Raw genomic sequence first — 70,150 nt, forward strand, 5'->3', positions numbered from 1 at the left:
TTGCAAGAAGCTCCTTCATTGAAATTAAGAGGGCATTCAGACATGGTTAGAGTTTGCCGAGGATGGATAGCCCCTTTCTCTTGTGTGTGGTGTAGCTTCTTCCAATTCACGCCGTCTGCGCACACATCAAAGAAAGCAGCGTACGCAAGGGCATAACCGAGCAAAACAAAAACTTCGTTCTAAAAGTTCGTGGACCCGTAAGAATCTAAAATTATTTCTTTATGGAAAACTAAAATGAAAATGAATAACCCCATGATATTTCACCAGTTTTTCTTAGTTTCGTTACTTTCCTTTTGTCTGACGCGACCGATGATGATGCGGCTACGGCGGCTATGAGGCTATCTTTTGTGTACTAAATAAACCTCATGCGTAGGCAATGGCGCTGCTGATTTGACCAATAAGGCAGTGAGTACTAGCAGGTGGACTTGTTCGACCTGTTTGTTTGCTCCACGATTCCAACCACTCCGGATTAACCATCATCTCAACTCCCATTGGCCATACACAAGTCTTTCCCCTTGCCCCCGCGTCGTCTCCCCGGGGGGGGGGGGGGGACTCGGGCAGCCCCCACGTCCACCGCCGCCGCCACCCCCCTCCGAGCCCCCTCCTTCACCTCGCCGCCGCCGAAGCAGGGCCTCGGAAGCCCGGGCGCCTACTAGGAGGGCGGCGGCGGGGCATCTTCCGTTGCTCAGGGCGCTCCCACCCGGTCGGCGGCGCCACACCGCCCATGGCTGCGGTGGGCCCCCGAGCCGGCGGATCCGGCATCCCGGGGGCCGGATCCGGCGCCTCCGGGGGCAGATCTCCGTTGTGGCAGCGCCGCGCCTCAGCTTGGTGGTCGGGAGAGGCGTCCACGACGGCGGCAACAGCGGCGCCGTGCTCCTGCTCGGAGGCAGCGGCGGCGCCTTTCCGGCCTCCGGTGGGCGCGGTGGCCTTCGCTGTTGGGTGCTGCACCGCGGTCCCACCCCGTCGGGTCTGCCGGTGGCGGCGGCGGCTACCGGCCCCGGCCCTCCCCAGCATGCGGCGCAGTGTCGGGCGGCGCGGTGGAGGCCCCGGAGGGGGTCCTGCTGGGGCAGCGTGAAGAAGCGCCGGGCGGATGGCGCGAGGGAGGTGCGGCGCGGCGACGGGGGCTGTGGCCGGTGCACGGGGCCATGTGTGCGCGCGGCAGCGGCTGTGGCCGGCGCGCGCGGCAATGGAGCTGCTGGCGGTTTCTGCCCGGACGGGAGGAGGTGCGGTGGTGCGGCGTGCCTGGAGGAGGTGCGGTGGTGCGGTGTGGAGCCGGCGCGTTGCCGGGTCGCGAGGACGGCGAAGGGAGATGGAGGTTCGGCAGTGGGCTTTGTGGAGCAATGACAGTGGCGTCCCTCGGTTGGGGCGGCCGCAGTGATGGTGCCGGCTTGAGGCGACGAACGCATGCAGTGGGGTGCCGGCACTCCGGGCGAAAGCCCTCGCCAGATTCATTCTGGTGAAATGGTGGCAGCGCCTCCGGGCGTCGCTCTCCCTGTTGAGGGCGTCATTTTGGAGTTGCAACCCTCCTGCACGAGGTCTCTGGGAGAAAACCAGGTCCAGCTCCTGGACGAGCGACGGCGGCACCTGTGGGCGTCGTGACCTCCTTGGAGGCGTCGTCTCTAGAGACACCGTTCGGCGGCTTGGCCGTCCTGCTGCTCGCGATTTACTTCGGCCGGTGGTGACAAATCTGTCGGAGGGCATGCGGAGAAGGGGGTTGCCTACCTCACGCCAAGACGCCTGCTCTTCTGTTGGTGGCCGGGGGTCATCACTCGGCTGTTGTTCGCCTGCTTACAGTGTTCCGCGACGCCTAGAGCTGCGTGGCTGTCTCCAGTGCGGTGTGGGACAGCATTTGAAGGACGGTGCTAGCGGCAACGACAATCAGTGACGACTTGGCCTGCAGCGGATCGCGGCGGGGTGTTCAGCACGGCTGAACCCTTCCGGTGCGGTACAACGTCGGAAGACGGCGCGGGCGACATCTTCGGTCTTCTGGCTCGAGGGCGGCGTCTTTGTGCTAGGGGAAAGCAACGTGATGATTTTGAACCACGGCGGTGGTCTGGCAGCTTGGTTCAGTTCCGGGGGGGCACCTCTTTCATGCTGCCTCGACGGCAATCCCTGAAACGAGTACGAAGCGTGGTGCCGTGTGGCGGGTTGGAGGTCCCCGCACACGAGAGAGGCGTGCTGAGTGGCGGGTTGGAGGTCCCCGCACACGCAAGAGTGGCGTCCAATGGCGGAAGTGGCGAGGCCCCCGCGCGTTGGGTTGCTCCGGACTTTGTGTTTTCATGCCGTCGGGCAGTCGGTTTGGGTGCAGCAGCACTGCGGCGTTTGGGTCCTGCATGGCAGTGGCCTCCTGGTGTGGTGGTGTCTGCCCCTTCTGCTCCTTTATCAATGCTGGAACACTTCAGTTGTTTCGATAGCCGCAAGAGTGCGATGGTAGGTGGAAGCTGCGGTTGTGCCTTTTCTCCTCTGTCGTCGTTGTGAATAGCGTTTGGCCATGTTGATGTCCCAATCCAACCGGCCAGGGAGTATAGTTGAGCGGTAACCCGTGTTGACGTCCCAATCCAACCGGGCGAGTTTGTTGTTTCTTTTCTTTTTGTTTTCTGCCTATGGCCTCCTAGGACTGTAGTCTTGTATTTTTCTGCTATATCAATAGAAACACACTCGTCGAGTGCCGTTCGTTCAAAAAAAAACTCCCATTGGCCATTGATTGATTATAGATAACCTATACTATACGGATTAGAGCTGCGAACTGGACTCTAGCTGATTGTCAGACCAATCTTAATGGAATATAGTTATTTTGAAGAGAGGAGAGTTGAGTCTTATAGATTGTGAGAAGAGTGTTATCATCCTAACATTTTTTCGACTCGATTACCTAGTTTACAGTATTAGTAATTGTGTAATGACACTTCTCAGTGAGACTGGTCTTAGGCCAATCTCAATAGAAGTATCATGAGCATTACATGTCATGTCACATTAGCAAATTTGCTGATTTGATAGAGTTATTTATAAAGAGAGAGAGAAAGTGATGCGTTGTCGGATGAGAATCCTCGACACAGTTAGTGAGTTTCTAGTATTGGTAAGGATACGATGACACTTAGCACTCCTTAAAGTTCTAGATTTGGGTAAGCCCGTTCGTTGGGTAGAAAAATTAGAGCTCAATTTTGAAAAAGAAAAAGTAAAATTAGACCTCGGATAATTTTCTCGACCGAAAAGCCAATATCACTTACTTTTAACAAAAAAAAACTGCGGGGCGTCGTACCCTGTCGAGTTTTCTATACGGATTATATTAGAGCTGGTCCGGTGTTGCGGTCCACACTGTACTGCGGCACCAATCTGATCCGTCCATTCCCGATTCGACGGCTGATGATGCGTGGGGAGGAAGCGCAGGGCATTGGTGGGCTGGGCTGGGCTGGGCCCCACTGCCTGCCTATCACCCTCAAGGCCTCAACTACATCCCAGCGGCAGCGGCTGGTCGATTCGATTCCCGAGGGAGGCCACCGGCGCCGCCGACCCACCCGACCCGACCCCCTCCCTCCCTCGCTGACCTCCGCCGTCGCCGGAGGCGAAGCGAGCGCAAAGTAACCCGCCCCTCCTCCTACCCCTTCCCTCCCCCGCTCCACCGTTTTGCTCTGTAGGTATCGGGTTCGCGGCGCGGGCGGGCGGGGTGCCGCGCCGGTCGTTCTGGGGCCGCGCGGCCTCGATTGCCTCTGCCACCGGCGGCGAGACCCCCTTATCGTATTTCCCGGGGGGGTGGCGTTGGGGTGGGGTTCCGGTCGTTCCGGCCGGCGGCGGACTTGATTTTGGTGAGGTTGTTGCGGTAGCGGCCCTGTTTATCCCCCCAACCCAACGTTTTCGTTCAGTTGAAGCGCTGCGGCCCCTGGTCCTTGGGGTGGTGTGCGGTATGGCGTTCTGAATTGGTCCTGTCGGTGGTGGGGTAGTGCCGGTTCTTGCCCGGAGTTGTGGTGCCTTCGACTTTTGTGCAGCTAGCATGTGTAACATGGGTTAATTCTGCCCGTACAAAGTGATGGCACTGCTCCAGCATCACTCTCGGCTCCCGAGCATGATTTCATCCTAGGTTCGATGTATGTTTGCAATAGTTTCCTTCTTGACGGGTTAATTGCATCTGCTTTCTAGCGCGCCCGTTGCTCTCGTTTTGGATTGCGGGTCGTGTTTATTTATATAGCCTGCTGACTTCGGAGTTGCGGCATGAGTCGATAGACCTAGCGATGGTGTGATGCGTACTGATTTTGAAAAATGCTGCTGCTTTTATCATCTTTGATGGGACTCGTTGGGGTTTGGAACTGCGACGTGTCCAGGGTTCTTGTATTCTGGACGTTCGGATTTTCGGTATTGGGATGCCCTCCTTACATCAGTAGTTTATTATCTCTAAAACTGCAAAACTGCTGTATCATCATGTTCTGGATATGTTTTCCTATGCCTGAAACTAGGATGTTATGGCCTTTGGTGGCATATCTATTGTATGGAAGCATTTATTTTTGAATGATGATGAAAACCTCATGAGGCATTATTTTGTTTTCCTTATTGTAGGGAGGCCGCAGAAGAATTAGGAGGTGAAATCACTCGGAGAACTGTGCAATAGTTTCAATGGCTGCTACAAAGCTCCAAGCCTTTTGGAACCATCCCGCTGGCCCCAAAACCAGTTAGTTCTTTTCTTGGGATTTAATCTCTCACTCACTCTCCTTTGTGGACAATGAACAATGACATTTCCCATTTTGCTGAATTATGGCTGTCACCTTTTGTTTGGTCCTGCACAATGACAATATATGTAATGACTATAGATGGCCTGTACCTATTCCAATATTTACAATCATGCCCGTTCTGTATTACTGGTAGTATTTGATATCAAACATATGAACTTACTATTACACTGGACTCTGTAGGTGGAAATGTAATGTGCTTTTGTAGTACTGGAAAAGTGCAAAAGCATGTCCCAAAAAAAAATGGCCCATACTTATTTGCATTCGTTTGTCGATAATGTGATGCTTAGTGCACCTAACAGGTTACCCATACAGCCTTTGACTTTGATCTGACCATCATTGCAGTTCATTTCTGGGCGCCAACGTTCAAATGGGGTATCAGCATTGCCAACATTGCTGACTTTGCTAAGCCACCTGAAAAGATATCTTATCCTCAGCAAATTGGTACATTCAAGTTACCCAATTGGTTTAAGATAACATGGCCTTTAGTTTACCATTCATTCTTGTGTAATTCTGGTACACTAACTCTTTTGCATGGTGTTCAGCTGTTACTTGTACTGGACTCATTTGGTCAAGGTACAGCTTGGTTATCACCCCGGTAAGTCATCAATATCTGATACTTGTCTATTGTACTGTTATTAGGTACTGAAACATACAAGGTGATGTGGGGTGGGCTGTATGTTATCAAGTAACTTTTAAACTTGGCCTTTCTTGCAAAGAATATATTGTTTCTTCCATTAATATTCTGATGATGTATTTTCTACGTTGCTCCTTGAAATGGAGTGTTTATGTCTCACTTGTTGAGCTCCACAGGACTCTCATCTCAGAAGAGCAATCTGGTTTTATTCTTGTTAAAATGAGCTGAAATTTCGTAGCAAAATTCTGCACACATTTAAAAAAAAGATAAAAACTGGGTTTGTGGTGTTTTCCTTTCATGTTGTTTCCCTCTTATAGTGCTGCTCACCTAGTAGCCTTAGAATGTTACTTACTGCTCATCTGATTGCTATGGATTGCTGTATTGCTGCAGAAAAACTGGAACCTTTTCAGCGTTAACGTTGCAATGGCTGGTACGGGCCTGTATCAGCTTTCACGGAAGATAAGGTTTGTCCCAAAGCCAAGCCATCAAGTTTCTTCCTGTTGATGTGTAGAGTGAGAAGATGACGGTTTATCTGTCAATCTCCTTTGCAGGCAAGATTACTTATCTGGTGAGAAGGAAGCTGCTCCACAACTGGAAGCATAATGACAACAACAGACCAGAATAACTTGCTATATGTTCCAGTTTCCCGAGACTGCAAGGGTCTCTTTCAGTCCAGGACATGAATCTTTTGCTATATGTTTTCTCGTTCTGAAGTCATGAGCAGATTAATGTGAAAATTTTCTGCCAAAAACGACACATGAAGCCATGCATTTGTGCACCTATGGAAAAAAAAAACCATGCAAAATACATGTTTATATGTTTTGTTTTTGTTCAGTTAATCTTATTGGGATTTCGAAATCGTTTGCTAAGCTGGTTGATCATATCCCTGGGTTCAGAGATGTCGGTATCCTTCACGGTGTGGAGTTGCCCTTTTGTTATGATCATAATGAAGCTGAATTGTTGTCCCTGTACTTTTTTTTGCAGGTAGTGATTGTAGAAATTAGAAACTAATCCCACGTATCCATATTTCGGTTGCAAAATTTGGTGCACCTTTGTGCCATTCGGTATGGATTGTCAGACGGTCATTTCAATTGTAGGTTCACCAGATTGTCCGGCTGGGCATGATGAGTTGCCCGACAATCGCCGCTCCAGGTGCTATGCACAGTTCTCTCTGCTCTGATTCTACGACTTGTCCCAAAGCACATGCAGTTCCTGTGACCCAGCAAGACCGGTGACACAAAGGAATGAGCACATGCTGCTCCAGAAAGCATGGTACTAGAAGAGAAGAGACGGATTTGGCATGCGTACCTACATCCGGGGGGTTTCGTTGCCCCCTGATCCCAAGGCATGTGAATCACTGGGACCTGCAGGAACCCAATTCCTAGCCAGAGCTCTTGTTTGTTCGTTGACTTGTGCAGAAGCAACGGCCCCGGTAATTCTGCTTGCAGCATATTGATGAGCCTGTTACCGGAGGATGCATGCGACAGCATCAATCAACAGAAGAACGTACATTCCTTTCAAAAGAAAGAAAAATGTACCTGCACCCTATGATGCCTTAGCAAATTTTAAGATTGGTGAAGTCACCTCACTATCAACGAGCATGCTACACAACACGGAAAGAAATTACCGCATTAATAGAACACACAAGAAACTTTCGCACATGGGTTAGTGATAGAATTTTCAAAAATTCATGAAGTTACCAGCTTCAACCCAAGAAGCTGAAATTGAATTGGGGTTCGCATACAGTGGTCAGACCCACACTCTGTTCTTTCACATGTCGCCTCCATAGCTGCTGGAGCAGCATCGCATGCAGTTCCTGTGACAAAGCAGCCAGCAGCACAAGCCACTCAACACATAAGCCATTTCCCGGGGTTCTCAGCTGCTAAGCAAGCTTCCCTCCTGCACAGCTCTGCGAGCAGTTGCGCAGGAGGCGCGTTTCCGTGGCGCCTCGCGCAACTTGACAATGCTCTCATGGGTTCCACGTGATCTCCCCGGGGGATAAATAGCAGTGCGCGTCACCCGGCTCTGCGCTGCGGCTTTCTCTGATGATGGCTCTGATGATGCAGCATTGAGCGATTATTGCACCTGCAGATAAGGGAAGATAGAACTTCTGTAAGTGTGGTTCTTTTATTTAGGCATGCACCCCAATGCATGATGCATTCTGGCTTCCAGGACGAGTTAGAATCGAGCAGTTTCATGATTTTAGTTTTGTAGAAGAGATTGCATCTGGCAAGCAATGTAATGTTTATGATTTCAGAAAGGGAACAGTCATATCAAAGCATCACGTGCGTACAGCCTTGAGAAAAACTGATCAGCCATGATGCAGAGAGAAACTAGAAAAAACTCAATATGCAGACATCTTACTGACATTTCTAAGAGAATACTCCCTCCGATTTTTTTTTAAATGACGTTAGGACATCAACCTTTAGCTTATTTGTAGTGTAAAATTTTGTCTGAAACGTCAAATATTAAGGTACGGAGGTAGTATTATGCTTACTATGAACAGGCATCTAATCTTAAAAGTTTAAACAGATATTTCTTTTCCCCAGCAGGTAACACTTGAGAGTAGAAGCAGAGGAAGTATATTGTCAGCTTAAAATATGTGGAAGCTCAAGATTGCTGAGGGTGGACCATGGATCAAGAGTGGGAACAATAATATTGGAAGAGAAACATGGGAATTTGATCAAAATTTTGGATCAAATGAAGAGAAGGAAGCTGTTGACTCTGCACGGGAAGAATTCCAGAAGAACAGGTTCCGAATGAGACACAGTTCTGATATCTTGGCTCGCATGCAGGTAAGATGCTTGAGTAAGATGATTGTAGAGCTTGATATTCAATAGTATCAGATCCCCAACTGAATACACAAATCTTTCCCCAAATTCACTTATAGTATCATTAAGAACAGATTTGTAGGCTACACGTATAGGCATTTGTCAACTGTGAGATCAGCCAATGGAACTAGTACTGCTTAGGTACATTGCAAATGAAACAGTACAACAATTTAGTATCTTAAATACAATCCTTTTGTTGTGCAGTTAGCGAAGGAGAACAACTTCAGCTTTGATCTACAGAAAGCAGAAGATGAAACTCCTGCTGATACTAATCCAAATGCAGTATCAGAGAAACTGAGGAAAGCTCTCAGTTACTTCTCAGCAATACAAGCACATGATGGGCATTGGCCAGGGGATTTTCCAGGACCACTATTTACTACAGCAACCATGGTAAAGATAAATAGTGACCTTTATTTTCCTTGAAATTATGATCCAGTTTGAAACACCATCGTGACAATGCTGTGTACTGCAGATTATAGTTCTATATGTCACCGAGTCATTAGGTATTACACTATCTTTGGAACACCGTAAGGAGATTTGTCGTTACCTGTATAACCGTCAGGTAAGATACAGAATTGCCAGGAAACTACAAATAATTTAAGGAAACTCCTGGAACATTTCATCAAGATTTGAAAGTGTTTAAATCAATGTTGTGAACCAGAACATAGATGGAGGATGGGGCTTACATGCAGAAGGTGAAAGCTCTATGCTCAGCACAGCTCTCAACTACACTGCTCTGAGGCTACTAGGTGAGAGTGTTGATGATGGACCAGATATGTCCATGCCTAAAGCAAGAAAATGGGTACATGACCATGGTGGTGCAACAATGATTCCAATCTTGGGAAAAGTTTGGCTCTCGGTACCAATCCTCTCAGTTGAATCTTCATAATTGTAACTCACTTGTTTACAGAAGGAATTTAACTCTTATCAAATATTGCACTTAATCTATCTCAAGTGAAGCAAGGCTTGAAATTTAATAATTTAATAGCATACAGATGTCATATGATTACCAATACAATCATTGAGCTACCAAAGCATTCTGAATGGAAAATGAGACTTTCAAGAGCGTCAAAATAAGTTTTTGAACTATGACATCAGTTGAAAGAAATATTGTGATAATTTAATATACCAACAACTATCTATGCAAACCCACCTGCCTTTACCCTCTGCTGTAACTGCGTACCTGATACTGTTGCAGGTGCTTGGAGTTTTTGAATGGTCAGGCGTAAATCCCATCCCTCCAGAACTGTTTCTTCTTCCATCGTTGGTTCCTATTCAACCAGGTATCCTACCCCTCCTCCTGGTATATAGTTATATTGAGAACCAACTGCTTGGTTGTTGAGCGATGTGACCTCAAAACTTTCTTGTATATTGATATTTTCTAAGATCAAGATTCCCTGCCGTGACTTGAGCCAAAAATCAAGAGTTACCAGTACCACCAAAAATAAGATCTTGACACATAGGGGCCCTTTGGTAGGGCTCCAACAACAGCTCCATTAGCGGCTCCAGGTGGAGCTGTACCACACGGAGTGCATGCAAACCGGCTTCACTACTGTAGCAACTTGAAGCTGATTTTCTCTTTCCTTTTCCTCCCCCTCACAAGACCACAAGGAGCCAGTGAAGCCACAAATTGTGGCTCCACCGACTCTGGCTCCTCTACTCTACAGTGGTGAAGATGGAGCCAGGTGAAGCTCCACCAAAGGGGGCCATATAGGTTATCACCATTACTGATAACAACTCGAATTGAATTTATTTCTTCAGTATTAGGAAAAGGAACTGAGCATAGCTCACTTAGATGTACATCTCTATCATCAGGTTCGAGCCCACTTTGACTCAAATTCGGGTGTCAATTTCTTCTTATTTTTAAATGCTACCCAGTTCCTCCTAGGTTGGTCAAGTTTTTGCTCAGTATTAGGAAAATAATTCTGTCAGATCTTTTACATGCTAACATTGAGTTATTTTGATACTTTATGATAATATTGCAGCATCTATAGCAGTTACTTAAGGGCCAACTCGATCTCATCATTGGTGTATTTTCCTTCCAAATGTAGGACGTTTGTGGAGTCACTTCAGAATGGCTTTCATTCCCATGTCCTATTTATATGGCAAGAAATTTGTCGGCCCCATAACAAAATTGGTTATGTCATTAAGGGAAGAACTACATATTCATCCATATAAAAAGATTGACTGGAAGCAAGCACGCAAATTATGTGCAAAGGTCTGTCTGTCAAACATCTAACACATATATGCAAGCATTCTATATAATTTCAGATTGATGTACTCAGTATTTGGATATAAATAAATAGTGTAGATGATTATTTCTATATGTACCAGTCTAGATTGTCGGATACTTAACATTTTTGTACGTGCTTGCAAATAGCCACATCCTTTTTGTATGTAGATGTCATGTTATTTCCCAATAAAAACACATCAGATAAATCAAGTCCCTGTAACTAGAATCTGCAAATATGTCAGTATATTTCTTTTTCATAAATTAATTTTTAGAATTGGTGAAAAAGTTACAAATTGAAATGCAGGAAGATGTGTATAATCCACATACATGGCTACAGGAGTGCCTATCTGACTGCCTTTACAGTTTTGGTGAACCTTTCCTCACACGGTGGCCGGTTTCCTACATGAGAATGAAAGCCCTCCAACAAATCGCTGAGTTCTTGAAATATGAAGATGAGAACTCTCAGTACATCTGCATTGGTGCTGCACAGAAGGTAAGACTTTTATGTCTTCTAAAACAAGGGACTCGCAGCAACTAACTTTGGACATAGCAGCAGAAACGGGACCAAGTTTTGAATAGTAATAGTAACCAATTTTGTGTATACACAGTCAATCAGCCACCCACCCACTCACTCCTTAGTAATGCACAGTACGAAGAAGTGGTACAACAAAAACTTAGGAAATATTCATTTGCATGAATGGACACATCAAATTCTAGCTGGTGCTAATGAATATTGCACACGTCCTTACAAAGAGTAAACATTACAGGCATTATCCATGTTGTGCTGTTGGATTGAAAATCCCAATTCAGATGCATTCAAGCGCCATTTGGCTAGGGTTGCGGATTTCCTGTGGGTTGGTGAAGATGGCATGAAAGTGCGGGTAATTGAATATTTCTCTAGAACCCTCTTTTTATTTAGAATACAATATCCCAGAAGTTTATGCAGTCTGTCAACCTGCAGCAACACCACATAATCAAAATTGATGTTTATGTCTCATTGCTTTCCAAAGGTCTGTGCTGGTCAATTATGGGACGTTGCTTTCGCAGTTCAAGCGATATTAGCGTGTAATATTGCAGAAGAATATAAAAATACCCTGAAGAAAGCGCATGATTTTATAAAAGCTTCCCAGGTACTATTGTCCAGAATTGTAGTTCTATCAGTTATATTTCTATAAACTTACTTGCTTAACTCTACTGACTTAAATTTTAAGATCATGGACAATCCTTCTGGTGACTTCAGCAGAAAGTACCGTCACATATCTAAAGGAGGGTGGGCCTTCCAGGTTGCAGATCAGGGGTGGCAAGTTTCAGATTGCACAGCTGAAGCTCTTAAGGTTCAATATCTGACACCAGTGTTCTTACAGTTCACCATAACATTTCCAGACCCAAACCATACATGGAAAACAAGAAACCTATTAACACAAAGTGATATTTGCTCTCATGTTTCAGGCCTTGTTGCTGCTGTCAAAGTTTTCACCAGACATTGCAGGTGATCAGATGGAAACATGTCGCCTACATGATGCAGTGAATGTACTATTATCCTTACAGGCATGAAACTCTTTACTCTGCATTCTGTATGCTATTAGACAGGTTCAATATATTGAAACGATTTTGTTTCATGGTAGAGTTGTGAATCAAAACAGCTCTACATACTTCTATCTCCTCAGCAGTACCCCTTTTTTTAACGTAACTCCATGGTAGTACCCTTCCCCGTGTTTTCCCCTCAGCGAAAACAAAACAGCTCTAGCTGCTGTTAATTACCATTAAGCAATGTAAGTTACAATAAAATCTAATGTAGCATGCAAATGCAGTGATGCAAATTTCCTCGTTAGCAAATGATTATCGTACACTCAAAAAATATATGCAAACAGTCTATACAGATATTTTGAACAGCATACTGTACTGAAAATAAAAGGCAAAGCATAATGGTTGAAATATATGCCAAGAAAAGCAATGGGGTAACCAGATTTGACCCCTGAATTGATACAGAACCCAAATGGTGGCTATGGAACTTGGGAACTAGCTCGCACATATCCATGGATGGAGGTATGCTCCTGGTTTCTGCTTGACTTATTAATTAGCACTATCATTACATATTACTAGCATATACTGTATATTGTATTTCCTATTGTTTGGTTTAGGATGTTAGGTATTCAGTACTATTCTGATCACAAGATATCTGAAAGCAATTATGTTAGCTCAGAATTTCTTGCTTTGGGAACGTAAATGAACTATAGCAGCTTTGGCGTTTATTTGCAGATCACGAGGCATACTTAGGAACAATTAGGAACAATAGGATTATTGCAGTGTGTTACGATTAGGAAGAAATGCTATCTGTATATTGAGGAAGAGGCCCTTTGGGCTATATATAGTACAAGAAGGGAGACCCCAAACCCTAGACTAGGTACATTGACATTTATACCCTTAACACCCCCTCTCAAATGCAACGCGAATGCAATGACGTTGCATTTGGAGAGTTGATACTAAGCACTAGAGTAAACATAAACATGAAAATGATACATCCAAAGTCCGAAATGAAAGATGTCGTCGAAGCGTGCAACTCTTGAACATGTCGATGTAGATGAGAATCTCCTCCACAAGAGGGTGTCGCCTTCACAACCGTACTTCAGCGAATAGCCCAAGTCTTCACAAACCAGTACGTCGACTCCTCAAACATGAGTCTTGCTTTGGAGACTTTGAACACGACAAGAACAGTGAGATGTGCAAAACCAGCCAAAGATAGAAAGCACCACTGCAAGACGACAAGTGGTGAGACAGGAAGGTGATGACGACAAATAGACGGCCATTGATCATGACGTGGAGCAAGACGGCTCCGAAAGGGACCAAGAGGGCATTGTCGCACCACAATGATGATGATGAGATTAGCTAAATCGACGGGACTCAGCTAACCATAAAAAAAATTGACTGATCTGACAATGAATTTGTGGACTCGCACGGCATTGACGACCTGAAAATGCGTAATGGACTTGGATTGATACTGACTTGGATGGATACGACATAACTAGACAATTATGACTAAGATAGCAGCAGGTACAAGCAAAATCTGATGATGGATGCAAGCAGCAGCAAGCAACAAGCAAAAGATGATATGGATGGACAGCCGACCATATGAGCAGATGAGCCGACCATAGGAGCAGATGAGTAGAGCAGCACAGCCGCACACTAGCAGCAGCACGCATAAGCAAGCAGCAGAATTACGAAGCAATGAAATTGGATTTGGATTGGCATGGATGCAGATGCAAGTGCAACAAAACAAAGCAATACCACCAGCAGCTGCATGTGCGAGATCAATTTCAGAACGGGCCACCAGCAGCAGCTGCTACAAGTAGCAGAACAGAGCACCGCACCGCACAGCATGATGACGAGGGGTGACTGGCAGCTCGAACAGAGGCGCGCGAAGAGGAGCCGGATGGGCGGGGACGAGCTCCGCGACGGGCGAGCGGAGATGGAGGCGGGGCGGAGGAGCCGCGACGGCGGGCGGACGGGCGGCGCTGGACGGACGCCGCGGACTGAAGATGGCGGCTGCAGAAGCCGGCGGCCGCTGCTCCCGACGGGCGGACGGCCGGCCGCAGATGGCCGTGGCGGGCGGCGCTAGGAGGAGCCGCGACGGGCGGCGGCGCCAAGAGGAGCAGCGACGGGAGGACGGTCCGCGACAAGCGGCGCAGGAGGCCGCGACGAGCGGCAAGGAGGGAGGCCGCGACGAGCGGACGGTCCGCGACGGGCGGCGGCGTAGGAGGCCGCGACGGGCGGCGGCGCAGGGAGGCCGCGATGCGCGGCATCGCAGGGAGGCCGCGACGGCGGCGGATCCACGCCGGGACGAGCCGCAACTGGGAGAGGAAGACGAGCTGCGACGTGCAGCTCCCCCTCTCCACTTGAAGTGCAGCTCGACCACCCCCTCCCTCGGCGGGCGGCCGTGGATAGAGCGGACGAGCAGGGACGGCGTAGGAGTAGCGAACAGGGGGCCGGCGGCTCTGCAACGGGCGGATCCGCGACGGCGGAGGCCGCCGCGACGGGCGGATGGCCGGCTCTGCGACAGGCGGCGATGAGGACGACGGCGCGGACGGGGACGGCGCTGACAGGTGCCGCGCAACGGTGCGGATGGATCCACCGCAACGGGCGGCGGACAGAGGACGGCGGCAATGGATCCATGACGGACAGGGGCGGCTGCTCCCCTCCCGCGAGCATATCGACGACGGCGGGTGACGAACGGAGGCTGCTGCTACAACTCGACGACTAGGGGAAAAAAATGGGTTTGGGGCTTGGAGGGGATGCCGCCCCCGGGAGGGAAGAATCGATTCTCCCGGGGACGGCACAGCGGGGCGACGAGGGTGGTGGACGGATCAGAACGATGGCTGTGATACCATGTTACGATTAGGAAGAAATGCTATCTATATTGAGGAAGAGGCCCTTTGGGCTATATATAGTACAAGAAGGGAGACCCCAAACCCTAGACTAGGTACATTGACATTTATACCCTTAACACAGTGAAGGCAACAATGTACACTTATTTGTCATATGTCATCCCTACAGAACTTTAAGTTGCACAGTAACAGTTAAGTTATATGAAAAGGAGTAAAGATGGTAATAAGAAATCCAAGATGAAAGAAAGAAAAACATAAATACCATGGAGGCATGCAGCTAAATAGCCAACATATCAAGTATGAATTGATAGACCCCTTAAAAAAAGTATGAATCGATACAATGGTACATTGCCAAAAAAAAATTATGGCCAAATGCGAAGGACATAATTTTTAAGGCAATTTACCTGGCATCTCGTGTGCACAAAAAAAAATAGTTTTCTTAAGGAGTCTAGTATTGCAGAGCCTAAATAATACTCGTACACATTTTGAGCATTGAATAATGAGGATTTGGATCTATTTCATGGCAGATTTTCAACATGACAGAAATATACGCAGACATCATGGTGGAGCATCAGTAAGAATCTACAACCTTTCTTATCTGTAACTCTCCAATGACTGAAATTCCATGCATTCCAAAATGCAGGTACGTCGAGTGTACCTCATCAGTCATCCAAGCGCTCGTACTATTTCATGAGAAGTGCCCTGGGCATCGGAAAGATGAAATTGATCAATGTATTAGGAGAGCTACAGAATTCATTGAGAAGTTACAGCATGATGATGGCTCATGGTCAGTACCCCTAAAAACATGACCAGAAAAAATAGGAGTTCTTAATTAATATCAATTTTAAAGAGCTACGGAGCAGTAAGAACTAAGAATCAAAGGATAAAGGTTTAAATTTTACACATTACTTTGCAGTTCTGAGACTGTAAAACCTAGATCTACGAAACAGTATCCCCAGGACAGCCCCAGCAACTAAAGTACCTAGTCCCACAATAGCCTGGTATTCAGCGAGATGACAATTCAGCCACAAACTTTCCATAAGTCGCAGACTTCAATAAATACACTTACGCAGATGAGAAAATAGCAAGGTTTTACTACTGTATTACTGCATAAATACAAATTCTCAAGAATTGGTTGCTAACCAAATTATAAAAAGTCGCAATGTTTAATATAGAAAATCAAATAAGATGTTGATGATAAAATAAAACAATGTCATGTTGTGCTTTAAAACATTGCTAAAAACAATACAAAATTGAGAAACAGATAATCATTGACCTGCTTTACAGGTTTGGATCTTGGGGTATTTGTTTCACATATGGTACATGGTTTGCTATAGAGGGTCTATCGGCTATTGGACAGAATTATGGTAACAGCACCTGCATTAGGAAGACCTGTAAGTTCCTGTTGTCAAAGCAGCTATGCAATGGTGGATGGGGTGAGAGTCATCTTTCGTCCAGAACCAAGGTAATCATTTGTGGAATGCTTTGTTATGTATATGGACTGTAACTTTCCACATTTTGAGTGAGCAATACATCCTGACAATGAAAACATGCTTTGTTCCTGTTACAATTTTACTTCAAAAATGTTAAAAAGAAGAACTGTTTTTTCTGTTATCTTTTACCAGATTGTAACTTCATTAGGAACATCAATTACCAATATCAGACGTAGCTATCAGGCTTATTTGGAGAAACTGAAACAACCGATGCAAAAGGCTAGAAAATATGCATGCAATTGCATGGCAACAGGACCATGATTTGTAATACATCTTTCCATTAATTTCATGTGTACCTTTGATAATTGAAAATGAAAAAAAAAAACACTGAAGTTTTGCTGATTAGAGGCAGTATAGATCTTTTCCTCACCCAAAAAAGAGAGTGAAGCCGTTATGCATCATTTGCTTTCAGAGAGATTACTGTGACTGATATTTACGGTGAAGATTTATTTTCTTTGACATTGTCTTGCATTGCTGCAACTCAATTCAAGAGACTGAGTGCATATTAAAAATACAAACAGGCATACACGAATCTGGATGGGGAGAAGTCACATATAGTGAACACTGCATGGGCAATGTTGGCACTCATGAAAGCTGGACAGGTGATGACTTATTTAAAAGTACGCTCGATTTAATGGACAACCAGGAAAGCACATATTTGATCCAAAATAATTCAAACAATATGTAGTATTAATTTAAACGTTCAGATCTAGTTCATTATTTGAAAGTGTTTCAACGTTTCTTCTGAGTTAAGGTGGAAAGAGATCCTGCTCCACTGCACAAAGCAGCAAGACTTATCATGAGCATGCAGCTGGGCAATGGTGACTTTCCACAGGAGGTACTATACTTGCATTATGAGTTATTACAACTACCTTTAAGTCTTGAATTTCCATGTTATTTACTCACAGTTCACAAGTGATAGAATTCATAACATAAACTTGGAACTTTCAGTATGATATTTGGCTATTTGCAATGCAGTTCCTTTATTTTCCCTTTTCTCTGTTCTAGGATTGCCCCACTTCTAGTATCCATGTAACAATTTGGTTTTTTGTGATGCAGGAAATGATTGGAAGTTTCTTGAAAAATGGCCCCTTATGCTACATGGCTTATCGCAACATATTTCCTATATGGGCTCTTGGAGAATACCAGAAATTAGTCATCCAGTGTGACCTCCAACGGCCAACCTTCTAGCTGACAACAAGCATCTGCTGGCGAACTTACTTGGCAAAATTTGGCAAGCATGGTTCCATGTTATTTCTTGAAACCAACGGCAGGTTTTATGTTCCTTCAAGTAAAAAGAAAAGGCAAATAGCAGAGTGTAATTACGGTGGGGTGAATATATAGAGATAGAACAAAATTCTACATTTTGTAATTTCATTTTTTTTGTAATTGTTAGAGTTCCTGAAAATTGTAAATTCGTTTTAGGTCTCATGTGCAAGAGAAATGCAAAAAAGCAATAGCATATTTATTTGAACTCCAAAAGGTCAATACTCAATACATTGTTGCTAACTAAGCACTTAATCAATCATCATAGTTCAGATGAATTGTGTCCAGTAGCTTATCCAATCAAACACACCATGTATAGATTAATGTCACAGCAGACCCTTTTTCACTGCAACAAAATTGCGTGTTACATTCTTGGAACAGTACTATACAAGATTATTATCAACAACTAAGCCCATTGAAGGTTAATACCTCATATATTAGTGAAGAATCATGTCTATATGCGAGTATCATAGTCGCAATTGCAAATCTTCTCATACATAATAACATGACCAACACTGTAATCTCGGCACACGACTCGCAGAAATTGCAATAAAAAGCAGTATTTTGTCTAGTGAACTACCAGGAGTATAGAGAGCCTTGCAGACAATACTGAAATGTGGCTATTTGGTCCGGTGGTGAGGTTTAGGAGTTAGGACACGCACCACAGATCTCCTCTTGGAGGCGGGCAGATCGACGATCTTGCTTGCGCTCCGCCTTCCCATTTCTCCAGACGGCTTCCGAGTTAAGATTCCTCCTCCTCTACCATCTCTCGAGTCTCGACTCAGTAGAGCAGAATGCAGGCGGCTCCCGTCCTTGTTTGAGGCTTATTCCATCCAAAAACTATAAACTTTCGAGTCGTTAGCTCTGTTCTGCGTTGTGGGAAGGAAACTAATTCAATGGCTGAGGCACTCGTACCTTCGCCGCCGTCCGGCCCATCGGCGGGAGGCTACGCCGGCGGCGCCTGTCATCTGGTTTCCCCTTCCCCCACCTCCGGCGTATAATAAGGCACTGATCGATTCTTGGACTATCTCGGCTTTCCGTTTATTTTCTCTCATATAATACTATTCATTCTACGGGCCACCGCCAAACAATTTTTTTTTCGTCAGTCAAAACAGATCTAACGGACGCGAGGTTCAGCCATCAACGGCCAACCTAGTGCATCCGTCTCTTTTTTAAAATTCACAAACATCTTATGATTCACTTCAGGTGGAAAAGAATGATGATCCAAAAAGACAATTGTGTGATTTAAATTTTGTGCCTGCAGAAAAATAGACATTAGCATACAGGTGGAATAAACTATTTAAAAGTGAAAAAACTTAAAAGAGCGAATATACGGTACGGTGAAAACAAACCGGATGAAGCTAACTCGATGATGCTCTTGCACCATCTAAAATTCACTTCTTGCACCATCTAAAATTCACTTCGTGAAGATGGAAATCATAGAGTTATCGGATCAAACAGTACTACCATGTGTTAACCTCAAAATGACACCCTTATCTTTCTACCTTGATCTTGCCACGAATCTTATGTGCACCATTAGTGATGTCACGTTGTACTTCTACAGAAAGCTCACAATGCATGAGATAAATAAAAACAATGAGAAGTACACAAATTTATATTTATGCATATACCTATTTCTAAAGCGAATAAGGTTTCCACTAAAATTTTTGGTTTAGTCCGTACTGTATCGTTGACATGTGGGCCTTAGTCCATCCCACATGCGAGTCGGACTGCCTTTCATTCATCGAAATCCTAACTAGAACCTGGAGAAATCAATCGGAATCATAATAGGAACCCATCAATCGGGATTCAATCGGATCCCAGAAAATCAATACCTTACATTATCAAAAGAGCCAGTGCACGAAGTAAACAAGCACAAAGTAGGTGATATTATTTTATTTGTGATATTATGTGTCGCTGCGGAAAATGGGCGATTCCTAAACTACTCGATTGCTCGTTTGTTGTGCGCTTGATCGGATATGGTGTAGCACGCAAAGACTCGAGGATTTAGACTGGTTCAGGCCGAATGTGTCCTACGTCCAGTATGGGGGGTGGTGCTCTTGCTCTATTGCTCTCGAGCCCGGGTGCTCAAAGTTCAGAGGGGAGCTTACAAGCTGGTCAAGCAGTGTTGAACCTCCAGAGTTTCAACCCTTTCCTACGTGGGAGGCTTTCCCTTTTTATAGTTCAAGGTGGGGCCCCCATTTACATATATCTAGCGCTATGTCTTGGCACCGTCGGGGTGTCCTTTGTTCTTATCAGTCGTCGGGACCCACTCGGTCGGTCGGGAGTGGGCAGGCTTGATCCTGGCGATCTTCTTGGGCAAAGGATGATCCTGCGATCTTCTTGGGCAGCGAGTTGCCCCGATGCTGTCCCATCCTGCTCAGTCGGGGCGGCCCGGCCACTCGGACGGTCGCTCGGGGGTCACCTCCGGTCTTGTCCGCCTAGGCCTACGTTCCTTGCCTGCGGGGGCTATCCTGCGCGCCTCTCTCGCGTAGCCCCTGTCAGCTGGACGACGCTCCCGGCGAGGGGTGCCTTACCGAGGTCTGGCCGGGGACGTCCGGTCACGCTCGCTGGCGTAATGAAACGGCGCGCAGGGGCAACCATCATTACGGCGGGGGGAGGCAGCGTCTGTTGACGCCTCCTCCCGTTGTGTCGCGGGACCCGCGCGAGCGGCACTGTCCCCTTGTCAGAGAGTCCTGCTGCCTAAGCCCTCGCCGCAAGATAAGGAGAGCTGGCGTCCTAGAGCCTGCAAGGGGCCTGTCTTGGCCGGCACGTCTGTCGGGGGGCGCGGCGTTCTTGGAGCGCACGTCCCGGGTCGTCCGCCATGGCTCTGACCTGGGGCGCTAGGTCGGGGGGGCGCCACGTGTCTCGGGAGATCGGGCTCCCGGACTCGTTGGCTTAGGAACGAAGACAGCTCCCTACGCCGGTTAGTGGGCCGTCCCGTTCTCGGCCCAGCAGACTTGCTGGGCTTCCCTTTGCACGAGTCGGGCCCGTCAGGGGTCCCGGGTTTATACCCCCGGCATTATGTAGATCCATTATATATAATTACCTGTAACAACATAAGGGCACTATGCTAGTTAGGAAAATTAGGAAATAGATTTCATCTCATCCAAATATATTCTGTTATATATAAGATAACTAAACAAACATCACGTAGAGCTTATGATACACACATAATATAATTTGAGAATATAGTTGGTGGTATCTCTACCCTGCATCTCCTCCATGAGATCTCTCCTCTAAACGCAATGCTGAAAAAGACATCCCAAATTTTATCTTATAAAGATTTCACTATGAATATTGTAATAAAGACACACTAACCCCATTATGGGTCATAAATGGAAACTTGTTGAGTTATATGCGTGCCTTTATTACGATAACTATAGTGTCATAAGAATAAATACAACAACATAGAACATAGTAATCTCAGGTTATATAGGTACTAGATTATAAGATGCAGAGATTAGTATGTTTATATCATTATATATGTGGTTAAAACATTATAGATATCATAATAAAGATGTACGCACACAACCCAATAAGTTTATAGGATTGTGGTTCCACCATACTCTACATCGTTGGTTATACATAGAGATTGATTCATTCTGTATCATTATAGATGTTCTTATATATGCCAATATGGGTTTTCTGAACCCACACAACAAACCCTCTTCTACAATAATCTCTGTCTTCTACAATAACGATTGATGCGTGTTACCACACCATATGTGTTTCTAGCACTATAGATAATGTAATAAAGACATACAAAGATAATTTAAGTATGTTTTATATACTACGGTAGATATGCCCATATGGCCACATCGCAGTAAATGTTATAACAAAGACAAACAACCAAACAACTTCTTCCATTCATTACATTGTGCATCATCGATCTCATATTTGTAGATTGATGAGTGCGTGCCACCAGAGACCATAGAAAAAAAAATGGACTAGACACCGACTCGTCCATAAAGATCTCGAGTCGTCAATCTCAGCATCTCCATTCAACTAAAAGATCAGCTAGAAAAGAAACCAGATCTAAACAAGAAGTAAAAGTGTAGTAACAGAGTTCAAAAATTTATCATAAATCCACCACCCTAATCACTCCACTAGCGTTTCACGTGTGGCAGCACGGGCAAAAAATGTAAAATACGCCTATTCATGGAACCCCATTTTAACCGGCCGGTTCAATAGTCAGACCACTGAAGTGGTGAGCTCATCGGTTCTTTAACCGGTCCGGTTTTCGTTCTACACGGGGGACGCATGCTTCTCTCTGTAATCAAGACGCCTGCACCGCCCGCGCAGTTGCGGTTGCAGCCGGCGCCAACGCCAGATCATCGTCACTACGGGCGCGCCGCGCCCGCCACCCTCGTGTCCGGGCAGGCCTTGCCAACGCGCTGCCGTTTGGCCCGTTGCGACCACCACCGCTCGGCCGGCGGTGCCCCGGTGGCCGGGGGTGAACGTCACCTGCGGCGGCGACCGATAAAGCCGCGCCGATTTGCGCGGAAGCCCCTCGGCTGCCCCCGAATTCCCCCGCCGGCCCGCCGCGCCGCGCAGGCCTCGCTAATCCCCCCCGACACGTGGTTAACCCCCGCAGTTAATGACCCCGTCGGGCTCGCGCTCCGAGGCAGGCTGGCTTTAACACTCCACCACCACCGAGCAGGCTCGGCCTCGGCGACTCCCAGCACTCTCTCCTCCCCTCCCCCTCGCCTTTTTTGATCTTTCCCCCTCCCCCTCGCCTTCCTTCCTGTCCCCAGAGCCAGCCAGACCCCCACCCACCGGCCCCGGCCTGCTCGGTCCAGCGCCGAGGGGGGCCACCGTCGTCCCGGCTGCTCCCACCGCCCGGTCCTCCACCCCGATCGGCCGCCCCGGATCGCCGGCGCCTGCGGCCCCCACCCTGGCCTCGATCGATTGGCGGCGGCGGCGGCGGCGGAGGGCGTGCTCCGGGAGGCCCAAAGGTGAGCGCTTTCGGCCCCGCGCCGGGGTTGTTGACTGACTGCCGTGGGCTGGCGGGGCCGATTCGGGGGGCGCCGCGCGGGGGGTCGCTTTGATTCGGGGCGCTGGTCGGTCGAGGTCCTCTCTGGGGTTCGTTTCGGGTGCGCTCTGGGGGTTCGATTCGGCCCTGGAAAGGCTCCGGTTGCCATTTCGGGGGCCGTTCTGGGGGTAATTCCTTGCGGATTTGGGGTTCTCTCTTTCGGGCTCCTGGGATTTTCCCCGTTCGGGAGCGGCAGCATCGACCTCCAGCTGCCCTTTCTGCCTGCATGTTGCTGGTTGTGGAAACTGCAGGCCTTAGCCTTATCACGACTGAAGCTGTGATCTTTTTAGTATTTCTCTACTAGCATATACGTTTCTCTTTTTTTTTTATTAATGGAAATGGACTGGTATACGTTTCTAATCCCTCTGTTGAGTTCCTAAAGTAGCAATTCTGGGATGTTAATTCGTATGCCTGCATGTTGGTGGTGGTGCAAATTGTAGTTCTTGTATGAATGGAAGCGTTACACCTCTTGCTTTGCTTATATGGAATACTGTGTGTTTTCCCCTTGGTGGTGATATCTGTTTTGTCCCTCCTTTCCAGGCAAACCAATCGCCAGGCTTCTGGGGGGCTGTGCTGGGGAGTAGGGAGGAGGTGGAGTGATTGTGGAAGCTAGGATTCTAGTCGTTGAGTGATGGCGCAAGGCGCCAACTTCCCTGGCTTCATTGGTGATGCGGGTGGCCATGATGGTGGCGTGAACTTTGGTGAGGGCTTCTGCGACATGGCCTTCTACCAGAAGCTAGGGGAGGGCTCCAACATGTCCATGGACAGCCTCAACAGCATGCAGACCAGCATGCACGGCGGCTCCATCGCCATGTCTGTGGACAACAGCAGTGTCGGGTCTAACAGCGACTCGCGTACCGGGATGCTCGGCCATCCTGGTCTCAAGGGCCCCGTTGTTGTCGGCAGCTATTCGGTCGGGAACAGCATCTTCCGTCCAGGGAGAGTGTCGCATGCCTTGAGTGAGGATGCGCTGGCACAGGCTCTGATGGACAATAGGTTCCCGACAGAGACACTCCAGAATTATGAGGAGTGGACAATTGATCTGGGCAAACTTCACTTGGGGATGCCCTTTGCCCAAGGCGCCTTTGGTAAGCTGTACAGGGGAACATACAATGGCATGGATGTTGCCATAAAGCTTTTGGAGCGGCCAGAGGCTGACCCAGAGAAATCTCAATTGCTTGAGCAGCAATTCGTGCAGGAGGTTATGATGCTTGCAACCTTAAGGCACCCCAACATTGTCAAATTCATTGGTGCTTGCAGGAAACCATTGGTTTGGTGCATTGTCACAGAATATGCAAAGGGCGGGTCGCTCAAGAATTTCCTTAGCCGGAGGCAGAACAGGTCTATTCCGCTGAAGTTAGCGGTGAAGCAGGCATTAGATGTTGCACATGGCATGGCCTATGTCCATGGACTTGGGTTCATCCACAGAGATCTCAAGTCAGATAACCTCCTGATTTCTGGTGATAAGTCCATTAAGATTGCTGACTTTGGAGTGGCTAGGATTGAAGTGAAGACTGAGGGGATGACACCTGAAACAGGAACATATCGTTGGATGGCTCCGTAAGTTGAATAAACACACTTTGTTTATCTTTTTTCAGTCGGTTGTTATGTTATTCTTAATAAGGCATACCTGTTTCATTTTTCGCATTGTCATTGCTCAGGATCGTGATAAGGAAGTATGTATTGATTGATAATAAGATATATGTGGTTTCTGTGATTGCTTAGTCTTTCTGCTATACTGTTTACCTGTAACATGTGCATTTTTCGTGTATTAGACCTAATAGTTTAATGTATTTGTGGTCTGTATTAACTGGTTAAATTTTTCCTATTTTAGTATTCCTCCAAAATTGACTTGATTTTAGCATTTCCTGATATGCATTGCATACTTGATTGTGAAGGAAAAAATTTTCCTTTTGCATGTAAAATTTCCATCCTGCTGCTTTTCTGGATCACTAAATTATAAATGCTTTCCCTTTTTTTTGCTTTTATCCAATGCTAAAGCTAGTTTAGCAGATCAAACATCATTATATGTGTGAAATACACACTGTATTCTCTCGGTATGTTCTGTAAATTCTGTGCATGCATGGGATCAGATATTGTTTGCTATTTAGAATTTATGAAGGAGGGTATCTCACTAGGAATCCATGTGCTTCTTCACGAATAGTGCGTGGAGCTTGTGTGGTTGCTTATTTGTTTTGTTATACTCCTTATCTGGAACATGTGAATGACTGTAAAAACATATATTTGTTAGTTATATGCATCTGTATTAACTGGTCAACTTAATTTTTTATTTAATTCCTAAAAAATGGACATTATTTTAGCATTTCCTGATATGTTTTTAATACTTGATTGTGCAAATAGATTTTTTTGTAAATCTTTGCTCTGCTGTTGTTCGGAATTACCAATTTCTGGCTACCTTTTTTTAAAAACTTTTTATCCAATATCAAAGCTGGTTTCGCAGATCAAACACTTGTATATGTTAAATACTTAAATATGCATGCAATTACTGCGAGGTGTTCTCGACATTCTGGTGTGTAACCACTTGAGCTCAAATATTGCTTACTGTTTAGAACTAGTTAAGCAGGGTGCCGGTCTAGAATTCATGTTGTTTCTTTGCTTATATGTTCTAACGTTTTATAGATGGGTGCTAATGATTAGTAACTATTGTTATCTAAGGTATTAGATTCAATCAGTTGTGAATTCCTTTCAAATCATTCTGCACCATGCATTCTTGTGCCAAGAGGTCTATAAAATATTGCCATCTTAGGAGCATTTGTGGAGGTAGTATACCCAAGTGGCTATTTTACTATTTTAGTTGTATTGACAAGTTATATTAGCTGCTACTTGTTGGCTGAGCATATTTGGTTCGTCTTAAGTTATTAACTGCAAAACATGTGAGGTCATACTAGGAATATGATTTTGTGGTGGTCACTGTTTTCTCACTTTGAAATCATAGTTTATTTTGTTAGCGTAATTAAGTAATCATGTGAAACATGATCACATCTAGTTTGGTTAAAGCCAGTTTACAAGAAGGGAAGATTCGTTGAGGCAAGCATCTTGCATGACCCTACTTGTCCAAGGCATTCAAAGTTGGGTGATGGGATTGGCAAGCTGCACGGTTTGTGCACCGCTCTTGATGGAGAATTGAAGCCTCATGTGTGAAGGATCCTTCCGCCATGCAACATAGTTTTGGTACCTAGCCTGTTGTCCGCCTCCAACCCCCACCCCCACCCCCACCAGAAACCTTGCCATGTTTACGCTGATAGCGGTAGAGGCAAAGTGTGAAGTGTTTGGCAGAGTCAAGGGTGGGCAATGATAACACGAGATGGAGCAAGCAAGGAGGTTTACGACTTTTCTACTTGTATACACCTGGTTGCTTCTTCAAGCTAGTGAGCCAAGAAAGTGCTTCAATGTTCTCTTCCACACTTCTCTTGTATTCTTAGCTCGTAGGTTGGTGTTTAGATGACTCATGATGATGCATGTAAAGTGTTAAGTTGATGATTACACATCCAGGGCAACGACTCCATAACTCGTCTCAAGTTGGAGGGCCACCTGGATAATTAATGACTACACAATTAGGCATCCATGTATTGGCGTGTAGGTTGGGTTGTTGGCAATTTGGTTAGTATAATCCCAATACAATAGTGGACTCATATACAAGGAAACCTAGCCTTGTGAACCCCATCAAATATTAGCTATTAAGCACACCATGTTTGAAAGAGGAAAATTTCCCTTATCGAGATGTTAGGCTGTCACTAGCTCTGTTCTCAAGGCGTCGCCTAGGCGTCCATGCGCCGTCCACCGATTTGCGCCTTGCTCGCCTAGGCGCCCGCCTTGCTCGCCTAGGCGTCCAGCCGCCCCACCTTGCTAGGCGTCCGCCTTACCGCCTTGAGAACAGAGGTCACTAGTAGCCATCGGACCTCTCTCACCAAGTGGTGTGGTGCTCATTCCTCGATGCTCCACTAAGGCACTAAGCAATCTCTCCTCTTCTCTAGTCATCGATGCTAGTGCCCAGTTGTGCTCTCATTGATGATTATTGAGCTCTTGGTTTGCGGTTCATTGGTTTGCGGTTCATTGGTCCAACCGAAGGTTCGCCAAAGTGCCGATTTGTAAATTACTTATTTAATACACATTCCATGTCATCACAAGTGAACATGTGGTTGCATGTCAGAACCTCCAAACCCCAAGACATGTGTCTGATTTGTCTTCTCGAACTATTTTCTTCCCTTTGTCATTCTTTCTTTGTCACTTCTGAAGAATAAAACCATGACCTAATTATGGACCATCCGGTTTCTCACGAATCCCATCTCAACCTAGATTATCGAACCAAGACGATCCATTAACTAGCATATACTCCAGTTGTTGGTGTCACCAGTTGAGCCGCGAACCCTATCCAGTTTAATCACTATGATCTCTTGGCTACTTGTTGGCTAGTTGTAACTAGTTGGCTATAGTGCCAAGATGACTTCATGACTTGGAACTATGGTAAATTTAGGCACATTGCTGCATCTTCCAACCAAATGGGCCCCCATTGGCTTGTGAAGAGTAAAAAAGGGCTATACGCCACAATAGCTTGCTTTGCAAGACTTAGGCCCCCTTCGGGAGGGCTTTGGCTCCTAGCTCGGAGGGTGGAGCCAGAGCTGGAGCAGGCGGAACTAGTCTTTTTGGCTCTGTCTGCTCCACCGTCCTGTAGGCAAAGCCGCAAGAACGGCTCTCACATGTTTTGTTGGAGCCGCTTCACCTCCTTTCCCCGTTTGACAGGGCTCTAGCAGAAGCCGCTGAAGGAGCGGGAGCCGGAGCCCTCCCAAAGGGGCCCAAACTATGAGACGTGGAACCTCAATCAATCCTTAATGAATTGCAATCATATTCTCCTTTATTTGTTGGCTCCATGTGACAAGAAAGCTCACAAGCCACCTAAAAGGAGATGAATGCACTCCTTGAGCCACGTTTGTAACTTGCTTCTCTGACACAAGAGGTACGGCCCAGTTAAATTGGATTAGATATCCCTCGTCATGTATCTTATCCTTTAATTTTCTTCAAGGTGCAGAGTCTCGTTAGACATGAATAGCCCCAAGCACGAAAATGAAAAACAATTTTTCTTTATTTTGGTTCGCAATGGGTTGCAATGGATATGATATATAACATTTTATCAAACCATTGTACAAGTCTAAGCAACAAAGGCAGAAGTTCCATCAACCTTAACAATTTAAAATTGTATATGTGAAACTATCATTTTAAGGTCGTCTCACTAACAAAAGAAAATCTTGCTTAGTTCTATGTTTGGTCAAAGATGTCGAGCAAGGTATCAAATATGCTGGAATCCAAATATCTTAGGTCCTATTTGAAAATTATTAAGAAAAACCTTGGAACTATTTGTTAGTGTATAATATCCAACCACAAAGCCAACATAAAAAAATATTGAACTCCGGTTTTGAATAGTGAAAACATATACTGGAAAGAGGATCACAGATCCTGCTTTATTGGTTCCTCGGTCAGGACATATCCTAGCTGATTACACCTCCATTGGCTAGCCAATGATCTTTGTGTCATCATCCAGTCCGTTGGCTAGCCAGATACTATCACCTATGGCATATGCCCTATTGAACCTACAATGATCTGTGATCTTTGTTGCTCCTATTCAAAATGTCCCTGTTCATATAAATTCATAACTGTGATACATCAACATATCTTGGATTAAGCAACTCAATAAATGGTCTTACCACTAAAAACTGCCCTCTATTAGTTGTTAATTCCTTTCCTTGATACTCATATGGCAGTGAGACAACTCAATGGGAAAATCAAAATACTTCCTAGCTTACCGGCAAAATACAGTTCCCCCCTCTCCTAATTGGCAACTTTGCTTGTGTCCAGCTGAGTGAAAGATGTGAAAGATCGAAACATTCATATTAAAGGTGAGAGGAAAGTGCGACTGCTGCTTGTGGCTTATCGTTTTGTCCCAATCTAACAGGAAGGCCGACAAACAACCTGGATGACGTCACCTGAATATGACCGGATTGGAGAGCCCACTGCCCATGGATCTGGCCCGTTGAGATATTAAAGTCACATTAAATTACTAACCAACATTATAGAAATTTCTGTATGAATTGCATTATGTACCATTATTTCTCTTAAATTTTGCCGTTATTGGTAGGTAGGTGGATATAGTGTGAAATAACTAAAGTTTCCACTGTTAATTAATTAAAGGTGCAGCCTCCTAGATTCCAGGGAGCATGGTGACATTTTTCAATTGATCTCTTTTGCCTTGGGGGTCAATAGTACATTAATAGGCAAGCCCAACGTCATTTAAATCCACTGAATATCCAGGCAAAGGGTCTAGTTGTATTCCTTGTGCTATTGATTTTGGTACACGCTGAAATGCTGATACTCTTGACATCTTTCTAGTTCATTATGTTATGTTTTTCCTTTTCATTGGATTCATCAGATTGCTTTTTCTGTGCTCATGTTCTAGCTCTTAACATCTTATTATCCTCGAGAAATATATATAGTATATTTGTGGTGATATTTACTATTGATTACAATGCTTGTCATGTGGATGCTTCTACTATGTGGCTCTGCTTTGCTTCATTGTAGATGTAGAATTGGAACAATTGCTGCTTACAATTTTCTCTTTGTTTTGATGTATTAACTTCCTACTTTTCCACTTGCAGTGAGATGATCCAGCACAGACCATACAACCAGAAGGTTGATGTCTACAGCTTTGGCATTGTCCTGTGGGAGCTTGTAACTGGGAATGTTCCTTTTGCAAACATGACCGCGGTGCAAGCTGCATTTGCTGTGGTGAACAAGGGTGTCCGTCCGACCATACCTCATGACTGCCTCCCCGCCCTAGGGGAGATCATGACCAGGTGCTGGGACTCAAACCCTGAAGTCCGCCCCCCATTCACTGATATTGTCAGGATGCTGGAACAGGTGGAGATGGAGGTCCTGCGCACTGTCCGTAGGGCCCGCTTCCGCTGCTGCATCGCGCAACCGATGGCCCTGGACTGAGCTGTCCGGAATCCAGGAAAAGAACCTGGAGAGAGGTTTAGTCCTGTGTATTTATCGTATTATAATAGACCTGCGCTTCAGAATCAGAAAGCCAACTCTCGACAGTCTCGAGTGTGCCTTCTGTCGTTGACATGTTTATCGTAGATTACACCTAGTTTCTGTCATCAGAGTGGTTGTAATAGAAGTAGTTTTATCCTTGACTCCATACCCTTCCTGTTGTAACAAGTCCTGCTGCGCGCTCTGTTTTTCTGTTTATCTTCATGCGGCTACATGTGAAAGCTCTGATGCTTCATGGTATATATAATATGTATAATTAACTAGCATGGATTTGCTCCTGTGTTGTCCTGAATGATGTCAAAATTCAGCATATCAGAATCATGTAGCTCTGCCTTGCTCAGCATCAGCTTTCAGGTTTGCTCACTTTTGGAAAACATCTGTGACTGCTGCATATGCTTTCAGGTTTGCTGCTCCAACGTCTGTACCTGACAGTGATAGAGCTCGCCATTTATTCATATGCAAGAGTTCGGATGGACCAGAGTGGTTAACCTGATGTATGATTTGTCCAATTGAGTGTCGCTATAAATTGTGACTTTGAAGCGTTAGCGTTGTGGCCTAGGCAACTATAGAACTGTTCAGGCGCAAGAGGATTTGCTCTGAAATTACAAGATGAAGATACTGGAGAGGATTTGCTCTGAAATTACAAGAGGATGTAGACAAGGAAAGACATGATAGTATCATCTTCCAACTGCAGAAAATGCAACGTTACCGCAGCATAATTCTGCAGTTTCTTATGGCTAAACCACTAGAATGAACAGCATTCTTGGTGCGACACGAGAGGCATGAGAAGACACATGCAAGAATAAAACAGGGATGAAGAGAACTGCGAACAACAATTATAGAACTATGATATTGAAATTATAACCTAAATGGAGATGAAACAAAGCCCTATGATGTTGTACAACTGACACGACAACCATATTTAACACAATCAACCTGCACTTTGCCCCCTCCAACCTTCACACAGCTGCTGCTTCCAAATGAGCAGACAGATAAATCAACCACTTTCCTCCACAGGGCCTGCCTTCACGTTTGCATCGCCTTCTTCAACCTTAGCCATAGTGGATCCATTTTCAGCTGAGGCGCCCTCAGCTTTCTGGGATTTCCCACTGTTCTCGGTCTCCTTCAACTGGATGACCTTAGCAAATGCGTCTGACATATCGGCCACAGCTTGTGCCTTGGTATCTGCTGGCTTCTGAGGATCAGCGCTGCCAGGCTGCTGTTGACGTCTGTTCTCCTGCAAGGCTTTCTCCCGCTGCTCATAGAAGTCAAAATCCTCCAGGATTGTCGTCTCAGCCTCATGGTTCTTGAAGATGGTTAGCATCTGGAGGCCCTGTTCCAGCTTCACCTGCATGTTTTGTTCCCCAATGAGTTAGTGATGAATTGATTCAGAAATTCCAGCCTAGGCATTCAACTGATAGAGATCAATTTCATGTAAATCTTACCTCCTGGGTATCCCTGCTATTCGTCACAGGTTTATTATCGTTGTTCTCAAGAATGATGTGCCGCAGAAGGTTGTTTGGGACATCTTTAATTATGTGCCACTTCACAGGGAACTGGCCACTCCACTTGTCCTGCTGCCAGTAATCAACACTTCTGTCGAAATCGACAGGTCCAATCATCTCAGCAACACCGCAGAATTGACCACTGCCGTTAACCTATAAAAACCATAGGCAAAAAGCATATAATTATGTATCAGCTTCAAGATCGTGTGAAGAAATATCAAAATTGTAAACACTCAACACATGCTAATACAGGGCCAAACAAACAAACTATTATTTTCCATTCTTAAATTTTCCTTAACAGGGAAGTAACTAAACAACCAAAGGAAAGGGGCTGTTCTTACCGAGAAAAACAAGAAAATTGGACAATGCTCTTCTTTCTCTTTGGCCGCACGGTAAGCAGAATCCAGCTTTCTATTCCCGCTAGCTGTGCTGGCCCAAACACTATACTTAATGCTCCTATGTACATGGTCCTCAGTGTAGGACTTTATTACAAAGAATTTGGCATCTTTGTACTCAGTGATAAAATCAGGGCGATTGTACAGTTCACTATCAATCAGCGGAACTGTTTTCTCGCTTTTTTCGTCTCCTGAGGAGTTCTCTTCGTCTTGCATCTTTGGTTTTGTGGCACGTGGCCCACGGTTTTGCTCATTCATAAACTCCAGAGAGCCATTGTGGCTACCAAATGGCATGCCCCTTTGTTGATTGGCACTGAAGTCGAAAGCACCAAATCTGCGACCAGAACTCCAACTTGGAGTAGTGCCTCCAAATTTGCTACCTTGCTGGCGTGCCTTATAGGATCCAGGACCATACGCCGATCCATGATGCTGCAATAACATACATTGTCAGCAGAGAACAAGGAGAATGGTAATCACAAGCAAATTTGAGCTCGATTATTAACTACACCCTCTATATCGAACCACACTTGAATCCTAATAACAAATAACCAGATGAAGTCAACCAATTAACCGACGTACTTAAAGGACCCAAATGCATAAAACATACCATTCCAGAAGCCAGTGGCATGCTCCCTTGACCAAATAATCCAGGAGCGTTATTTGGCTGTGTTGGTGCTACAAAACAAGATTCAAAATTTAGTTTGGCATGGCTCTGACCAATCTATTATACATTGCTCGTGGTCATCTAAAGTTTGCCTGTAGTAAAAAAAGGAATTAAAGAGGAGAAATGTTACCTCTGTCAAATGAACTAAATGGTTGGTGATACCCTGGAGTGGGTGAATATAGAAGGCCATCAGGAAGGAAGTACTCTGGCTGAAGCATAGGGTCTCCTTGAGATATTCCTGGCACTGAGTTTGAGTATCCCATGCTAGGAGAAGCTGGTGGTTGATAGTATGAATTTGAGAAGGGGAAGTGCATAGGTAAGTATTGTTGGCCATCCCCAACGGTTGAAACAGGAGAATAGGCCCCATACATCATTTGGGGGTTGTTTGCATATCCAGGAGATAGCATGAGTGACTGGTTGTCATTGTAGATACCCTTCAGGAAAACAAGACTTAGAAGAAATTCATCAAGAAGAAACAAAGAAATTTGGTAGTCCTACTTACAGGTGATACAGAGTGGAGCCCCTCCATATTCACATAATGGGGATATTCTTCCCATTGCCCTGAAGGATTCATGTATCCTACAGTGTTGAAAAAGACATGAAATTTAAAACCACACTCCATGGAATTGAAAAGCTGCTGCATTGATAAAGAACCAGGTACAGATTTGAATAATGTGCTCTCTTACACCGTAAGGTCAAGATAGATACTTCAACTATGAATCCAAAATTCCAAATAGAGGCGAACAACGTGAACTATTGAAACAATAATCAATTGTAGAACCAGTAAAAGACAAATTTATAGGGAATCGGCAAAAACATGGCCATTCAGAATCTGTGTAACATTAATTACGCAGAAAATGAACGTAAGCTAACCTCCAGGATAGAGTGCCTGTGGCTGCGGTGCATACACATTGTGCTGGTAGAGAAAAGGTTGCTCTCCACCTTTTCCGACAGAGCCAGCCTTCTCATGTGCTCCTTTTGGAGATTTTATTGAGGTGGCACCACGAGCATTGTTTGCATTCGTGTTCTCTGTACCAGAAAAAATCTGACGCAATAGCAAAAAACTTATGAGTTGCTTCAAATCGCATAAGAGAGGGAAATACACCATAAAGGGAAACTAAATTACCTGCTCCTTGGAGCTTGCGCTCTTGGAGGGGTTATTCTCCAGTACAGCTTCCGACTGCAGCGAGACCACGCTGTCTGCTGAACACAAGGTTTTTAAAGCGGTAAGGCGAGGCGAGGCAATGTGGAGCCACTCAGTCGCCTAGGCGACGCCTAGGCGGGCTAAGGCGAGCCTTAAGCAAGGCGATGGGGAACCGCCTTGTCGCCTAAGCGACGCCTAGGCGTCGCCTAGGCGACGCCTTAAAAACCCTGGCTGAACATACACACATCCAAGCATAAGTCCACGCGGCAGGAATCGAAGGAAGATGCTTTCTCATGGTGCGCAACTTAAGACAGCCATAACACTTGTACCACGAGGCAAGCATAAAAGAAGTAAAGCACTAGAGCTGTGCAGCTCCCCAATCACAGCCCTACAGAAGTCTCCTACACGCACATGTACATTGCACAGCCAAATCATGAGCCTTGCTGCGCAGCAGCAAGCTCGCATCACGCCATACAGTAGCTTAGTCAAATCCCTCCTATGTGCAGCACCATGCTCAGCCGAAGCTGAGGGCTCTCACCCATTGGCTGCATACTACTGTGCGTCCACTCGTACCGGGCGCCAATTTTACCGCGCCAGCCGCAAGCTCGTGCGATACGGCATGGGTTGCAAGGCGTCCCGTGGACACCCGTGACCGTGCAAATTGGAAAGCAAAAAAAGAAAAAAAAAGGAAAAGACGTCCTTGCCCTTAAGCAGGGCTCAATCAGCACGGCCGAATCCCAGCCCGCCCGCCCGCCCAGCCCGCCCGCCCGCCCGCTCCGCTCGGCTCCCTTCCCCAGCCAGCCAGCCCCGCCCGCCGCGAGCACGCGCTCCCCACGACGGCGAGCTCGGGGCTCCCCGGACCCTCCCGCGGAGCGAACGAATCCCGGGCGCCGGAAAACCAATCTTGACCTAGAAAGCCGTGCCGCGCCACCTCCGCGGTTCCGCCAGCGACCCCCGGCCGAATCGCTCCCCCGCGCCTCGAATTCCCGCCGAATCCGTCCCGCGGGGAGGGGGGAATTCGAGCACCAGCCCGGCGCAATCACGAGCAGCAGCAGCAGCGGCACCAGAACACACACGCGCACAAAAAAGAAAAACAGAAGGAAAGTCAAACCCCCCAATCCAATCCAGGCACCGACGGGGGCGCACCTGCGGGGCCCTGGGCCTGCTGCGGCGCGGCGGCCATGGCGGCGGAGATCCGGGGGCGGTGGCGCGCGTCGGGATTGGCGGAGTACTCCCTCCCGGCGAGGGTTTAAGCATCAAAATTTGGGGGAAGGGGGAGGAGGAAAAAAAAGTTTTCCCCTTTTTATTGGACGCGAGGAGGGGAGGGGGAAAAGAAAGAAAGAAGGGAAACGACGAGCGCCTCCACGAAGGCTGTTTGCTATAGTAACCGTAGTTTGTCTTTTCTTTTTTTAAAAAATTTCAATTGAATCTTTGAAAAATCATAGTAAATCACAAAAAATCATAAAATAGAAAATCCAATTTTGTTGGACTCCACATGAGTAGATATACACAGTGAATATATTATATGGTATACTTTAGTATAATTTTTTTACTGTAACTTTAGATATATACTTTTCTGTAATTAATTTATAGCTACAGTTTTCGTCGTCCTTTATGGTGAAATTTTTATGGTGGGCTAATCATTATATGATTGAGCTATAGTAAAAATTTTATGATTATTAGATCATGTATGACTGAGTTATAGATTTATCTATAGATTCGTCTAGATTTTTCTATAGATTTATCTAGTTTATAGATAAATCTATAGATCAGTCAAACATGATCTAATAATCATAAAATTTTTACTACAGCTCATCATATAATGATTAACTCACCATAAAAATTTCACCATAATGGGACGACGAAAACTGTAGCTATAAATTAATATAGAAAAGTATATATCTAAAGTTACAGTAAAAAAATTGTACTAAAGTATACCATATAATATATTCACTGCGTATATCTACTCATGTGGAGTCCAACAAATTGGATTTCTATTTTATGATTTTTTTGTGATTTACTATGATTTTTCAAAGATTCAATGAAATTTTTTTTAAAAAAGAAAAATACAAAACTACGGTTACTGTAGCAAACCTTCAAAACCGCTCGAGGGAGGTAAAATGGACGGTTTTGAAAAGTTGAGGGAGGTGAAATACCCGATTTATAGTTGTAGGAGGAAAACCAAACTTTGGTGATAGTTGGAGGAGGTAAAAAGACTTTGGCCTTTTATAGCTTGCCACCCACCAGATCCAGCACGAGCCCGGCCCGGCCAGAGCCTCCTCGTTAAATTTCAATTTTAGAATTTAAATTGCTACATATGTATTTTATTTAAAATGGAATCATCTGTATTCATTATATACCTTCAAAACATTTTATGAATATTTAAGGTGATTTGATAGTCGTTTTATCCGAGAAAAGGTAGAGGAGAGTCCACATATTACTGTTCATTTGAGTTAACTGACTGGATGGAAATGTCAAATAGGGAACGAAAGTTCAACTCAGTGTCAAAATAGAAAAGTTCAAATTTTCAATGTCAAATAATTAGTTCTTAATTTTACAGTGTCAAATAGGAAATTTTCTAAAAAAACATAATGGTAGCATGGTCCATTCAAAAACATAATGGTGTCAAATAAGGACTTGGTGATGTGCTTTTTCCAGGTTGAGGTGATGATGCAGCTATGAACAAGCAGTCAGAAAACAAAGAAAATTTGGAAAAAAAGCAACATGGGAGACTAATGGTTTTGGTTGATCGATAGCTCTTCTTGTTTACTTCCTAGTTCATGATGCAATGTCTCTCTCTAGTTTGGTGTGATTTACACATGATTTTTTTGACACTTATAGGAACTTAATACGTTTTATTTGTTGTATTCACAAAACTATTATGTTGTGTGTACGGGCTTTATTGCTTCTTTTGGGCTGGAATAGTAATTCCAAAATTGGCTGTAAAATATATGAAATTTGTTGGGCTAGATTTTGTATGGAATACAAAAAAATTGCTGAATTTAGCATGCTAGTGGGTTTGAAAATTTTTGGCCCACTTCTCATATGGGCCTATTAATAAATGGGCTTCCATGGTGATGTCACTGTACACATCATCATCCACGTCAGCAGCTATTTCATCATACACATGAATTCCACATCAGCACGTCATGCCATGTCAACAACCATGTCACCACCCACGTCAGCAGGCACATCACCTGAGTATTCAATCTGTGATGAAATTTGTGACTTTTATTTTTGTCACAAATATTGGGTCTAGATTGGATTAAAAATGTCACGAGGGGTAATATGTGACGCTCAATCTCTGTTTGTCTAAACAATCATTTAGTCCATTTAAACAACTTTTAAACGGTATATAAACAGAGGTCACTTGTGTTGTTTAGGCCCTAAATGGTGAATTAAACGGTTTGACCGTTAAACCCATTTAAATCGTTAAAATCCGTCTAAATCATCTAAACAGAGTCAAGTTAATCATGTGTAAATAAGATAAATGATCATTTAATTCGTAATTTACTCAATAGGAGGATTACAACTACCACAATCAATATCAAACCAAGTAGCGCCGTAAGTATATAAAATATTGTGGGATTTAGATTTCTTCCAAAAAAATTATTTGGCAAAATAGTTACTTTTTACATGTGTAAATATGTAGACTTTCTAGCATATTTGACATTTACGTACATAAATATGCATATTTTAATATTACTATGCCAAACCGTTTAGGTCGTTTAACTCCATTTAAACACAGTTTAAACGGCTTAAACACTAAACAAAGGGTGACCAACTGTTTACCGTTTAACATTTAGGATAACATTGCGCTCAATATAGGACGAAATTTGAGGTCATCACTGATACTATTTTATGAAGGTTTTTTAATGATCTGTGACGAAATTTGATCGTCATGGATTACAACATGGATCCAAACACATACAGCTAATGGTTAGCTAGCTAAATTTTTAGTTAGCTAATAGAAACTATTATAAATTAGCTAGCTTGTAATTAGAAGGATCCAAATTGGAGATTACAAAGCCAAAATAATAAAGTGTTGATTTAGAATAATCTGAGTAAGAGAAAGAAAATAGATGATGGGTCCTTCATTTTTCGATTCTAAAAAGCATGCCTTCTCATGTTTGACCATATGAACACAACTTCTTTTGCCAAACCAAAACTTACAGTTTTTTCTTTTGCAAGAGCCAAAACTAAATTTATGTGAGGCTGTAAGGAAAATGGCTCCATTAGACCATTGTTTTGTGGTTTTGGTGATTGAGTAACAACGCAATCAATGGGATTAATGTGTTTGTCAAGTGAACATTAATAGATCCCAGGAATGAAGTAAAAAGGTCAAGCAAAGCAAAACACAAAGAAAGAACTCAAAGAAACGCTGAATTGGATGAGTTATGCAAGAATCAGTTGCACCGGTTGAACCGGTGAGCCAGCACCGGTCTACCCGGTGGGGTTCGGATGCACCGGTGCCATAGCACCGGAACAATATGCAGTGCTGGTGCCAATAATCAAGTGGCACCAGATGCACCGGTGGTGCCAAGATGATGCACCGGTGCGAGCACCATGTCATGCATCAGAGAGCATGTCAAGTGGCCTGGACGAAGTTCTTCAGCACCGATTGAACCGATGGTGCACCGGAGAAAGCACCGGTGCAATTCCGTGACAGTTGCAAAGAAGAGAAGCTGCACCGGATGAACCGGTGATAAGACAGCGGTCTAACCGGTGGCTACCACGTTAGCTATCAGAAGGCCAATGGATAGTGCAGAGCCGTGAGTGACCGGATGCACCGGTGCCCTACCACCGGTCTATCCGGTGCCCTTACAGAAAAGTGGCCAACGGCTCTTAACAGTTACTTCGACTTGGTGGCCTATATATATGCCATTCTCTGGCCATTTGAAGATTGCTGGAGACCTGAGACACCTCATACACATTGAGGAACATCTCCAAGCCATCCAAGAACTTAGTGTTCATATCTTTAGCCCTTAGCACACTTTGAGAGTGTTGTGTAAAGGTTAGCTCTTTAGTGAGCGAGATTGCAAGGCCTTGTTCCTTTGTGCTGTGGTTCTTGAGTGAACCAAAAGAAGATTTCGGTGCGCCGACACCTTGGAGCTTTGAAGGCTCGCCGGCACGTCATCGACCCTCCGACTTGGTGTGGAGCGGTGACGACAACTTTGTGCGGGGGGACATGGAGACCCCCATCCTTTGTGGAGAAACTCCTTAGTGGAACCCGGGATCAAGGTGATCGTGGTTGAGTCTGCGGAAGAGACTTGATTTCCGAGAAGCGATACTCTTAGTGAGTGCTTCAACAACGTAGATGTAGATGTGCCGTTGTGGCTAACCGAACCACGGAATAAACACCCGCGTCTAGAATTTGCTTCTTCTATCCCGCTCTTTAAGCTTCTGCATTTCATACTAGCAATCTTTGTTTGTCTTTACTTTCATAGAGTAGTTTCTTGGTAGAAAAGGCTATAGGTTGCTAAACTCTTTTGGGATAGGGATTTCACACTAGAACAATCTTAATTGCACATCTAGATAGTATATTTTAGTTCAATATTATGCAATTTAGTTGAAGCCATAGGTTAAAGTTTTTAAGTTGCCTAATTCACCTCCTCCCCCTCTTAGGCTAGAGCGCGGTCCGATCGCTTTCAATTGGTATCAGAGGCAGGACTCACACCTCTCACAAAGGACACCAATTTCATTGGCAATTTGTGTTTACCGGCTCACTTGTTCGGTTAGGCTTCACCGCCTAGTGAGTTAGCTCTTTGGGGAAGGGATGGATTCTCTAGGACCTCCTCCACGTTTCGATGGCACGGGCTTCCAACGATGGAAGATTTTAATGCAATCTCACCTCCAAGTAAAGGGGCCTAAATGTTTGGAGAGTAACGAGTGAAGTAACTAAAAGCAATAGTCAACAAGAGAAGCAATATGATGCTATAGTCAAATGTGTAATTTTAAGCTCTTTTGGTGACAATGTGTTCAACCATGTGTTTGCTTGAAAAAATACTAAGGATTTATGGAAAACTATTAGTGAGAACCATGAAGTCACAAAAGATGTTGCAAATGAAAAATATCATGTTCTCATTGATAAACTTAATAGTTTCAAGCAACTTGATTATGAAAATGCCGAAACTATGTACTCACGGTTGAATATTCTTGTGAATGAGATTAACTCTTTAGATGTGAAGAAAATTGATGATTTGGAGCTCATTCGCAAGATCGTTCATTCACTTCGGAAGCCGGAATATGATTTGGTGATCACAATACTTTATGAGAAGGAAATCAATACATTGACACCATCCTAAACAAGGTGATTGCCAATGAGCTACGCCATGACATCAAGCCAAGAGCGCCACTTTCTTTCACCAACACATAGCGCACTTGCATGCAAGCAAGTCAAGAAGTTGAAGAAGATGACCATCAAAGGTAGCTGAAGTGAAGAGAAAGAAGAGGAGGCATGCTCAAGCTCCTCAAGTGATGAAAAAGAGCCAATGGACCCCAACATCTACATGCAAGTCAAGAAGATGAACAAATATTTGCAAGAAATTAACTCAATGGGGTATATGGTCTTCCTCAAAGATGGGCCTTATCACCAACAAATGAAGGTTGAGAGAAGGTTCAAGAAGAAGAAGCAACAAAAGAAGGAGAAGAAGCCTCAACATAAATCATTTGCCATTTTTGGTGAATGGGTTAGTGGTGGTGAAGAATCAAGTGCAAGCTCAAGTGATGAATCAAGAAAGAAATTCACCACCCGCACTAACATGGGATCATCATCCAACACTTCATATGAAGAACTTCTTGAACTAGTTCATAAGCACCAAAAAGTAATTAAGAAGCAACTAAATAAAATTGAAAATCTTAATGTTCTTAATGATCTTAATGCTATCTTCGCTACAAATTATGAAAATTTGTTATGCAAATTCAAATTGCTTAGCAAAGAGCATGAAGAGCTCAAGTTGAAAATTGAGAGCATTAATGACACTAATGGTGTTTCAACTTCTTGCTTTGATTTAAATGATAAATCTAACCCTTGCAATGAGAAATGTTTTGAGGATGTTGTTGTAGAAACATGTGATGATCTCATTGCCAAGGAGAATGATGAGCTCAAATAAGAAATACAAAGGCTCATGAAGGACTTGGCTAGATTAAAAGGTGTAAGGATCGATGGACCAAGAGGGGGGGTGAATTGTGCCTTTTTCAAATTCCAAAACAAGGTAAAGCAACCTTAACCTATGCAATGCTAGTAGGGCACCAATTCACCAACCGGATAACTAAGCTTCTAACACAAGCTAAGAGAGCTAAAACAAAGTAAAGCCTAGCAAGGTAGAGCTAAGTTATGATCTCTAAGTCAAGCACATGAGTAAATTGCATGAAAGAAAATGCTTGAATAAAAGGAATGGACAAGAGACAACCAGATTTTTTCCCGTGGTATCGATGTGTTGGCACACACCCCTAATCCACGTTGTGACACTCACAAAGAGTATTGTCACCTCCCAAGTCACCGAGACGAGGGCGCTCACTAAGAGTCTCCGTTCACCATCCCGGCGTGGTGGAGATCAAGCCACGTACAATCTTCTTCTCCGGGCTCCCACAATCCTTGGCAAGCTCCGCGAGAAACACCTCGATCACCAAGATCGCCTAGGTGATGCCAATCACCAAGAGTAACAAGCTAAGGCCTTCACTTGAGCAAGAACCGATCACCAAGAACGGATGCACACTAGCTTCTCTCTACTCAAGTCCTTAATCTTGCTTCTTGATTGATTGAATGCACAAGTATGTGAATGATGAAGCTCAAGGTGGCTCTTGACTATGGTATGAGTGTTTGGATGTTGCCTGGTGTCAAGAGTAGGCGAAATGATCCATTGGAGGGGTATATATAGGCAGCTCACACAAATAGAGCCGTTGGAGAAAAGCTGCCAGAAAACTGCGTAGCGCCGGTTAATCCGACGTACCCCCCATTGTCATCGTCGGTTTAACCGGTGAATGTAAACTGCCTCTTCTGAAAACTAGCCGTTACAACTGGGGCAGATTAACCGACGTAGCATCGGTTTAACCGGTGAGTGTAGTTGTCCACTGAACCACTGAAAAACCAAGTCTCTGGACAACTGCACCGACGTTAACTCAAACCTATCGTCGGTTTAACCGGTGAGTACAACTTTTAAATTCCTCTGAAAAACCATCTCACTGGTCAATTGCACCGACGTCTAGTTTCAAACATCGTCGGTTAATCCGGTGAATAGAACTTGAATTTCCCTGGAAAAACCAACTCTGGACCAATGCACCGACGTTAAATTCAAACACGTCGGTTTAACCGGTGTATTGAATTTGTCCAGACTCTGCTGACTTCGTTTAACCGACGTATAGAAAATTGAGAGCGTCGGTTAAACCGGTGTATAGACTTTTTCTGATTTTGTCTTTTCTGATTTGAGTCTTGAATGAAATCCAAATATTCTTGAGATATAGTTTGAGAACCACTTATTTGAACTTCTAGAAACCTGAGTGACCATAGTGTGCATCCATTTTCAAATGATCATGTCCATGCTCAAGTTACTTAGCCTTAACCCCTCTTAATAGTGCGATCACTACAAAACTATAAAACCTATACTAACCTAAGTGTCCTTCTCAACCTTATGACACTTAGGACTAGAAAGATCCTTAGTCTTGACATAAAATTGAGTTGAATACCAAGATCGCCTTTTTGAATAATGAAATTGAGGGGCCTCTTTTGACATATGACCAAATGAGCGATAATGATCTATTAAGCTGCACAAACTCATTAGTCACAATAATGGTTGTCATTAATCACCGAAACATACCTTGAGGGCCTAGATGCTTACAATCTCCCCCTTTTTGGTGATTGATGACAACACAAACATAAATGACGAGAGAGCGAGAAAGATAAAGCAGGATAAACACAAGCGAACTCGAAAAGAAGGACCAAAGAGCTCAGCGGCTCAAACGAAATTCATAGATATGTCTCAAAGCACGGCATACTCAAGCGACAAAAGTACATATCCATGAACTAACACCAAATGTGATACAAAGAATCAAAGTCCTGATAACTACGAGCTCTCACTAGCTCTACCCTCCCCCTAACTCTGGTGCTCCCCCTAACACCTCTCCCCCTTTGGCATCAAAGCACCAAAAGGCGAGCTACGGGTCGTGCTGTCGTGGTACGGCGACGAAGCGGTCCGGGTCGTCGTCGTCGGACGGAGAACTCTCACCCTCGGTGACAGACGGAAGCTGCTGGTCTGGGTCTGAGCTCACTGGTGGAGTAACTGTCGTGGAGGCTCTCGTGCTGGCACTGCCTGGTAGAGGATCCGTAGAAGTCGTAACCGGGTCAGCAGAAGAAGTATCAATATCTGAAGAGGTGACTGCTGAGGCTGCCGGCTGCGTCGACTGTGGAAGCAGGGACTCCTCTGCTGCTCCTCCCCCTGAAGGTGCTGCCTGAAGTGAGGAAGGGAGGGCGACCGACTGAACCGCTGACGGTGAGTCCTGAAAGAGTGTGGTCGCCGGCAGTGGTGAAAAGAGCGGACGACCGGCAGACCCAAAGAGTGCTGACATCGAGAACGTGGTCTCCGGTGTCGCTGAAGTAGCTGGGGCTGCAGTAGGGGCTGGAGGAGGAGGAGCTGGTGTGACGGCAAGCTGAGGTGCTCCTACACCCTGAAGTCCGGGCTGCTGCTGCTGCTGTGGGGCGAGTCCGGTGTGAGAGTAAAGCTGGGAGATCATCCCGAACATCGCCATCATGCCCTGCTGCATCTGCTGGAACTGAGCGTCTGTCCTCTGTGAAACTCTGTCAATGAGGCCGACAAAACGCTCCTCTGTCGCTGCACGCTCTCGGGCTGCCTCTCTCTGAATAGCAGCAATCTGAGCCTCATGGGCTCGCCTGGCCTCCTCCTGAGCAAGTCTGTCCTCCCTCTGCTGGGTCACGAGCTGCTGTAGTAGTGAAGTGAGCTCGGACGGCTGAGTCACCTGAGACTCAGAGACTGTAGCAGCTGCTGGTGACTCTGGAGCTGGCTCTCTAGACCCCCCTGCCTCGTGGTCGTGACTAGCTGGGGCTGCTGCAGGGAAGTACTCTACGTCCTCGGAGGAGTCTGACTCAAGCTCAGTGTAAGGATCGATGGACCAAGAGGGGGGGTGAATTGGGCCTTTTTCAAATTCTAAAACAAAGTAAAGCAACCTTAACCTATGCAATGCTAGTAGGGCACCAATTCACCAACCGGATAACTAAGCTCCTAACACAAACTAAGAGAGCTAAAACAAAGTAAAGCCTAGCAAGGTAGAGCTAAGTTATGATCTCTAAGTCAAGCTCATGAATAAATTGCATGAAAGAAAATGCTTGAATATAAAGAGTGGACAAGAGACAACCGGATTTTTTCCGTGGTATCGATGTGTTGGCACACACCCCTAATCCACGTTGTGACACTCTCAAAGAGTCTTGTCACCTCCCAAGTCACCGAGACGAGGGCGCTCACTAAGAGTCTCCGTTCACCATCCCGGCGTGGTGGAGATCAAGCCACGTACAATCTTCTTCTCCGGGCTCCCACAATCCTTGGCAAGCTCCGCGAGAAAACACCTCGATCACCAAGATCGCCTAGGTGATGCCAATCACCAAGAGTAACAAGCTAAGGCCTTCACTTGAGCAAGAACCGATCACCAAGAGCGGATGCACACTAGCTTCTCTCTACTCAAGTCCTTAATCTTGCTTCTTGATTGATTGAATGCATAAGTATGTGAATGATGAAGCTCAAGGTGGCTCTTGACTATGGTATGAGTGTTTGGATGTTGCCTGGTGTCAAGAGTGGGCGAAATGACCCATTGGAGGGGTATATATAGGCAGCTCACACAAATAGAGCCGTTGGAGAAAAGCTGCCAGAAAACTGCGTCGCGCCGGTTAATCCGACGTACCCCCCATTGTCATCGTCGGTTTAACCGGTGAATGTAAACTGCCTCTTCTGAAAACTAGCCGTTACAACTGGGGCAGATTAACCGACGTAGCATCGGTTTAACCGGTGAGTGTAGTTGTCCACTGAACCACTGAAAAATCAAGTCTCTGGACAACTGCACCGACGTTAACTCAAACCTATCGTCGGTTTAACCGGTGAGTACAACTTTTGAATTCCTCTGAAAAAACCATCTCACTGGTCAATTGCACCGATGTCTTGATTCAAACAGCGTCGGTTAATCCGGTGAATAGAACTTGAATTTCCCTGGAAAAACCAACTCTGGACCAATGCACCGACGTTAAATTCAAACACGTCGGTTTAACCGGTGTATTGAATTTGTCCAGACTCTGCTGACTTCGTTTAACCGACGTATGGAAAATTGAGAGCGTCGGTTAAACCGGTGTATAGACTTTTTCTGATTTTGTCTTTTCTGATTTGAGTCTTGAATGAAATCCAAATATTCTTGAGATATAGTTTGAGAACCACTTATTTGAACTTCTAGAAACCTGAGTGACCATAGTGTGCATCCATTTTCAAATGACCATGTCCATGCTCAAGTTACTAAGCCTTAACCCCTCTTAATAGTGCGATCACTACAAAACTATAAAACCTATACTAACCTAAGTGTCCTTCTCAACCTTGTGACACTTAGGACTAGAAAGATCCTTAGCCTTGACATATATAAGTTGAAAACCGAGATCGCCTTTTAGAATAACCGAAATTGAGGGGTCTCTCTTTTGACATATGACCAAATGAGCGATAATGATCTATTAAGCTGCACAAACTCATTAGTCACAATAATGGTTGTCATTAATCACCGAAACATACCTTGAGGGCCTAGATGCTTACAATCTCCCCCTTTTTGGTGATTGATGACAACACAAACATAAATAACGAGAGAGCGAGAAAGATAAAACAGGATAAACACAAGCAAACTCGAAAGCAGGACCAAAGAGCTCAAAGGCTCAAACGAAATCCATAGATATGTCTCAAAGAATGGCATACTCAAGCGACAAATGTACATATCCATGAATTAACACCAAATGTGATACAAAGAAACAAAGTCCTGATAACTACGAGCTCTCTCTAGCTCTACCCTCCCCCTAACTCTGGTGCTCCCCCTAACACCTCTCCCCCTTTGGCATCAAAGCACCAAAAGGCGAGCTACGGGTCGTGCTGTCGTGGTACGGCGACGAAGCGGTCCGGGTCGTCGTCGTCGGACGGAGAACTCTCACCCTCGGTGACAGACGGAAGCTGCTGGTCTGGGTCTGAGCTCACTGGGGGAGTAACTGTCGTGGAGGCTCTCGTGCTGGCACTGCCTGGTAGAGGATCCGTAGAAGTCGTAACCGGGTCAGCAGAAGAAGTATCAATATCTGAAGAGGTGACTGCTGAGGCTGCCGGCTGCGTCGACTGTGGAAGCAGGGACTCCTCTACTGCTCCTCCCCCTGAAGGTGCTGCCTGAAGTGAGGAGGGGAGGGCGACCGACTGAACCGCTGGCGGTGAGTCCTGAAAGAGTGTGTTCGCCGGCAGTGGTGAAAAGAGCGGACGACCGGCAGACCCAAAGAGTGCTGACATCGAGAACGTGGTCTCCGGTGTCGCTGAGGTAGCTGGAGCTGCAGTAGGAGCTGGAGGAGGAGGAGCTGGTGTGACGGCAAGCTGAGGTGCTCCAACACCCTGAAGGCCTGACTGTCCTGGCTGCTGCGGGGCGAGTCCGGTGTGAGAGTAAAGCTGTGAGATCATCCCGAACATCGCCATCATCCCCTGCTGCATCTGCTGAAACTGAGCGTCTGTCCTCTGTGAAACTCTGTCGATAAGCCCGACAAAACGCTCCTCGGTCGCAGCCCGCTCTCGGGCGGCCTCTCTCTGTATAGCAGCAATCTGGGCCTCATGGGCTCTCCTGGCCTCCTCCTGAGCAAGCCTGTCCTCTCTCTGCTGGGTCACGAGCTGCTGTAGTAGTGAAGTGAGCTCGGACGGCTGAGTCACCTGAGACTCAGAGACTGTAGCAGCTGCTGAAGTCGGAGGTGCTGGCTGTCCTGAACCTCCTGCCTCGTGATCGTGACTGGCTGGGGCAGCTGAAGGAAAGTACTCAACGTCGTCGGAGGAGTCTGACTCAAGCTCAGACCAGTGAATCTCATCATCTCCCCCGGGAAGCTGTGCCTCTGCTGCTAGGAGTGCCTCATCCTCCTCTGCCACTCGTGCCTGAACCTCCGGTGACAGTCGAGCCATCGCTGCTCTATCTGCGTGTCTGCCCCTCCTCCTGTCCTGTGGAGCTGTGGGTCGGTAGACAGGGAACCTGGGAGCCTCGTCGTGACGGTAAGGAGCACTGATGGGTGACTCTGCTGGCACTATCATAGAGCATATGTAACTGATCCAGTGCGCATAGGGAAACTGTCGCACCACACCCATCCCGTCTGTGATCACATCCTCTATCTCAGCCAGAATAAAGTCAACTATGTCAAACGGCTCGTGAGTGAGGATGTGTAGAAGCAGGAGCTGCTGCAGTCCCGTAAACCCCTCTGGGTAGCCACTCCTCGGTAACAGAGTCCTCCGGAGTGCCATGTGAACAGCGTAAGCCTCTGGGGTCAGCAAGCTCGGCACTCTGGCGTAAGAGGCTGGGAACGGCTGGCGGAAGCACTGAGTGATCGCCTCGTGAGAAGGAGCAATCCCGCCAACCATCGCCCTGCGGGGTGGATCTGAGTCCCCGTAAACCCTCTCGTGCAGCGAGACGTCGACCAGGTCAACTCCAAGAATACCAGCAATGGTCGCCCTCGACAAACCAAAGTCCTGCCCTCCAAACATGAAGTGTACAGCTCTGCGCTCGGGGGCTATCCAAGCTGTAGCGTAGAACACTCTGACCCAGTCCTCGATATAACGGTTCTGCTCCATCTCTAGCAGTCTAGGCAGACCTCTGAAGTGAGCAAAGTGTGCTCTCACATCTTCTCCCCCTGCGGCTGTCCTCAGTGAGACCCAGTCAAGAACCCTGTGCTGAAAGATCCGGTGGCCCCGCCTCTGGTAGGTCTCGTAGAAACTGGCCTGTAGCAAAGTCCAGAACCTCCTGTCGACTCTGCTGTCTCGGGTCACCGGGAACCAGACCTCCTCGTCAACACTCCACCTGAGTCTCTTGACCTTGGCCGCATTGGCTCGGGTCAAGTTCTGGAGCAGCACACCTGGCTCCAGACGCACAACAGTGTCCATACGGAACACTGCGCGCTCGGCCTCTAGGGCCTCGGCTCTACGAGCTGCTGCAGCTGCAGCTGTGGACCTGCGAGGCTCCTGTGGCTGGTGACCTCCTCGCGTCCTCGGTCCAGTGCGACGCTCGGTCGCTGGTGAAGTCTCTGCTGCTGGGGATGTCTGCCGAGTGCGGCCAGACCGTCGTAGAGTCGGTGACTCCTGTGTGCTCTGCCCCTGAGACTGCTCGGACTGCTCTGCCTCTGAATCTGAATCTGAATCTGCAGCTGTATCTGACTGATCTGACTCTGCTGCTGCTGCTGTCGCGGCTCTGGTGGCCCTGGCACCTCTCACTCTGCCCATGCCCCTGCCTCTGCCTCTGCCTCTGCCTCTGGGGTCCTCCCTGATCTGGAACGGACGAGCGCGGCCTGATGCCTGCTCCTCGGCGGCCTTGGCCACCATCTCGGCCTTCTCAGCCTCCTTCTCTGCACGAGTCCGCTTGCGAGCGGGCTTCTCGACCACGACCTCCTTTCCCTTTCTCTTCTCGCGACCCATCTCGAACAAGCAAATTGTCGAGCACCTGGTGAGCGCTGATCGGGTGCTGCTGCGGCGTGGAACTGCGGCTGCGGCGTGGGGCTGCGGCTGCGGCGTGGTGCTGCGGCTGCGGCGTGGAGCACGGCGGCGCTTGGAGCACGGAGGCGCGCGCGGCTGGCGTGATGGCGGCGGCGGCGGCTACGCGCGCAGGCGGCGGCGCAGAGCGTTTGCGCGGGCGGCGCCGGTGCGCAGGGATGGTGTACGTCGGCGGCGCCCGGCAGTGGCGGCGTGGAGCGGCGTGGAGTAGCGTGGAGCGGCGGCGGCTACGCGCGCAGGCGGCGGCGCAGAGTGTTTGCGCGAGCGGCGCAGGCGCGCACGGGCGGCGCTGGGCGAGCGCGAGGGCGCGGCGGCGGCGACTTCGACGTGCAGGCGAGCGGCGGCGCGGATGGCGCACGGCGGCGCGTGGGCTATGGCGGAGCGGCGACGGTGGTCTTGCAGGCGAGCAGCGGCGTGGGATCGTGTTAGGGCGCGGCGGCGGTTCGAGATGGAGGGACGCGGGTGAAACAGAGAAGGAAGAGAGGCGGCGGCTCGAGCAAGACTCATATATGACAGATGGGCCCCACGAATTTCCTTAACACCGGTTAATCCGATGACTAGGTTTAGAACACCGGTCGATTTCATCGGTGCAGTTCACCCGACACTCAGCACAAAAACCTTCTGAACGTCGGTTGATCCGACGATATGTAAATTGAACTCGCCGGTTGAACGCTGGTAACACCGGTTGATTGATAGGTTAGATTTGCATTTACTATCACCGGTTGATCCGATGCTCTGACTTTTGTATACGCCGGTTGAACGCCTGAAACTTGACTGAGCTGAGACAAAACTTAGTAACGCCGGTTAAACCGATGATGATGCTCCATTGAACGTCGGTTTAACCGGTGAAGCCAAAAACCCCACACTCAGCTCACTCTTCTATGCTAAGTCCAATAAACTTATAAAATTCAAATAAACTCAAGTTAATGGACTTGCATAGGCGACTTTACCCCTCAAAATAAATAGGATAGCACACTTGCTTAAATAAATTTCTTTTCAAACACAAGGAAAAGCCGCAAGAGAGACAAAACGCCAAATAAAATGTATGAGCCATGTCATAGGAATATTGAAGATAGAAAGCTTCAAACTCATCATGACATTGCTCACTAGGCAATAACGCACCTAACACTTTGCTCTTTTCACTTTTCATGAATTAAGATCTTGTATATGAAAACAAGTCTCATTTTCATCAAGTGATCTCCTTTGTGACCCTTACGCATGCAATGATGATGCAAACTACAACCACATGCGAAAGTATAGTAAACATGAAGTGCACATCTAGATGACAAGAAATGCATAACAATAAATTAAGATCTACTTGTCAAGTTTGAACCCACGGGAAGCTTCTTCATGATGAGCCTTTCTACAAGCCTAGAGGAAAAACAAGTGGACCACCACCTCTAGCTAAACCCTTGCTCATCACTATCTTACCATGGTTAGACAAGTGTCCTATATGTATGCATTTTTCTATATGACATGGCAACTTACATGACGTTTGCCGCATCTAACACATTTAGCTCATTTCTTAGCCTAACAAAGGTACTCTCGTCTAAAGGTTTTGTGAATATATCCGCCAATTGCTCCTCGGATCTCACACCTTGAAGGGAAATGTCCCCCTTGGCTTCGTGATCACGCAAGAAGTGATGGCGAATATCAATGTGCTTTGTGCGAGAGTGTTGAACTGGATTCTTGGCAATTTTTACGGCACTTTCATTGTCACAAAGGAGTGGGATCCTATCTAGTTTCACACCAAAGTCCAAAAGGGTTTGCTTCATATATAGGATTTGGGCACAACATGCACCGGCCGCTATATATTCCGCTTCCGCGGTGGACAAAGCCACGGAATTTTGCTTCTTACTCGACCAAGAAACTAGAGAACGCCCAAGCAAGTGGCAACCCCCGGAGGTACTCTTGCGATCCACACGGCTTCCGGCAAAATCCGAATCCGAGTATCCCAAGAGATCTAAACTAGCGCCTTTGGGGTACCACAAGCCTATGCTAGGAGTGTGCTTGAGATATCGAAGGATCCTATTCACAGCCGAAAGGTGTGACTCCTTTGGGTTAGCTTGAAAGCGGGCACACAAGCACACACTAAACATTATATCGGGCCTAGATGCGGTAAGGTAAAGCAAAGACCCTATCATAGAACGATAGAGAGATTGATCAATCGGTTTACCGTCCACATCCAAGTCGAGATGCCCATTGGTTGCCATGGGTGTCTTGATTGGCTTGCACTCATCCATCTTGAACTTCTTCAAGATATCTTTAGTATATTTTTCTTGATGGATGAATGTCCCTTCCTTCATTTGTTTGACTTGAAAACCAAGGAAGAAGGTCAATTCGCCAATCATGGACATCTCGAATTCCCTAGACATCATGGTAGCAAACTCATGGCTTAGTAAATCATTAGTTGAGCCAAAGATAATATCGTCAACATAAATTTGACAAATGAAAAGATCCCCGTTGACGTCTTTTGTGAACAACGTGGTGTCCACCCTCCCGATCTTGAAGCCTTGCATGATTAGGAAGTCACGAAGCCTCTCATACCAAGCTCTTGGAGCTTGTTTGAGTCCATAGAGTGCCTTGTGCAACCTATAAACATGGTTAGGATTCCTCGGATCTTCAAACCCGGGAGGTTGCTCAACATAAACAAGTTCGTTAATAACGCCATTTAAGAATGCACTTTTCACATCCATTTGATACAACTTAATGTTATGATGTGAAGAGTAAGCAAGAAGGATACGGATAGCTTCAAGTCTTGCGACCGGAGCAAAAGTTTCACCAAAATCCAAACCTTCGACTTGAGAAAACCCTTTTGCCACAAGTCTTGCTTTGTTGCGTACCACCACCCCATGTTCATCTTGCTTGTTCCGGAAGACCCACTTGGTGCCGATGATGTTCTTGTCTTTTGGAGGAGCTTCGAGGACCCAAACTTCATTGCGGGTGAAGTTGTTCAACTCATCTTGCATGGCCATCACCCAATCCGAGTCCTCAAGCGCTTCCTCTATGCTAGTGGGTTCAATACAAGAAACAAACGAGTGATGTTCGCAAAATGAAGCATGTTTAGAGCGAGTTCTTACTCCCTTGGAAGGACTACCAATGATTTGACCAATTGGATGATCCTTGGAGATGCGACCATGCTTCACTAGCGGTACTTGCGTTGATGCTTGTTGGGGTGGATCATGAGTGACTTGTGCTTGTGGTGGAACACTTTGCTCTTCTTGTTCTTGAACTTGGGTTGTTGGTGTTGGCACATCTTCTTGAGGTTGTGTATCATCTTTTTCTTGATCTTCATCCATTTGGGACGCCGTGGAGGTGCTTGGTGTAGATGAGGAAGATCCTCCCCCTTGATCATTGTCTTCATGCACCTCTTCCGGCTTGATATCCCCAATGGACATCTTCTTCAAAGCTTCATCAATCTCCTCATCACCTACATTTTCATAGCCAACAACCTCCTCTTGGGAGCCATTAGATTCATCAAACTCCACATCACATGTTTCTTCAACTAACCCGGAGGTTTGATTGAATACTCTATATGCTTTGGAGTTTGATGCATAACCAAGAAAGAAACCTTCATCACATCTACTTTCAAACTTACCGAGCCTTTTCTTCTTATAGATGAAGCATTTGCAACCAAAGACTCGAAAGTATGATATATTTGGTTTCTTCCCGGTGATGAGCTCATATGGAGTTTTCTTGAGGAGTCGGTGAGGATATACTCGGTTGGATGCATGACACGCCGTGTTGATTGCTTCCGCCCAAAACTTCTCGGACGTGCCATAATCATGCAACATTGCTCTAGCTAGGGTGATGAGAGTCTTGTTCTTTCTTTCCACCACTCCATTTTGTTGAGGCGTGTAGGTGGCGGAAAACTCATGCTTGATGCCCTCTTCATCGCACCATTCTTCAATCTTCATGTTCTTGAACTCGGTGCCGTTGTCACTCCGGATCTTCACAATTGGGGAGTTGTACTCCCTTTGAGCTCTTCTTGCAAATGTCTTGAAGAGTTCCGGAGTTTCACCCTTATCGCCTAGAAACATAACCCAAGTGTAACGTGAAAAATCATCAACAATTACTAGGCAATAGAGGTTACCACCAATGCTCTTGTATGTAGTTGGACCAAAGAGATCCATGTGAAGTAGCTCGAGCGGCTTGGAGGTAGACAACATCGTCTTGATGGGATGATGTGTTGCAACTTGCTTCCCGGCTTGACATGCTTTACATAGCTTGTTCTTGTCAAAGGTGACGTCCTTCAAGCCGGTGATCATCCCTCTCTTGTGGGCTTTCTTGAGGTTGCTCATGCCAATATGAGCAATTCTTCTATGCCAAAGCCACCCAAGAGAAGACTTGGTGAAGAGGCATGTCATGGTGCTTGTTTGCTTTGAAGAGAAGTCCACTAAATAGATGTTGCCATGCCTAAACCCCGTGAATACCAAAGACTTGTCTTTTTCATGAGTTACTACAACACCATTCTTGTCAAAGGTACACGTTAGTCCAAGATCACACAATTGAGCAATAGAAATGAGATTAAAACTAAGTGCTTCTACAAACAAAACATTAGAAATAGATAAATCTTTAGAGATAGCTATTCTACCCAAACCTAAAACCTTTCCCCTTGAGTTATCACCATAGGTGACATGTTCATGATCGCCGGGGTCTTCAAGGGAGGTGAACATGCTATCATTGCCGGTCATATGTTGAGAGCAACCGCTATCAAGTACCCAATGTTTTCCACCGGCTTTGTAGTTCACCTACACACATGAGAATTCACTTTTGAGTTTTAGGAACCCAAACAAGCTTTGGGCCTTGCACATGTGTGACAAGAGCTTTTGGGACCCAAAGTTGCTTGGGGAGCTTCTTCTTTGACTCCTTAGTGAGTTTGCCAATGAATTTGGCCTTCACCTTGCCCTTCACTTTACTCAAGAGAAAATGGTTATTTTCAAACATTGAAGAGTAATTCTTGGGTAATTTAGGAAGAGGACGTGATGGTAAAGTGCACTCCCTAGTGTGGTGCCCGGTGACTTGGCAATGTTGGCAATATGATCCAACTTCCTTGATGAAGCTAATCTTGATCTCCGGAGAAGGAGTAGTAGCTATGTTTGGCTCCGGAAATGAACCAAGACCTCTCTTGCCATAGTCACGGGCATTGTTGAAGAGAATCTCCTTGTGGATGTATTCTCCTCTTGAGAGCTTCTCCACACTACTTTTGAGGCTTGCAACTTGATCCATCAATTCCTTTTCCCTAGAAGGTGCAAGCTCGGACAAAGCATTAGTAGCATTTGCATTAATGAGTATGTCATCACATGAAGTAGAAGCATTGACCTTCTCAATAGTTTCATGAGCAAAGTTCTCAAGACTTGGGTCAATTGCTTCATAGGCAAATTCAAGTTCTTGATACTTGTGAGCCAACTCCCTATGCTCTTGTTTAAGCTTTTTGTGGCTCTCTTCAACTTGCTTAGCAAGTACAAGTGACTCATTGTGCTTTTTGAGCAAGTCATTGTACTTGCCAAGCAAATCGGAGTGGGCAAGCTCTAACTTGGCACGAGTGCTCTCAAGAACCTTGACTTTGCCCTTTTCCCTCTTGATGACGGATGTATACTCATTAATAAGATTAGCAAACTCATTAGGGTCAAGCTCATCATCACTATCATCTTCACTCTCACATACCTTAGAGTTACCTTTGGCCATGAGGCACATTGGAGGTGGAGGTAGTGATGGTTCTTCATTTGTGAGGGCGATGGTGACTATGTCTTCTTCATCACTTGAATCTTCGCTTGATGAGACATCCGTCACCCACTCTTGTTTTTCCACCAAGAAGCTTCTCTTGGTGTGCCCTTTCTTCTTTGGGAAGAGCTTGGTCTTCTTGTCATGGCTCTTTTTCTTCCCAAGTCTCTTGTTTTTGTTCTTCCTTTCTTCTTCTTCATCATCGCTTGAATCATGGCGATGCTTGCTCTTGTGATCCTTGTTTCTTTTGTCCGGCTTGGGGCAATTTGGACGGATGTGACCTTTTTCTCCACAATTGTAGCAAATTTTGTTCTTGACATCCATTGGCCGGAACATTCCCTTTTTAGAGTCAAAGTTGAACCCCTTCTTGTTGATCTTGTCATTCAAGCGGGTGAACTTTCTCATCATAAGAGCGAGCTCTCCATCATCTTCAACATCGGATGAGCTTTCATGATGATCATCTTCTTCATTGCTTGAGCTTGAGTCTTGCTTGATCATCTTGAGCTTGCGGGCTTTGTTTGCCTTGGTCTTTAGAGCAATTGATTTGCTTGAAGTTGGCTCTTCGGACATACCAAGGATACTCATCTCATGAGCACGAATTTCGCCCACAAGTTCTCCTACTTCCATTGTGTCAAGATTCTCCTTTTGAAGCATAGCATTGATAATGTTATACTTGGGCTTCGGGAGGAGCATGAGAATCTTGCGATTTATGGAGGCACTGTCAATTTTGGATATTTCAAGTGCATTAATGTCCTTGACAATGACATTCAAGCGAGAGTACATATCATTGCAATTTTCATGAGCTAGCATTTTAAAAGAATCATACTTAGCTCTAAACAAGTGATATTTTTGCTCACGAACTTTAGTGGAGCCTTCATGAATTTCAATGAGCTCCTTCCAAATATCACTTGCTAAGTCCATGCCATTAACTCTAGCAAAGACTTCCTCACTAATGGCTTCAAAAATTGCATTTCTAGCCTTGGCATTCCATTTTAATTGTTCGGCGGTGGGAGTTCCGGTGAATCCGGTCTTAGTGGCCAACCACACTTCGGGGGCAATCGCATCAAGATATGCGGCCATGCGAACTTTCCAATAAGCAAAGTTCTTGCCCTCGAAGTGAGGCGGCGAACCACCCATCTTGGCCATAGCTCTAGGCGGTGAAGCCTAATGATCCAAATGAGCAACGAGGCTCTGATACCAATTGTAAGGATCGATGGACCAAGAGGGGGGTGAATTGGGCCTTTTTCAAATTCTAAAACAAAGTAAAGCAACCTTAACCTATGCAATGCTAGTAGGGCACCAATTCACCAACCGGATAACTAAGCTCCTAACACAAACTAAGAGAGCTAAAACAAAGTAAAGCCTAGCAAGGTAGAGCTAAGTTATGATCTCTAAGTCAAGCTCATGAATAAATTGCATGAAAGAAAATGCTTGAATATAAAGAGTGGACAAGAGACAACCGGATTTTTTCCGTGGTATCGATGTGTTGGCACACACCCCTAATCCACGTTGTGACACTCTCAAAGAGTCTTGTCACCTCCCAAGTCACCGAGACGAGGGCGCTCACTAAGAGTCTCCGTTCACCATCCCGGCGTGGTGGAGATCAAGCCACGTACAATCTTCTTCTCCGGGCTCCCACAATCCTTGGCAAGCTCCGCGAGAAAACACCTCGATCACCAAGATCGCCTAGGTGATGCCAATCACCAAGAGTAACAAGCTAAGGCCTTCACTTGAGCAAGAACCGATCACCAAGAGCGGATGCACACTAGCTTCTCTCTACTCAAGTCCTTAATCTTGCTTCTTGATTGATTGAATGCATAAGTATGTGAATGATGAAGCTCAAGGTGGCTCTTGACTATGGTATGAGTGTTTGGATGTTGCCTGGTGTCAAGAGTGGGCGAAATGACCCATTGGAGGGGTATATATAGGCAGCTCACACAAATAGAGCCGTTGGAGAAAAGCTGCCAGAAAACTGCGTCGCGCCGGTTAATCCGACGTACCCCCCATTGTCATCGTCGGTTTAACCGGTGAATGTAAACTGCCTCTTCTGAAAACTAGCCGTTACAACTGGGGCAGATTAACCGACGTAGCATCGGTTTAACCGGTGAGTGTAGTTGTCCACTGAACCACTGAAAAATCAAGTCTCTGGACAACTGCACCGACGTTAACTCAAACCTATCGTCGGTTTAACCGGTGAGTACAACTTTTGAATTCCTCTGAAAAAACCATCTCACTGGTCAATTGCACCGACGTCTTGATTCAAACAGCGTCGGTTAATCCGGTGAATAGAACTTGAATTTCCCTGGAAAAACCAACTCTGGACCAATGCACCGACGTTAAATTCAAACACGTCGGTTTAACCGGTGTATTGAATTTGTCCAGACTCTGCTGACTTCGTTTAACCGACGTATGGAAAATTGAGAGTGTCGGTTAAACCGGTGTATAGACTTTTTCTGATTTTGTCTTTTCTGATTTGAGTCTTGAATGAAATCCAAATATTCTTGAGATATAGTTTGAGAACCACTTATTTGAACTTCTAGAAACCTGAGTGACCATAGTGTGCATCCATTTTCAAATGACCATGTCCATGCTCAAGTTACTAAGCCTTAACCCCTCTTAATAGTGCGATCACTACAAAACTATAAAACCTATACTAACCTAAGTGTCCTTCTCAACCTTGTGACACTTAGGACTAGAAAGATCCTTAGCCTTGACATATATAAGTTGAAAACCGAGATCGCCTTTTAGAATAACCGAAATTGAGGGGTCTCTCTTTTGACATATGACCAAATGAGCGATAATGATCTATTAAGCTGCACAAACTCATTAGTCACAATAATGGTTGTCATTAATCACCGAAACATACCTTGAGGGCCTAGATGCTTACACTCAGACCAGTGTATCTCATCCTCTCCTCCGGGAAGCTGTGCCTCGGCGGTAAGCAATGCCTCGTCCTCCTGTGCTACACGGGCCTATGCCTCTGGTGACAACTGTGCCATGGCAGCTCTCTCTGCCTGTCTGCCCCTCCTCCGGTCCTGTGGAGCTGTCGGTCGGTAAACTGGGAACCGGGGAGCCTCGTCGTGACGGTAGGGAGCGCTGATGGGTGACTCTGCTGGCACAATCATAGAACATATATAGCTGATCCAGTGTGCAAAGGGAAACTGTCGCACCACACCCATCCCGTCTGTGATCACATCCTCTATCTCAGCCAGAATAAAGTCAACTATGTCAAACGGCTCGTGAGTGAGGATGTGTAGAAGCAGGAGCTGCTGCAGTCCTGTAAACCCCTCTGGGTAGCCACTCCTCGGTAGCAAAGTCCTCCGGAGTGCCATGTGTACTGCGTATGCCTCTGGGGTCAGCAGGCTGGGAACTCTGGCGTAGGAGGCAGGGAACGGCTGGCGGAAACACTGAGAGATCGCCTCATGAGAGGGTGCAATCCCGCCAATCATCGCTCTGCGCGGTGGATCTGCATCTCCGTAAACCATCTCGTGCAGGGAGACGTCAACTAAGTCAACTCCGAGAATCCCTGCTATCGTCGCTCTCGACAAACCAAAGACCTGGCCACCATAAACAAAGTGTACTGCTCGACGCTCGGGAGCAATCCAGGCCGTGGCATAGAAGACTCTGACCCAGTCCTCAATATATCTGTTCTGCTCAATCTGGAGTAACCTGGGCAGGCCCCTGAAGTGAGCGAAGTGCTCTCTGACATCTGCTCCCCCTGCGGCTGTCCTCAGAGACACCCAGTCAAGCACTCTGTGCGGGAAGATCCTGTGACCCCGCCTCTGGTAGGTCTCGTAGAAACTGGCCTGAAGAAGCGTCCAGAACCTACGGTCGACTCGGCTGTCACGGGTCACGGGGAACCAGTCCTCCTCCTGAACACTCCACCTGAGCCTCTTGACCTTCGCCGCATTGGCCTTGGTCAAGTTCTGGAGCAGCACACCTGGCTCCAGACGCACAACAGTGTCCATACGGAACACTGCGCGCTCGGCCTCTAGGGCCTCGGCTCTACGAGCTGCTGCTGCAGCAGCTGTGGACCTGCGAGGCTCCTGTGGCTGGTGACCTCCTCGCGTCCTCGGTCCAGTGCGACGCTCGGTCGCCGGTGAAGTCTCTGCTGCTGGGGATGTCTGCCGAGTGCGGCCAGACCGTCGTAGAGTCGGTGACTCCTGTGTGCTCTGCCCCTGAGACTGCTCGGACTGCTCTGCCTCTGAATCTGAATCTGCAGCTGTATCTGACTGATCTGACTCTGCTGCTGCTGCTGTCGTGGCTCTGGTGGCCCTGGCACCTCTCACTCTGCCCATGCCCCTGCCTCTGCCTCTGCCTCTGCCTCTGGGGTCCTCCCTGATCTGGAACGGACGAGCACGGCCTGATGCCTGCTCCTCGGCGGCCTTGGCCACCATCTCGGCCCTCTCGGCCTCCTTTTCTGCGCGAGTCCGCTTGCGAGCGGGCTTCTCGACCACGACTTCCTTCCCCTTTCTCTTCTCGCGACCCATCTCGACTGACGGAGTGCGGAACACGAACGCGGCGCGAAAGAAGCGGCTCAGGCAAAACGTCGAGCACCTGGCGAGCACTGGGTGAAAAGGTGCTGCGGATGTGGCTGCGGCGCGGGGCTGCGGCTCTAAGCACGAGGATGGCGTGGAGTACGGCGGCGCTTGGCGAGGGAGACTCGTGCGGCGGTGAGGGCGTGGTGCGGCGGCGGCGGCGGCTACGCGTGCAGGCGGCGGTGCAGAGCTGTTGCGCGGGCGGCGCAGAGGAGAAGGGCTGCTGTGCGGTGGCGAGATGTGGCGGTTGAGGCGATGCGCAGGTGGCGGCGCAGTGGGACGGCGGCGCGTGGAGGCTTGAGTCGGGCGGCGGCGGCGTGAGGGGAACGAGTCGGGCGGCGGCGGCGTGAAGAGAGAAGAGAAACAGGGGCCGGCAGCGCGGGCAAGAGACATATATGACAGGCGGGCCCACGATTTTTCTTAACGCCGGTCGATCCGACGCCTAGGTTTTGAGCACCGGTTGATTGCATCGGTGTAGTTCACCCGAGGCTTCTGCAGATCTGAAACTGAACGCCGGTTGAACCGATGATGCCAAAAGTGTACTCGTCGGTTGATTGATCAAAACACCGGTTGATTGCTAGGTCTGATTTGCATTTATTATCACCGGTTGATCCGATGCTCTGACTTTTGTATACGCCGGTTGAACGCCTGAAGCTTGACTGAGCTGAGACAAACTTTAGTAACGCCGGTTAATCCGATGGGTATAGATCCTTTGAACGTCGGTTTAACCGGTGAAGCCAAAAACCCCACACTCAGCTCACTCTTCTATGCTAAGTCCAATAAACTTATAAAACTCAAAAGAACTCAAGTTAATGGACTTGCATAGGCGACTTTACCCCTCAAAATAAATAGGATAGCACACTTGCTTAAATAAATTTCTTTTTAAACACAAGGAAAAGCCGCAAGAGAGACAAAACGCCAAATAAAATGTATGAGCCATGTCATAGGAATATTGAAGATAGAAAGCTTCAAACTCATCATGACATTGCTCACTAGGCAATAACGCACCTAACACTTTGCTCTTTTCACTTTTCATGAATTAAGATCTTGTATGTGAAAACAAGTCTCATTTTCATCAAGTGATCTCCTTTGTGACCCTTACACATGCAATGATAATGCAAGCTACAACCACATGCGAAAGTATAGTAAACATGAAGTGCACATCTATATGACAAGAAATGCATAACAAGAAATTAAGATCTACTTGTCAAGTTTGAACCCACGGGAAGCTTCTTCATGATGAGCCTTTCTACAAACCTAGAGGAAAACAAGTGGACCACCACCTCTAGCTAAACCCTTGCTCATCACTATCTTACCATGGTTAGACAAGTGTCCTATATGTATGCATTTTTCTATATGACATGGCAACTTACATGACGTTTGCCGCATCTAACACATTAAGCTCATTCCTTAGCCTAACAAAGGTACTCTCGTCTAAAGGTTTTGTGAATATATCCGCCAATTGCTCCTCGGATCTCACACCTTGAAGGGAAATGTCCCCCTTGGCTTCGTGATCACGCAAGAAGTGATGGCGAATATCAATGTGCTTTGTACGAGAGTGTTGAACCGGATTCTTGGCAATTTTTACGGCACTTTCATTGTCACAAAGGAGTGGGATCCTATCTAGTTTCACACCAAAGTCCAAAAGGGTTTGCTTCATATATAGGATTTGGGCACAACATGCACCGGCCGCTATATATTCCGCTTCCGCGGTGGACAAAGCCACGGAATTTTGCTTCTTACTTGACCAAGAAACTAGAGAACGCCCAAGCAAGTGGCAACCCCCGGAGGTACTCTTGCGATCCACACGGCTTCCGGCAAAATCCGAATCCGAGTATCCCAAGAGATCTAAACTAGCGCCTTTGGGGTACCACAAGCCTATGTTAGGGGTGTGCTTGAGATACCGAAGGATCCTATTCACAGCCGAAAGGTGTGACTCCTTTGGGTTAGCTTGAAAGCGGGCACACAAGCACACACTAAACATTATATCGGGCCTAGATGCGGTAAGGTAAAGCAAAGACCCTATCATAGAACGATAGAGGGATTGATCAACCGGTTTACCGTCCACATCCAAGTCGAGATGCCCATTGGTTGCCATGGGTGTCTTGATTGGCTTGCACTCATCCATCTTGAACTTCTTCAAGATATCTTTAGTATACTTTTCTTGATGGATGAATGTCCCTTCCTTCATTTGTTTGACTTGAAAACCAAGGAAGAAGGTCAATTCGCCAATCATGGACATCTCGAATTCCCTAGACATCATGGTAGCAAACTCATGGCTTAGTAAATCATTAGTTGAGCCAAAGATAATATCGTCAACATAAATTTGACAAATGAAAAGATCCCCGTTGACGTCTTTTGTGAACAACGTGGTGTCCACCCTCCCGATCTTGAAGCCTTGCATGATTAGGAAGTCACGAAGCCTCTCATACCAAGCCCTTGGAGCTTGTTTGAGCCCATAGAGTGCCTTGTGCAACCTATAAACATGGTTAGGATTCCTCGGATCTTCAAACCCGGGAGGTTGCTCAACATAAACAAGTCCGTTAATAACGCCATTTAAGAATGCACTTTTCACATCCATTTGATACAACTTAATGTTATGATGTGAAGAGTAAGCAAGAAGGATACAGATAGCTTCAAGTCTTGCGACCGGAGCAAAAGTTTCACCAAAATCCAAACCTTCGACTTGAGAAAACCCTTTTGCCACAAGTCTTGCTTTGTTGCGTATCACCACCCCATGTTCATCTTGCTTGTTTCGAAAGACCCACTTGGTGCCGATGATGTTCTTGTCTTTCGGAGGAGCTTCGAGGACCCAAACTTCATTGCGGGTGAAGTTGTTCAACTCATCTTGCATGGCCATCACCCAATCCGAGTCCTCAAGCGCTTCCTCTATGCTAGTGGGTTCAATACAAGAAACAAACGAGTGATATTCGCAAAATGAAGCATGTTTAGAGCGAGTTCTTACTCCCTTGGAAGGACTACCAATGATTTGGCCAATTGGATGATCCTTGGAGATGCGACCATACTTCACTAGCGGTACTTGCGTTGATGCTTGTTGGGGTGGATCATGAGTGACTTGTGCTTGTGGTGGAACACTTTGCTCTTCTTGTTCTTGAACTTGGGGTGTTGGCGTTGGCACATCTTCTTGAGGTTGTGTATCATCTTTTTCTTGATCTTCATCCACTTGGGGCGCCGTGGAGGTGCTTGGTGTAGATGAGGAAGGTCCTCCCCCTTGATCATTGTCTTCATGCACCTCTTCCGGCTTGATATCCCCAATGGACATATTCTTCAAAGCTTCATCAATCTCCTCATCACCTACATTCTCATAGCCAACAACCTCCTCTTGGGAGCCATTAGATTCATCAAACTCCACATCACATGTTTCTTCAACTAACCCGGAGGTTTGATTGAATACTCTATATGCTTTGGAGTTTGATGCATAACCAAGAAAGAAACCTTCATCACATCTACTTTCAAACTTACCGAGCCTTTTCTTCTTATAGATGAAGCATTTGCAACCAAAGACTCGAAAGTATGATATATTTGGTTTCTTCCCGGTGATGAGCTCATATGGAGTTTTCTTGAGGAGTCGGTGAGGATATACTCGATTGGATGCATGACACGCCGTGTTGATTGCTTCCGCCCAAAACTTCTCGGACGTGCCATAATCATCCAACATTGCTCTAGCTAGGGTGATGAGTGTCTTGTTCTTTCTTTCCACCACTCCATTTTGTTGAGGCGTGTAGGTGGCGGAAAACTCATGCTTGATGCCCTCTTCATCGCACCATTCTTCAATCTTCATGTTCTTGAACTCGGTGCCATTGTCACTCCGGATCTTCACAATTGGGGAGTTGTACTCCCTTTGAGCTCTTCTTGCAAATGTCTTGAAGAGTTCCGGAGTTTCACCCTTATCGCCTAGAAACATAACCCAAGTGTAACGTGAAAAATCATCAACAATTACTAGGCAATAGAGGTTACCACCAATGCTCTTGTATGTAGTTGGACCAAAGAGATCCATGTGAAGTAGCTCGAGCGGCTTGGAGGTAGACAACATCGTCTTGATGGGATGATGTGTTGCAACTTGCTTCCCGGCTTGACATGCTTTACATAGTTTGTTTTTGTCAAACGTGACATCCTTCAAGCCGGTGATCATCCCTCTCTTGTGAGCTTTCTTGAGGTTGCTCATGCCAATATGAGCAATTCTTCTATGCCAAAGCCACCCAAGAGAAGACTTGGTGAAGAGGCATGTCATGGTACTTGTTTGCTTTGAAGAGAAATCCACCAAGTAAATGTTGCCATGTCTAAACCCCGTGAATACCAATGACTTGTCTTTTTCATGAGTTACTACAACACCATTCTTGTCAAAGGCACACGTTAGTCCAAGATCACACAATTGAGCAATTGAAATAAGATTAAAACTAAGTGCTTCTACAAACAAAACATTAGAAATAGATAAATCTTTAGAAATTGCTATTCTACCCAAACCTAAAACTTTTCCCCTTGAGTTATCACCATAGGTGACGTGTTCATGATCGCCGGGGTCTTCAAGGGAGGTGAACATGCTATCATTACCGGTCATGTGTTGAGAGCAACCGCTATCAAGTACCCAATGTTTTCCACCGGCTTTGTAGTTCACCTACACACATGAGAATTCACTTTTGAGTTTTAGGAACCCAAACAAGCTTTGGGCCTTGCACATGTGTGACAAGAGCTTTTGGGACCCAAAGTTGCTTGGGGAGCTTCTTCTTTGACTCCTTAGTGAGTTTGCCAATGAATTTGGCCTTCACCTTGCCCTTCACTTTACTCAAGAGAAAATGGTTATTTTGAAACATTGAAGAATAATTCTTGGGTAATTTAGGAAGAGGACGTGATGGTAAAGTGCACTCCCTAGTGTGGTGCCCGGTGTCTTGGCAATGTTGGCAATATGAACCAACTTCCTTGATGAAGCTTATCTTGATCTCCGGAGAAGGAGTAGTGCCTTGATTTGGCTCCGGAAATGAACTAAGACCTCTCTTGCCATAGTCACGTGCATTGTTGAAGAGAATTTTCTTGTGGATGTATTCTCCTCTTGAGAGCTTCTCCACACTACTCTTGAGGCTTGCAACTTGATCCATCAATTCCTTTTCCCTAGAAGGTGCAAGCTTGGGCAAAGCATTAGTAGCATTTGCATTAATGAGTAGGTCATCACATGAAGTAGAAGCATTGACCTTCTCAATAGTTTCATGAGCAAAGTTTTCAAGACTTGGGTCAATTGCTTCATAGGCAAATTCAAGTTCTTGATACTTGTGAGCCAACTCCCTATGCTCTTGTTTAAGCTTTTTGTGGCTCTCTTCAACTTGCTTAGCAAGTACAAGTGACTCATTGTGCTTTTTGAGCAAGTCATTGTACTTGCCAAGCAAATCGGAGTGGGCAAGCTCTAACTTTGCACGAGTGCTCTCAAGAATCTTGACTTTGCCCTTTTCCCTCTTGATGCCGGATGTATACTCATTAATGAGGTTAGCAAACTCATTAGGGTCAAGCTCATCATCACTATCATCTTCACTCTCACATACCTTAGAGTTACCTTTGGCCATGAGGCACATTGGAGGTGGAGGTAGTGATGGTTCTTCATTTGTGAGGGCGATGGTGACTATGTCTTCTTCATCACTTGAATCTTCGCTTGATGAGACATCGGTCACCCACTCTTGTTTTTCCACCAAGAAGCTTCTCTTGGTGTGCCCTTTCTTCTTTGGGAAGAGCTTGGTCTTCTTGTCATGGCTCTTTTTCTTCCCAAGTCTCTTGTTTTTGTTCTTCCTTTCTTCTTCTTCATCATCGCTTGAATCATGGCGATGCTTGCTCTTGTGATCCTTGTTTCTTTTGTCCGGCTTGGGGCAATTTGGACGGATGTGACCTTTTTCTCCACAATTGTAGCAAATTTTGTTCTTGACATCCATTGGCCGGAACATTCCCTTCTTAGAGTCAAAGTTGAACCCCTTCTTGTTGATCTTGTCATTCAAGCGGGTGAACTTTCTCATCATAAGAGCAAGCTCTCCATCATCTTCAACATCGGATGAGCTTTCATGATGATCATCTTCTTCATTGCTTGAGCTAGAATCTTGCTTGATCATCTTGAGCTTGCGGGCTTTGTTTGCCTTGGTCTTTAGAGCAATTGATTTGCTTGAAGTTGGCTCTTCGGACATACCAAGGATACTCATCTCATGAGCGCGAATTTCGCCCACAAGTTCTCCTACTTCCATTGTGTCAAGATTCTCCTTTTGAAGCATAGCATTGATGATGTTATACTTGGGCTTCGGGAGGAGCATGAGAATCTTGCGATTGATGGAGGCACTGTCAATTTTGGATATTTCAAGTGCATTAATGTCCTTGACAATGACATTCAAGCGAGAGTACATATCATTGCAATTTTCATGAGCTAGCATTTTAAAAGAATCATACTTAGCTCTAAACAAGTGATATTTTTGTTCACGGACTTTTGTGGAGCCTTCATGAATTTCAATTAGTTCTTTCCATATATCACTTGCTAAGTCCATGCCATTAACTCTAGCAAAGACTTCCTCACTAATGGCTTCGAAAATTGCATTTCTAGCCTTAGCATTCCATTTTAATTGTTCGGTGGTGGGAGTTCCGGTGAACCCGGTCTTAGTCGCCAACCATACTTCGGGGGCAATCGCATCAAGGTATGCGGCCATGCGAACTTTCCAATAGGCAAAGTTCTTGCCCTCGAAGTGAGGCGGCGAACCACCCATCTTGGCCATAGCTCTAGGCGGTGAAGCCTAATGATCCAAATGAGCAACGAGGCTCTGATACCAATTGTAAGGATCGATGGACCAAGAGGGGGGGTGAATTGGGCCTTTTTCAAATTCCAAAACAAGGTAAAGCAACCTTAACCTATGCAATGCTAGTAGGGCACCAATTCACCAACCGGATAACTAAGTTTCTAACACAAGCTAAGAGAGCTAAAACAAAGTAAAGCCTAGCAAGGTAGAGCTAAGTTATGATCTCTAAGTCAAGCACATGAGTAAATTGCATGAAAGAAAATGCTTGAATGAAAGGAATGGACAAGAGACAACCGGATTTTTTCCCGTGGTATCGATGTGTTGGCAGACACCCCTAATCCACGTTGTGACACTCACAAAGAGTATTGTCACCTCCCAAGTCACCGAGACGAGGGCGCTCACTAAGAGTCTCCGTTCACCATCCCGGCGTGGTGGAGATCAAGCCACGTACAATCTTCTTCTCCGGGCTCCCACAATCCTTGGCAAGCTCCGCGAGAAACACCTCGATCACCAAGATCGCCTAGGTGATGCCAATCACCAAGAGTAACAAGCTAAGGCCTTCACTTGAGCAAGAACCGATCACCAAGAACGGATGCACACTAGCTTCTCTCTACTCAAGTCCTTAATCTTGCTTCTTGATTGATTGAATGCACAAGTATGTGAATGATGAAGCTCAAGGTGGCTCTTGACTATGGTATGAGTGTTTGGATGTTGCCTGGTGTCAAGAGTAGGCGAAATGACCCATTGGAGGGGTATATATAGGCAGCTCACACAAATAGAGCCGTTGGAGAAAAGCTGCCAGAAAACTGCGTAGCGCCGGTTAATCCGACGTACCCCCCATTGTCATCGTCGGTTTAACCGGTGAATGTAAACTGCCTCTTCTGAAAACTAGCCGTTACAACTGGGGCAGATTAACCGACGTAGCATCGGTTTAACCGGTGAGTGTAGTTGTCCACTGAACCACTGAAAAACCAAGTCTCTGGACAACTGCACCGACGTTAACTCAAACCTATCGTCGGTTTAACCGGTGAGTACAACTTTTAAATTCCTCTGAAAAACCATCTCACTGGTCAATTGCACCGACGTCTAGTTTCAAACATCGTCGGTTAATCCGGTGAATAGAACTTGAATTTCCCTGGAAAAACCAACTCTGGACCAATGCACCGACGTTAAATTCAAACACGTCGGTTTAACCGGTGTATTGAATTTGTCCAGACTCTGCTGACTTCGTTTAACCGACGTATAGAAAATTGAGAGCGTCGGTTAAACCGGTGTATAGACTTTTTCTGATTTTGTCTTTTCTGATTTGAGTCTTGAATGAAATCCAAATATTCTTGAGATATAGTTTGAGAACCACTTATTTGAACTTCTAGAAACCTGAGTGACCATAGTGTGCATCCATTTTCAAATGATCATGTCCATGCTCAAGTTACTTAGCCTTAACCCCTCTTAATAGTGCGATCACTACAAAACTATAAAACCTATACTAACCTAAGTGTCCTTCTCAACCTTATGACACTTAGGACTAGAAAGATCCTTAGTCTTGACATAAAATTGAGTTGAATACCAAGATCGCCTTTTTGAATAATGAAATTGAGGGGCCTCTTTTGACATATGACCAAATGAGCGATAATGATCTATTAAGCTGCACAAACTCATTAGTCACAATAATGGTTGTCATTAATCACCGAAACATACCTTGAGGGCCTAGATGCTTACAAAAGGAAAGGGCATAGATAGCAATGTCCAACCTTCTCAAGATAACCATGATGACATGGTGAAAAAGCTTGAGAAGAGGTCCACCGTGACTTGCTCAAGGTGCCATAAAAGAGGCCACAAGTCCAACAAGTGCCCTCAACCAAAGAAGAAGCTTTCGAATGAGAAGAATAAGAAGAAGCTCATAATTAAGAGTTTTCTCATCTACACCAAGCTCAACCGGAGGAACAAAAGCAAAAACACCTCATATGTGATCAAGAAGAAAATCAATGGCAAAGTGGTTGCTCACAAGGTTGGGAAGCAAGAAAGGAGTTGGAATCACTCCATTTGGGTGCCCAAGGATGTCATCACCAATATGAAGGGGCCTCAAATGGTGTGGGTTCCAAAGGAGACTTGAAGCCCAAGAAAGATTTCGGGTGATTTAGAGGCTTGGCTACTTAGATGATGAAGGATTCAAGCTAAGAAGTCAAGCTCACATCTTAGACATTTGTTGCCCAAGTCCCCCATAAGGTAATTGTAGCTAGATTTCAATTCAAGCATCATATAGCTCCATTGCCTTGCTAGGTTGTTTGCATCGCATCACCTAGTGTTATATATATGGTGGGTTGCTTGTGTCATGACTCTAACCCATGAGAAATCTACATGGTTTGATAAGTATGTAGAAAGCTACACAAAGTTAGCCTTCATGGTACATGGACTTCATGAGGTATGTGTTTCATTTATGTACCATGAACACAAGCTATAGGGTAAACTTCTTATTATTGTCATAAACAATGTGCATACATTTGGTTGGTGATTCAAACACTAAATGCACATATTTAAGGGGAGTTTATTCTATGGTTTGTGATTTTGAGACTAACATGTTTTCAAGCTCATCTTTTGTAGTCTCATTTTGAGCCATGATCTATTGAACAAAATTTTCTATATCCAAGTTCATAGATTATGTGCTCATGCATGTGCTCGCCTTGGTGTACCAAGTGTTTTTGACCTCAAAGACTTTCAATTGGTATTCAAATTCAATTGATATCATGAGACAAGTCACATTCAAATTGGTACATGCAAGGTAACTACTTCCTCCGGAGGTATGAATGATCTTTAACCCCTACAATTGGTATTTTTGTTTCCTTGCTATTTTAGGGCTACCTCCGTGTTAGTTTCGTGATTTTGTGATCCACCTTAATAATCACTCAATTGGTATCTTCATTGATATCATATAATTGGATCATAATTCATGTGGCTAACTCCCTAGGCTACTAACATTTCCTTTTGAGCTATTTTGGTTTGCCAAGCCTTTTTAGGTGATTTGATTCCAAAGGGGGAGAATTTTGGATCAAAGCAATGTGAAATTAAGTATCTTCCAAAGAAGGAGCAACTTTGATTCAAAAAGGGGATAAAAGAAGAAGAAAATGGGGAGAAACAAAGGGGGATGATGGATTTAGGGGGAGGCAAAGTCAATATTGGATGGTGGTAAGCATCCAAACAAGTGTAAGTGGTTCAATTTATCAATTTTTGCAAATTTATGCTTGCTTTGATTGTGTTGTCATCAATCACCAAAAAGAGGGAGATTGTAAGGAAAATGGCCCCATTAGGCCATTGTTTTGTGATTTTGGTGATTGAGTAACAACGCAATCAATGAGGCTGTTTGTCAAGTGAACATTAATAGATCCTAGGGATGAAGCAAAAATTCCAAACAAAGCAAAACACGAAGAAAGAACTCAAAGAAACGCTGAATTGGACGAGTTTTGTAAGAATCAGTTGCATCGATTGAACCGGTGAGCTAGCACCGGTCTATCTGATGGTGTTCGGATGCACCGGTGCCATAGCACCGGAGCAATATGCAGTGCTGGTGCCAACAATCAAGTGGCACCGGATGCACTGGTGGTGCCAAGATGATGCATCGGTGCAAGCACCATGTCATGCATCAGAGAGCATGTCAAGTGGCCTGGACGAAGTTCTTCAGCACCGGTTGAACCGATGGTGCACCGGAGGAAGCACCGGTGCAATTTCGTGACAGTTGCAAGGAAGAGAAGCTGCACCGGATTAACCGGTGACAAGGCACCGGTCTAACCAGTGACTACCATGTCAGCAATCAGAAGGCCAACGGATAGTACAGAGCCGTGAGTGACCGGATGCACCGGTGCCCTCGCAGAAAAGTGGCCAACGGCTCTTAACAGTTACTTCGACTTGGTGGCCTATATATATGCCATTCTCTGGCTATTTGAAGATTGCTGGAGACCTGAGACACCTCATACACATTGAAGAACATCTCCAAGCCATCCAAGAACTTAGTGTTCATATCTTTAGCCCTTAGCACACTTTGAGAGTGTTGTGTAAAGGTTAGCTCTTTAGTGAGCGAGATTGCAAGGCCTCGTTCCTTTGTGCTGTGGTTCTTGAGTGAACCAAAAGAAGATTTCGGTGCGCCGGCACCTTGGAGCTTTGAAGGCTCGCCGGCACATCATCGACCCTCCGACTTGGTGTGGAGCGGTGACGACAACTTTGTGCGGGGGACGTGGAAACCCCCATCCTTTGTGGAGAAGCTCCTTAGTGGAACCCGGGATCAAGGTGACCGTGGTTGAGTCCGCGGAAGAGACTTGATTTCCGAGAAGCGATACTCTTAGTGAGTGATTCAACAACGTAGATGTAGGTGTGCCTTTGTGGCTAACCGAACCACGGGATAAACACCTGCGTTGAGAGTTTGCTTCCTCTATCCCGCTCTTTAAGCTTCCGCATTTCATACTAGCAATCTTTGTTTGCCTTTACTTTTATAGAGTAGTTTCTTGATAGAAAAAGTTATATGTTGCTAAACTCTTTTGGGATAGGGGTTTCACACTAGAACAACCTTAGTTGCACATCTAGATAGCATGTTTTAGTTCAATATTGTGCAATTTAGTTGGAGCCATAGGTTAAAGTTTTTAAGTTGCCTAATTCACCCATTTCCCCTCTTAGGCTAGAGCGCGGTCCGATCACTTTCAGAGTCTTTTTGTGTATCTCATCAATTTTCATAGTGATAATTGGCTAAGTTTCATAACGAAGTTTATATTTTACAATAATGTTAATCAATAAAAAGATTGCTAGTGTAAGGGCTTGTGTTGAAGCACTCCACTCCAAAAAAAAATGCCCAAACAGACATAGCTACTCCACTCCACTCCAAAAAAATAGCTCCACTCCAATTTTTTGTGGAGCATCTCAAGAGGTACTCCACCAATTCTTGGACCTGGTGGAGTTACAGAAAATTCCCATTACATAAAAAATGTTTCGTTGCTTCTTTCCCGTCGCACTCAACTCCG

At 45.8% G+C, this 70,150-nt stretch overlaps 4 protein-coding genes and 1 long non-coding RNA gene across 13 annotated transcripts; 3 read left to right on the forward strand and 2 right to left on the reverse strand.

Moving 5' to 3' along the window:
- Positions 1-3,430: 3,430 nt before the first annotated feature.
- Positions 3,431-6,233, forward strand: LOC120679124 (mitochondrial pyruvate carrier 4-like). Of its 2 annotated transcripts, none has more exons than XM_039960644.1 (6): positions 3,431-3,575; positions 4,546-4,657; positions 5,061-5,159; positions 5,261-5,313; positions 5,743-5,816; positions 5,904-6,233. In XM_039960644.1, the coding sequence occupies exons 2-6, from the start codon at positions 4,603-4,605 to the stop codon at positions 5,953-5,955; spliced, it is 333 nt and encodes a 110-aa protein (XP_039816578.1). In that variant the 5' UTR covers positions 3,431-3,575; positions 4,546-4,602; the 3' UTR covers positions 5,956-6,233. The 2 variants fall into 2 exon arrangements, with proteins under 2 accessions (XP_039816578.1, XP_039816579.1); XM_039960645.1 differs by having other exon boundaries at positions 3,558-3,805.
- On the reverse strand, positions 6,030-18,579 carry LOC120679125. 6 transcript variants are annotated; one of them, XR_005677002.1, is made up of 8 exons: positions 18,473-18,579; positions 18,220-18,397; positions 15,388-15,500; positions 9,367-10,887; positions 7,053-7,437; positions 6,891-6,955; positions 6,661-6,813; positions 6,030-6,564 (listed from the first exon to the last, which is right to left on the reverse strand). It is a non-coding gene; the product is annotated as an uncharacterized LOC120679125 (long non-coding RNA). The 6 variants fall into 6 exon arrangements; XR_005677000.1 differs by having other exon boundaries at positions 9,367-10,898; XR_005677004.1 differs by lacking the exon at positions 9,367-10,887.
- LOC120679123 (cycloartenol synthase 2-like) lies at positions 7,328-17,779 on the forward strand. Of its 2 annotated transcripts, none has more exons than XM_039960642.1 (19): positions 7,328-7,464; positions 7,902-8,147; positions 8,388-8,573; positions 8,656-8,745; positions 8,845-9,042; positions 9,382-9,466; positions 10,235-10,401; positions 10,721-10,909; positions 11,184-11,297; positions 11,427-11,546; positions 11,628-11,750; positions 11,866-11,964; positions 12,406-12,462; positions 15,326-15,372; positions 15,442-15,585; positions 16,086-16,263; positions 16,813-16,893; positions 17,046-17,129; positions 17,351-17,779. In XM_039960642.1, the coding sequence occupies exons 2-19, from the start codon at positions 7,953-7,955 to the stop codon at positions 17,480-17,482; spliced, it is 2,289 nt and encodes a 762-aa protein (XP_039816576.1). In that variant the 5' UTR covers positions 7,328-7,464; positions 7,902-7,952; the 3' UTR covers positions 17,483-17,779. The 2 variants fall into 2 exon arrangements, with proteins under 2 accessions (XP_039816576.1, XP_039816577.1); XM_039960643.1 differs by having other exon boundaries at positions 7,335-7,464; positions 7,905-8,147.
- A 3,266-nt stretch (positions 18,580-21,845) lies between the features above and the next one.
- LOC120679127 (serine/threonine-protein kinase STY13-like) lies at positions 21,846-29,997 on the forward strand. Its single transcript, XM_039960649.1, has 3 exons — positions 21,846-22,515; positions 23,133-24,152; positions 29,261-29,997. Exons 2-3 carry the CDS (start codon positions 23,224-23,226, stop codon positions 29,598-29,600), a joined length of 1,269 nt encoding a protein of 422 aa, XP_039816583.1. The 5' UTR covers positions 21,846-22,515; positions 23,133-23,223; the 3' UTR covers positions 29,601-29,997.
- A 276-nt stretch (positions 29,998-30,273) lies between these two features.
- On the reverse strand, positions 30,274-34,714 carry LOC120679126 (YTH domain-containing protein ECT1-like). 2 transcript variants are annotated; one of them, XM_039960647.1, is made up of 9 exons: positions 34,512-34,714; positions 33,348-33,424; positions 33,095-33,266; positions 32,724-32,800; positions 32,352-32,655; positions 32,165-32,232; positions 31,504-31,986; positions 31,103-31,315; positions 30,274-31,005 (listed from the first exon to the last, which is right to left on the reverse strand). In XM_039960647.1, exons 1-9 carry the CDS (start codon positions 34,546-34,548, stop codon positions 30,655-30,657), a joined length of 1,782 nt encoding a protein of 593 aa, XP_039816581.1. In that variant the 5' UTR covers positions 34,549-34,714; the 3' UTR covers positions 30,274-30,654. The 2 variants fall into 2 exon arrangements, with proteins under 2 accessions (XP_039816581.1, XP_039816582.1); XM_039960648.1 differs by having other exon boundaries at positions 30,286-31,005; positions 33,348-33,421.
- Between the last annotated feature and the right edge of the window lie 35,436 nt (positions 34,715-70,150).

This window comes from Panicum virgatum, chromosome 6N (assembly GCF_016808335.1).
Source record: "Panicum virgatum strain AP13 chromosome 6N, P.virgatum_v5, whole genome shotgun sequence".
Lineage (NCBI taxonomy): Eukaryota > Viridiplantae > Streptophyta > Magnoliopsida > Poales > Poaceae > Panicum > Panicum virgatum.

Bases quoted from the DNA above. Each gene is read 5' to 3' on its own strand.
- LOC120679124 (XM_039960644.1), top strand. From the start codon at position 4,603: ATGGCTGCTACAAAGCTCCAAGCCTTTTGGAACCATCCCGCTGGCCCC. The intron at 4,658-5,060 runs GTTAGTTCTTTT...CCATCATTGCAG, and splicing joins TCCCGCTGGCCCCAAAACCA to TTCATTTCTGGGCGCCAACG. The intron at 5,314-5,742 runs GTAAGTCATCAA...GTATTGCTGCAG, and splicing joins ACAGCTTGGTTATCACCCCG to AAAAACTGGAACCTTTTCAG.
- LOC120679123 (XM_039960642.1), top strand. From the start codon at position 7,953: ATGTGGAAGCTCAAGATTGCTGAGGGTGGACCATGGATCAAGAGTGGG. The intron at 10,402-10,720 runs GTCTGTCTGTCA...ATTGAAATGCAG, and splicing joins CACGCAAATTATGTGCAAAG to GAAGATGTGTATAATCCACA. The intron at 11,298-11,426 runs GTAATTGAATAT...TGCTTTCCAAAG, and splicing joins AAGATGGCATGAAAGTGCGG to GTCTGTGCTGGTCAATTATG.
- LOC120679127 (XM_039960649.1), top strand. From the start codon at position 23,224: ATGGCGCAAGGCGCCAACTTCCCTGGCTTCATTGGTGATGCGGGTGGC. The intron at 24,153-29,260 runs GTAAGTTGAATA...TTCCACTTGCAG, and splicing joins ACATATCGTTGGATGGCTCC to TGAGATGATCCAGCACAGAC.
- LOC120679126 (XM_039960647.1), bottom strand. From the start codon at position 34,548: ATGGCCGCCGCGCCGCAGCAGGCCCAGGGCCCCGCAG. The intron at 33,267-33,347 runs GTAATTTAGTTT...CTATTGCGTCAG, and splicing joins GCGCAAGCTCCAAGGAGCAG to ATTTTTTCTGGTACAGAGAA. The intron at 31,987-32,164 runs GTATGTTTTATG...ATGTTATTGCAG, and splicing joins TGCCACTGGCTTCTGGAATG to CATCATGGATCGGCGTATGG.